The sequence below is a fragment of the Hypanus sabinus genome, chromosome 5 (genome assembly GCF_030144855.1).
Source record: "Hypanus sabinus isolate sHypSab1 chromosome 5, sHypSab1.hap1, whole genome shotgun sequence".
NCBI lineage: Eukaryota > Metazoa > Chordata > Chondrichthyes > Myliobatiformes > Dasyatidae > Hypanus > Hypanus sabinus.
In genome coordinates this window covers 149,802,658-149,874,746 of record NC_082710.1, presented here as the reverse complement: position 1 = coordinate 149,874,746, position 72,089 = coordinate 149,802,658, and the positions used below count along the sequence as shown (strand labels likewise).

The 72,089-nt window shown below is 43.0% G+C and overlaps 1 protein-coding gene across 1 annotated transcript; it reads right to left on the bottom strand.

Moving 5' to 3' along the window:
- Positions 1–34,259: 34,259 nt before the first annotated feature.
- On the bottom strand, positions 34,260–69,952 carry LOC132394450 (H-2 class II histocompatibility antigen, E-S beta chain-like). Its single transcript, XM_059970622.1, has 6 exons — positions 69,801–69,952; positions 53,011–53,277; positions 48,544–48,828; positions 41,693–41,809; positions 35,311–35,340; positions 34,260–34,674 (listed from the first exon to the last, which is right to left on the bottom strand). Exons 1-6 carry the CDS (start codon positions 69,898–69,900, stop codon positions 34,658–34,660), a joined length of 816 nt encoding a protein of 271 aa, XP_059826605.1. The 5' UTR covers positions 69,901–69,952; the 3' UTR covers positions 34,260–34,657.
- Positions 69,953–72,089: the final 2,137 nt, after the last annotated feature.

The window sequence follows — 72,089 nt, the reverse complement described above, 5'->3', positions numbered from 1 at the left end:
TTTTTGTAGGCTTTTCTGTTTTCAGTCACTGGTGTTTGCTTACCAGGCCATAATGCAACCAGTCAGGATACATTCCACTGTGCATCTATTGTAATTTGTGGAAGTTTTAAATAGCATACAGAATCTGTGCAAACTCAAAGTCAGTTGCACCTTGTAACAGAATGTCATAACACCAAAACCCAATGCCCTTTTCTTGCTAATCTAAACACCTCCCAACCTTTCCCTTTCATTCCCTGAAACACTCTATAGCACAGCCTCCTATTTCTTTCCCCCGGTCTCTCCACCTGGATATCTACTGTTGTTTCTGCTCTTGCCTACCCCTACTCCAATTCCTCACAGTTGAATCCAGTATCCAGTAAATTTAGGACTATTGATGTATGTAGAGATTTTCACATGTAAATCTGTAGATGCATGCAAGAGCTGGATGGTGCAGTAAAAATGGCAGACGGCATACTTGCCTTCATCAGTCTGGGCACTGAATATAACAGCTAACAAGGCATTTTGTAGCTGTATAAAACTTTGTTTAGGTCACACACATTATGAGTAATGTGTGCAGTTCCAGTCACCCCATTACAGGGAAGACGTGGAGGTTTCAGAGAGGGTGCAGAAAATGCTCACCTGGATGCTGGCTGGATTAGATAATATTAGCTCCATGGAGAGATCAGACAAACTCTGGAGCATCGGGGGCTGAGCGCTGATCTGATAGAAGTATTTAAGTTTATGAGAGACATAACTAGAGTAGATAAAAGTCTCTTTCCCAGCATGGAAGTGTTAAATACTAGAAAGCACAGGCTTAAGGTGCGAGGGGAGGATGTTTAAACAAGACTGTAGTGCAAGGGTTTTACACAGACAGTGGTTAGTGCCCTGAATATCGGTAGATATTTTTCCGGCAAGATGGCAGTGCGACTAGTCACAGCAGCTTTTATGGAGCCAACCAAAGGCGTTACTGTTCTACCTACACATACGACTACTGACTGCAGGATCCTGCTGTACGTTAAGAACACAAAGTACTGCAAATCTACACCATCAGCGAGTTGCTTGCTGGCAGAGAGAATGAAATAGCTTTACAATGTGCTGCTACCTGATTCGATGGCAACTTACAGTCAAATAGTGAGTGGCTGTCATGGTCGCTTTTCTTGTGAGTGCATTAACAATTAACTCTCCTCTCCTCAACTGATCAACATGTCATCTCCAGATGATATCAGATGCAATTTCCAAAGTATACTAGAGAGGTCCAGTTCTGTCTTTAATCTTTCAAAGTACCCAATTTTGATCACCTCTGTAGTCCCTCACCAGGACTGCTTGACCAGGAGTGAAACATTGAACCCCCTTGTTAGAGGAACCATCAATTTTCCCAGATGTTTCAGTCCAAGATGTCTCTGCAGATCCGAATTCAGTGTAAAACATCTCAGATCTCACTGGAGCTTCAAAACCAAAACCTACCCAGCAACAGGTTACAAACTGTAGCATTGACATTTCATTGGCTTATTTATGAACTTGTGGTTAGAGTGGCTGCGGTCTATTTCTCTGCTGCTTGTAGTTGGGGATTTTCCAGCCAACCCATCCCCCAGTGTCCCATTTGAACTGAACTCCATCTGGTTCCCATTTCCATCAGGTTTGACAACCTGAAGGTGCTGGGGATCTGATTCGGAGGGATTGAGGCATGTAACAAGTTTTTCTGGAGCAGATGGGAAAGGTCAAACAAATAGTTAATCAATGGAATTGGAATCCACTGCCCTTAACTTGGAAGAACTTGTTTATCAGTCATGATGTGCTCTCAGGGTTGCTATACTTGGTGCTGATATGGACTATTCCCCACTGCTCTCCCTTGGTAATCAGTAGAACCATCTTTTGCTTCAATATGAAATGTGTCCAATGGGTCATGTATACTTGTAACTCCAAAACATAAAACTAATAGAAAACACTGTTGCAAGGACATGGCGGTGGAACGAACCCAAGTGCTGAACACGGGCGCGGAGGCTGCGTAGGGAGACGCTGCCGTTGTAGCAAGCTTAAGAAGGATTCCAAGGGGGGTTTTAATCGGAGTCTTGATCTTGGTAGATAATTCAGGAACAAGGCGAGACTTAGAACTGGATGTCCTAAACACCATGGAGTGAGGTTACTCATACACAAGTCAACCAACAAACTGGCACCTTCTAGTAGTGGTCATAGGACTCTTATACTACTCTGGTTGATGGAATGCAGGTGTTGGTAATTATGGGAACCTGGGAATAGATTGGGAACTAAACGATGTTTAGTTCCAATTCCTGGGTAAGACAGCCAGGTGCCAGAAGGGACCATGACAAACACAGGGTGGGGGATAATATGTGTACGTTCATGTTTACTTTTAGAGAGGTGCGCACATATGACATAGTGGCACAATAACACATGCCATTCATCTACTACATACAGTATAACCTGTAATAAATTATTTCAACAAACAAAGATGTTAACTGTGGAGGATTTCTTACCCTTGTGGTATAACATCTTTGGCATGAGAGACTTCTGGCTGTGAAACAATCTCATGTTCTCATACATTCTCCATGGTGGTTGTAAGATTTGTCTCTGGGACTGTAGGAATGGTTCTCCCACGCTGGTTACCTTTCTTCTCTTACAATTAACTCTGCTCTCCTCAACTGATCAATGTGTCCTTCCAGATGATGTCAGATGCAATCTCCATAGTATACAAGAGAGGTCCAGTTCTGACTTTAATCTTTCCTAGTACTCAATTTTAATCACCACTATAGTCTCACACCAGGACTGTTTTACCAGTAGTGAAACATTGAACCTCCTTGTTTGAGGAGTCCTCAATTTGCCTCAACTGTTTGTCCTGTATAATCCTTCTGAGATTGGGTTTGAGGAGATCCAAGCTGGTGAGTTGTTTGTTGTGGAGTATGCTACTGTGTGATGTGAAAGGAAGAAATTGGCAAGCTTCTGGTTCAGAGTTAGTGTAGTGCCTTCAGCTAACATTCTTTGGACTCTGGACAAACCACTCTGCAAAGCGATTTGCGGCTAGGTCCAGATGTAATATGTCTTACTACATCCATTTTCAGGAATGACTGAAACTGTTCTGTAACAAACTGTGGTCTTTTTTCACTAAGTACTCTGGAACAGCAGTCACAGAGAAGAAGCTTCTCAACACATCAACAGTGTACAAGAGTTTATGGAGGCTATTGTGAACAATTCTGGCAACTTTGTAACTGCATTCACTACTACCAAGACACTTGAGCCCATGAATTGTCTGGCAAAATCCACATGGATCCTCTGCTAGGGCAATGCAGGCCATTCCCAAGGATGGAAAGGAGCTTTTCTTGGGCAGCTTTTGGACACGTTGGCATCCCAAACAGTGAATAACAAACTGCTCAATCTGATGACCCCAGACCTCCAGACAAAGCTTTGAACCTGGGGATGGGATCCAAGGTTAAACACAAAATTCATTTACATTGTGTTTACAGCTTATACATATACACTGAAGGTAGCTTTATATAATATTTTTAATAATTTTGTACATGAAACAATAATGTATACAGTACATGAAACAATAATGTATACATTCAACCATGTAAGCTGCCACTACCTTGGCTACTCAGGTGGACAGTCAGTTGTTGCTTAGCATTGCCACCATTCCTGACTCTGAATTTATGTGCTACTGGTTAGCAGTCTTTGTCTTACACTTGTTCATCACACACATAACCTAATGCAGCCAATCACATGTCAGATTTTCATCACCAACAACCTGAGCAATCCTATCAATGAATTTCTCTGCTCTTCATGATCAGCAGATACTTTATCACTTGAAATCTTTAAAAAAAAATAATGTTGTGCTTTTTCTTAAATTCTGCAACCAGACTGCTGGACATTCACAATTACTTTCAATTTTCAACTCATTGTAATCAACATGCTCTTTGCTTGCTTCATGATCAGCATACTATTAAGCTGCATATGTTCACTCCAACGCTGATAATTCCATACTTTCAATAGACCATCGAGGTCATCATTTTTCACTATGGAGTGTTATTCTATTTTTCACTAACTTTTGCTCATTACATATGTGAGGTCACTTCACAGCACTGTCTGTGGTGCATGTCACCTGAGAACCTTCCCAGAGCCTTGTGGAATTTTCCATTTCTTTTATCATGTCAGCATTGAAAAAAATTTAAGATTTCAGAGGTTTTCAGATTTTGGAATTTCAGAAACAATTGCTTAACCTGTTACATTTCTTTTCTTCCTTTTCTTTTCCCTAATGACAGCCTCGATATCTCTTATCAGTCAGGGTCCCCTGAACTTAGTATGCCTACCCCTTACCCTGTGTATCTGAGTGCAGTGGTTATGTTCGAGTGTGTGAGTACATGCATGTGTGTGTGTGTTTGCATCAGAGTGGGACACAGAGAGATGACAGTAACCAGCCCCCTCCCCATCTCCAGGTTGTTGTTCCCAGTCTCACAGTCCAGGCTAGCTCCGCACTGCAGGGGGCGGGGCCACTGCCTTCCTGTAGCTCTGGGACTGTGTGTCCCACAGCTACGGGACATCCCATGGTCATTGTTGGGGAGAGCAGGACAGTCCCACCGGTTCTTGGACCAGTGGCTGCCTCATTCAATGTCACTGAAGCAGGTCCTCTGGTGATGTTCCTGGAATCTTGCTCTGTGCAGAACTGCTCCACTTCAGAATTCTGTCATCAGCTCTCCCACCCCCTGGGGTGTACAGGCAGGATGGGTGTGTGTATGTGATGGGGGTGTAGTAAGCACCTTGATTGTTGAACTATGGCTCAATGGTGGTGGAGCAATGGGTCAGGTATATCTCCAACTTTACCTTCCTACACCCCAGTAACCCATCACCCCGGTAACCTGACACTTTGGTGAGAGAAGAGTTAAACTTATGTTTAAACTCATGTCCTTTAGTTTTTTTTGCTTTCTTTCCCTTACCATGGATAAAACTGTGTGCATTCACCCCATCTATCCGAGCAGCTTCAAGTTCCTGCTTGTCAATATGTCAGAAGGTCTGTCTGGGCCCAGTACATTGAACCAATCATGAAGAAGGCATGCCAGCTCTAGTTCATTAGGAATTTGAGGAGATTTAGTGTATTAGCAAATTTCTGCAGATGTACAGTGGAGAGCATTGTGTCTGGCTGCATCAGACCCTGACATGGAGGAGCCTTTGCAAAAAGTCATAGACTCAGTTAATTCCATCATGGGCAGAACCCACCCCACCACTGAGGACACCTTCAAGAAGCACTGCTTCAAGATGGCACCATCCATCACTATGGACACTTATCATCCAGAACTTACCGTCTTCTCATTGCTACCATCAGGGAAGGTAGTTCTGTATCTTGAGACCCACATACATCAATTCAAAAATAGCATCTTTCCCTCTGTGATTAGATTTCTGAACACATGAAAGTTACACCTACTCCTTTATAGCACTATTTATTTATTTTGTAATTTATAGCAATGCTATGTGCTTGTACTGTAACTCCTGCTACAAAACAACAATTTTCACCTCAAAAGACAGTATTACTAAACCTGATTCCTATTCTGATATGCCCCTCATGACTTTATATGCCGCTATAACATCTCCCCTCAGTCTCCTACAGTGCAAAGAATAAATTCCCAGTCTGCACAATCTCACCCTGTAACCCAGGCACTCAAATTCCAACAATATTTTCATAAACCTTCTTTGTACTTTTTCCTCTAATAAGGTTGCCAAACCTGTACAAGTATTCCAGCTGCAACCTCACCTGTACTTTTCAAAGTTCAAAGTTCAAAGTAAATTTATTATCAAGAATATATCTATGTCACCAAATACCACCCTGAGATTCATTTTCTTTCAGACATTCACAAAGAACAAAGCATCAATGAAAACCTACACACAAAGACTGACAAGCAATCATTGTGTAAAAGAAGACAAACTATGCAAATACAGAAAAGACATATAATAATAAATGAACAGATAAATAAGTAATAGGAAGAAACATTCCAAATGTTAAAAGGCCTGAACAGATTGGAAATGGCAAAGTTATTTCCCATGGTAGGGGAGTCTAGGAGAAGAGGGCACAACTTCAGGATTGAAGGACGTCCTTTTAGAACTGAGATGTGGAGAAATTCCTTTAGTCAGAGGGTAGTAAATCTGTGGAATTTGTTGCCATGAGTGGCTGTGGATTGGGTGTATTTAAGGAAGAGATAGATAGGTTCTTGATTAGCCAGGGCATCAAAGGGTATGGGGTGAAGGCAGGGGAGTGGGGATGACTGAAAGAATTGGATCAGGCCATGATTGAATGGCAGAGCAGACTCGATGGGCTGAATGGCCTACTTCTGCTCCTGTATCTTATGGTCTTATGGTCTAATATGAGTTGTAGAATCCTTGAAAGTGAGTCCATAGTTTGTGTTCAATGATCAGCTAGGTGTTGTGCTGAGTGAAGATGTCCACGCTGGGCCAGCAGCCTGATGCCTGAAGGATAACTTTTCCTGAACAGGTGGTATGGGACTTGAGGCTCCTGTACCTCCTTCCTGAACATTGCAGTGAGAAGAGAGCACGTCCTGATGCTGGGAGTTCTTGATGATGGGTGCTGGCTTCTTGTGACAATGTTCTTTGTAAATGTGCTCAGTGGTGGGGAGGACATTTCCTGTGATGGACTGCACTTGGCCAACAATTTTTATACACTTTTCTGTTCTTGGCCACTGGTGTTTGCTTACCAGGCCATGAAGCAACCAGTCAGGATACTTTCCACTGTGCATTTATAGTAATTTGTCAAAGTTTTAGATAGCATTCCCTATACTCCGTAATCTAAACACCTCCCAAACTTTCCCTTTCATTCCCTGAAACCCTCTATAGCACAGCCTCCTCTTTCGTTTCCCCAGGTCTCCCCACCTGGATATCCCCTGTTGTTTCTGCTCTTGCCTATCACTACCCCAATTCCTCACAGTTGAATCCAGTATCCAGTAAATTTAGGACTATTGATGTATGTAGAGATTTTCACATGTAAATCTGTAGATGCATGCAAGAGCTGGATGGTGCAGTAAAAATGGCAGACGGCATACTTGCCTTCATCAGTCTGGGCACTGAATATAACAGCTAACAAGGCATTTTGTAGCTGTATAAAACTTTGTTTAGGTCACACACATTATGAGTAATGTGTGCAGTTCCAGTCACCCCATTACAGGGAAGACGTGGAGGTTTCAGAGAGGGTGCAGAAAATGTTCACCTGGATGCTGGCTGGATTAGAGAATATTAGCTCCATGGAGAGATCAGACAAACTCTGGAGCATCGGGGGCTGAGCGCTGATCTGATGGAAGTACTTAAGGTTACGAGAGACATAACTAGAGCAGATTAAAGTCTCTTTCCCAGCATGGAAGTGTTAAATACTAGAAAGTGCAGGCTTAAGGTGTGAGGTGAGGATGTTTCAGCAAGACTGCTGTGCAAGGTTTTCACATAGATAGTGGTTAGTGGCCTGAACATTGGTAGATATTTTTCCAGCAAGATGGCAGCGCGACTTCTGTGGGGCCTACAAAAAGTGCTACCGTTCTACCTACACAATCATCTAATGATCGCAGGATCCTGCTTTACGTTAAGAACATGAAGTACTGCAGGTCTGCACCATCAGCAAGTTGTTCATTGGCAGAGATAATGAAAGAACTGCACAACGTTCTGCTGCCTGATTCGATGGCGGCTTACAGTCACATAGCGAGTGGGTGTCATGGTCGCTGTGAGTGTAAGACCCTTCTGAACATTGTTAATCTGGTATGCTACAAGTTCGATCCGCTGATTTACTGGATGTGAGCAGGGGCAGATGGAGTGGGCCTAATTCTAAGTTATAGCACAGACTAGCTCTGAAGCCACAGCGTCTCCTGTTTACGTCCACTTGGCTTGAGGGGATGAAGCTGTTGTGCTTCACTGGGGGCATGTGGTGCGGTGTCCAGAATGGAGTGGGAACTGCCCTCCCAGAGATTCGGTCCACAGAAGACAAGCTCTGTTGAGGATGACTGCAGATTTTTTAGTGGCTGTCAATGGACTCAGGCCTCGAGTTGCGGGGTTATTTGCTTTTCTGCCACCAAAGGTGAGGTGCCCGAACCTTCAAGCTCTACTGGGGGCAGCGTAGTGCAGTTGTGCAACTGAAGTTTTAAAATGGACTGGTTGTCTGGACTATATAACTATATATTTGTCTGGTTGTGTTTTTACAAAACTTTATGTGCTTGTATATGCGAGGACTGGGCCTCAAAGCCACGGATTCACCGAGCGGGAGTCAAGAATCAGAATGAGACTGGGCCTCAAAGCCACGGTGTCACCTAGCGGACATAGTGACGCTGTCTCGTTTGGCTGTATTCATGAGTATTCATGTATGGTTAAATGACAATTAAACTTGGATTGGATTGAGTGAAGTGGTTAAGTTGTACGTGCTTCCAGCGATGGTGGTGGAGGCAGATGGGATAGCAACGTAAAAGAGTCAGACACATGAACAAGGAGGGGATGTAGGGACTCTGAAAATGTACAGATAGATGGAATTAGTTGGATTAACGTCATGGTCAGCACAGACATGGTGGCCGAAGGGTCTGTTCCTGGGCTGTGTGACACTATGACAATGACTGTTTGTCAACATGGTGCCAGTGAACATTGTGACCAACGGTGATGTCCTGCTGACACTTCATGAAACCTCTTCATTTACATCTTCTTCTTTCAGATATGATTCTATTTGCGTGCGATTGGAACCTGTGATTTACATTTTGATGGTATGTTTTGGAGCCGATTGAATGGTCTGGCACGTTGCTGTCTTTGATGGAGTTTGATGAGGCTTGGAGCAGAATATTCAGCCTGGAGGCCGTGTAGCCTGCAGACAGGGTACGAGGCCATGATCAACTGCATTGCTTCTCTCCGATTGAGGCATCAACGACATTACCCATGATCGATTCCATTGCTTCTCTCTGGCTGAGACGTCGAGCAAGGCTAATAAGGACAGGAGCAGAGAATGGGCAGTTGTTCAGCATGATTTGCCTGCATTTGACCAATTTTCCTCTCCCTCTCCCTAGATGCAGTCAGAGGAAAGTGCAGGAGTCCTGGGATCTATATTGTCAGGATCAGTCGGCGAGGCTCTGGACTTGTTTTGGGGGACTTTGATGTTCATGTTGCATGTGTTTTCTGATATTTGCTGTCTGAATGGTTTGATCTGGGTGATCGATGCAGCCTGGGGTGGTTGGTGAAGAAAGGCCCTGCGGCCTGCATTGACTGGCAGCATCTGGCACAGAACTGAACTAAACTGAGTACTATTAGTCTGATGCTTAATGGTCTACATGATGTTTGCTCACTTTTTTCCGATGTGCAATTTGTTTTTTTTTCACGCGTTGGGTGTTTGATATTTTCTTGAACGGGTTCCATGATGCTTCTATGTTTCATGGCTGCCTGCAGGAGGACAAATCTCAGAGTTGTATTCTGTGTGCATACTCTGAAAATAAATTTCTTTTTAATCTTTGATATTTGCTTGTGCTGGGACTGGCCAGTGGTGCTTTAGGATCACATGCTTCTAATATGAGTTCAGGTCTACTCCCCACAGCCACTGCCTGACCGGATGGGTATTTCCAGCTTTCTCCTTTATTTCAGACATCCAGCATCTGCAGGTTGCCCCTCTCACAGCTCTGGCATGGATATTTACCATTCTCTGCCTTCCTTCAACTCGTCTACTTATCCCTGTCACAGGCACACCAGCTGCATCAACAACTGAGAGAGTGGGGCCGGGTCTCTACAGATCCGAGCAACACACACAAAATGCTGGAGGAGCTCAGCAGGCCAGGCAGCGTCCATGGAAAGGATTATGCAGGACAATCTCAGGTTCCTGGGCATTCTCCGTGGTGGTTGTAAGAGTTGTCTCTGTGACTGCAGGAAATGATTCTCCCACTCTGATCACCTTTCTTCTCTAACAATTCTGTGCTCTTCGACTGATCAATAAGTCCTTCCAGATGATATCAGATACAATCTCCATAGTATACGAGAGTGGTTCAATTTTGTCTTTAATCTTTCCAAGTACCCAATTTTGATCACCTCTGTAGTCACTCACCAGGACTGCTTGACCAGGAGTGAAAAATTGAGCCTCCTTGGTTGAGGAGCCTTCAATTTGCCTAGATGGTTCAGTCCAAGATGTCTCTGCAGATCCGAATTCAGTGTAAAACATCTCAGATCTCACTGGAGCTTCAAAAACAAAACTTACCCAGCAACAGGTTACAAACTGTAACATTGTCATTTCATTGGCTCATTTATGAATCTGTGGTTGGAGTGGCTGCAGTCTATTTCTCTGCTGCTTGTAGTTGGGAATTTTCCAGCCAACCCATCCCCCAGTGTCCCATTTGAACTAGACTCCCTCTGGTTCCCATTTCTATCAGATCTGATGATCTGAAGGTGTTGGGGATCTGATTCAGAAGGTTGAAGCATGTAACAAGTTTTTCTGGAGCAGACAGGAAAGGTCAAACAAATAGTTAAGTCAATGGAAATAGCATCCACTGCACTTAGCTGGGAAGAACTTAATTATGAGTCGTGATGTGCTCTCAGAGCTGCTATACTTGGTGCTGATGTGGCCTGTTCCCCACAACTCTCCCTTGGTAATCAGTAGAACCGTCTTTTGCTTGAACATGAGCTGTGTCCAATGGGTCATGTAATACTTTCTAACTCCAAAACATAAAACTAATAAGAAACATAGGGCAGGGTTTAATGTGCATGTTCATTTTTACTTTTAGAGAGGTGTGCACATATGACATAGTGGCATAATAATGTAGGCCATTCATGTACTTTTACATACAGTAAAGCCCATAATAAATTATTTCAACAGACAAAGATGTTAACTGTGGAGGTTTTCTTACTCTTGTGGGATAACATCTTTCCTGACAAGTGAGTCACTCTGCTTAGCATGACAGAATTCTAGCTGTGAAGCAATCTCAGGTTCTCAGGCATTCTCCATGGTGGTTGTAAGAGTTGTCTCTGGGACTGTAGGAATGGTTCTCGCACTCTGGTCACCTTTCCTCTTTAACAATTAACTCTGCTCTCCTCAACTTATCAATGTGTCATCTCCAGATGATATCAGATGCAATCTCCAAAGTATACAAGAGTAGTCCAGTTCTGACTTCAATCTTTCCTAGTACCCAATTTTGATCACCTCTCTCACCAGGAGTGAAACATTGAACCTCCTTGTTTGAGGAGTCCTCAATTTGCCTCAATTGTTTGTCCTGCATAATCCTTCTGAAATTAGGTTTGAGGAGATCAAACCTGGTGAGTTGTTGGTTGTGGAGTGTGCTGCTGTGTGATGTGGAAGGAAGAAATTGGCAAGTTTCTGGTTCAGTGTTAGTGTAGTGTCTTCAGCTAACATTCTTTAGACTCTGGACAAACCTCTCCACCAAGTGATTTATAGTGTGGCCCAGATGTAATATCCCTTATTGTATCCATTTTCAGGAATGACTGAAACTGATCTGTAACAAACTGTGGACTATTTTCACTAATTGCTCTGGAACAGCAGTCCCGGAGAAGAAGCTTCTCAATGCATCAACAGTGTGAAAGACTGTATGGAGGCTATTGAGAACACTTCTGGCTACTTTGTAGCTGCATTCACTACTACTAAGAAATTTGAGCCCATGAATGGTCTGGCAATATCCACATGGATGTTCTGCTAGGGTAAAAGGCCTCAGTGGTGGGGAGGACACTTCCTGTGATGGACTGCGCTGTGACCAACAAATTTTGTCGGCTTTCCTGTTTTTAGCCACTGGTGTTTGCTTACCAGGCCATGGTGCAACAGTCAGGATATTTTTCACTGTGCAGCTATTGTAGTATGTGAAAGTTTTAGATTGCATGCAAAATCTGTGCAAACTCAATGTCAGTTTGTACTTCGAATAACTGCAAAAGAATGTCATAACACCAAAACCCAATGCCCTCAATTCCCTAATCTAAACACCTCCCAACCTCTCTCTTTCATTTCCTGAAACCCTCTATAGCACAGCCTTCTCTTTCGTTCCCCCAGGTGTCCCCACCTGGATATCCCTGTTGTTTCTGCTCTTGCCTACCCCTACTCCAATTCCTCACAGTTGAATCCAGTATCCAGTAAATTTAGGACGATTGATGTACATAGAGACTTTCACATGCGGATCTGTAACTTCATGCAACAGGAGGATGGTGCAGTAAAAACAGCAGACCATATACTTGCCTTCATCACTCCCGGCACTGAATATAACAATTAACAAGGTATTTTGTAGCTGTATAAAACTTTGTTTAGGTCACACACATAATGAATAATGAATAATACCCAATTTTGATCACCTCTCTCACCAGGAGTGAAACATTGAACCTCCTTGTTTGAGGAGTCCTCAATTTGCCTCAATTGTTTGTCCTGCATAATCCTTTTGAAATTAGGTTTGAGGAGATCAAACCTGGTGAGTTGTTGGTTGTGGAGTGTGCTACTGTGTGATGTGAAAGGAAGAAATTGGCAAGTTTCTGGTTCAGTGTTAGTGTAGTGTCTTCAGCTAACATTCTTTAGACTTTGGACAAACCTCTCCATCAAGCGATTTATAGTGTGGCCCAGATGTAATATCCCTTATTGTATCCATTTTCAGGAATGACTGAAACTGTTCTGCAACAAACTGTGGACTATTTTCACTAATTGCTCTGGAACAGCAGTCCCGGAGAAGAAGCTTCTCAACACATCAACAGTGTGCACGGTTGTATTGGAGGCTATTGTGAACAATTCTGGCCACTTTGTAGCTGCATTCACTACTATCAAGAAACATGAGCCCATGAATTGTCTGGCAAAATCCACATGAATCCTCTGCTAGGGCAATGCAGGCCATTCCCAAGGATGGAAAGAAGCTGCTCTCGGGCAGCTTTTGGACACGTTGGCATCCCAAACAGTGAATGACAAACTGCTCAATTTGATGATCCCAGACCTCCAGACAAAACATTGAACCTGGGGACTGGATTCAAGTCTAAACACAAACTCCATTTACATTGCATTTACAGCTTATACATATACACTGAAGGTAGCTTTATATAATATTTTTAATAATTTTGTACATGAAACAGTAATGTATACATTGAACCATCAGAAAGGTAAGCTGTCACTACCTTGGCTACCCTGGTAGTTGTTAACGCCATCATTCCTGACTCTGAATTTATGTGCTACTGGTAAGCAGTCCTTGTCTTACCCTTGTTCATCACACTTACAGTATGGCTTAATGCAGCCAATCACATGTCAGATTTTCATCACCAACAACCTTTGCAATCCTATCAATGAATTTCTCTGCTGCTTCATGATCAACAGATACTTTATCGCTACAAATCTTTGAAAAAAATTAATGCAATCCCTTTTCTTAAATTTCTGCAATCACCCTGCTGAACATTCACAATTAGTTTCAATTTTCAATTCATTGTGATTATCATTGCTTATTGCATGATCAACAGACCATTAAGCTGCATATGTTCACTTTGACACTGACGATTCCACTCTTTCAGTACACATTTCGAGATCTTCATTTTTCACTTTATGGAGTGTTTTTCTATTTTTCATTAACTTCTGCTCATTACATCTGTGAGGTCACTTCTCAGCACAGTCTGTGGTGAACCTTCCCAGAGCCTTGTGGAATTTTCCATTTGTTATATCATGTCAGCATTCAACAAACTTTCAGATTCCTGAGATTTTTGAATTTTGGAATTCCAGACATGAGTGCTTAACTTGTTATATTTCTTTTCTTTCTTTTATTTTCCTTAATGACAACCTCAATATCTCTTATCAGTCAGGGTCCCCTGAACTTAGTATGCCTACCCCTTACCCTGTGTATCTGAGTGCAGTGGTTATGTTTGAGTGTATGAGTACATGCCTGTGTGTATGTGCTTGCGTTGGAGTGGGACACAGAGAGATGACAGTCATCAGCCCCTCCCAATCTCCCGGTTGTGATTCCCAGTCCCACAGCCCAGGCAGACTCCACACTGCCGGGATGCAGGGGTCAGAGCCACCACCTTCCTGTAGCTGTGGGACTGTGTGTCCCAATAATAAAATATCCCACGGTCAGTGTTGGAAAGAGCAGGACAGTCCCACTGGTTCCTGGAGCAGTGGCTGCCCCAATCAATGTCTCTGAAGTCAGTTCTCTGGTGATGATTACACTACTGTTCATGGGATCTTGCTGTGTACAGAATTGCTCCACTTCAGAATCCTGTCATCAGCTCTCACCCCTCTGGAGTTTGCATGAGGGGTGTGTGTGTGTGTGTAGGGTGTGTAGTAAGCAACTTGATTGTTACACTGCAGCTCAACGTTTATGAAGCAATGGGTCAGGTATATCTCTAACTTCACCTTCCTCACCCTAGTAACCTGTCACTCTGGTAATTTTTCACCCTGGTACGTATTTATCATCTTGATAAGCTTTCACCCCCTGTAAACAATCCATCCACCACTACCATAAAATTCCTAAGCCTCTGCTTCTACCATCCTATGAAGGTGTGAATTCCAGCCATTTTCAGATTGGCTGATCTTCAGATGGTGATGAAGAGACGTGCATGAGAATCTCAGAGTAGCTGACTGAGTAGTGTGACAGCAACAACCTTGTACTCAACATCAGTAAGACCAAGGAATTTATTGTGAACTTCAAAAATGGTGAGACGAGGAACACACACCAGTCCTTATCGAGGGATCTGAAATGGAAAGGGTGAACACATTCAAGTTCTTGGGTGTCAACTTCTCTGAGGATCTTTCAGAATAAGCTGCAGAAAGATTTAAACTCAGTCAACTCCATTATGAACACTAGCCTCCCCAGGATCCAGAACACCAACAAAAGGTGATGTCTCAAAAAGGCAGCTTCCATCATTAAGGAGACCCATCACCCATGACGTGCTCTCTTCTCATTGCTAACATTAAGGAGGAGTAACAGAAGCGTGAAAGCACACACTCAGCATTTCAGGAACAGCTTCTTCCCCTCCACCATCCAATTTCTGAATGGACAATGAACCTATGAACACTAACTCAATTTTTTCCCTCTATTTTGCACTATTTATTTAACATTTGTGTGTGTATGTGTTTGTGTGTATTTGTGTGTGTGTATATGCACACTTCTTATTTATTTATGTATTGCATTGTACTGTTGCCACAAAACAATTTTCATGACATATGCTGGTGATAGATTCAGATTCTGATTCTGACTACTTGTTGGAACACTCTTGGATCCATACAGCCAATGTTTTCCACAGTTTATGAATGATCCAGTGATATGGGCAGTATCATGCTGTGCACTGTAGTGCTGTGTCCAGAGCTCAGGCCACAGTCTCTGAGAGACAGTCTCTGCTGAACGGAATTGTGGATAAAACATTGACTACAACAATTTCAGACAACTAGCCATTCTAGTTTGTTCTGGGACCAGCTGGATGTGATGTAAGATCACCCACTGTAGTGCAGGTTTCTTCTCCCTGAAGCCACTGTCTGACCTGGTGCTGATTACCAGAATTCTCCTTTATTTAAGATTTCTAACATCTGCAGTGTTATCCCTCTCACAGTTCCAGCTTTGTTATTTACCCCTCTCCCCTGCCCTCCTTCACACTGAGTATTTACCCTCACTCTGACACTGAAAGGCATTCCTGTTGATTCTGGACTTGAGAAGCAAACCCTACCCAGCAACAGGTGATAAACTGTAGTTGTTCCATTTCATTGGCTTGCTTCTCCATTACGGTCCGAGGTTTAGAGACTTCAGTCAGTCTGTTTCTCTGCTGCTTGTAGTTGGGGATTTTACAACCAGCCCCTCCCCCTCAGAGTCATATAGTCATAGAGTTACACATTACAGAAACAAGACTTTGTTTCATGTCGTCAATGCTGACAAAGGTGCCCTCTAAACTAGTCTAGTTTGCTCACATTTGACCCATATCACTCTCAACATTTATTATTCATCTAGCTGTCCAAATGTATTTTAAATATTACTATTGACATTGCTTCAACCACTGCCTGTGGCACATTATTCCATATGCATTGCATTCTGTGCAAAAAAGTTGCTCTTCAGGAAAACTCTTCTCTCTTATTTTAAAGTTATATCCTCCAGTTTTTTGTTTCCTTTCCCTTACCCTGGATAAAACTGTGTGCATTCACCCTATGTATCTGAGCAGCTTCAATTTACTGTTTGTCAATATGTCAGAAGATCTGTCTGGACCCAGCACTTTGAATTATTCATTAAGAAAGCATGCAAGCTCTACATCATTAGGAATTTGAGGGAATTTGGTGTGTCAGCAAATTTCTATTGATGTACAGTGGAGAGCATTCTGACTGGTTGCATCAGAACCTGACATTGCAAAAGGTTGTCAACTCAGCCAAGTCCATCACGGACACAACCCTCCCCATCATTGAGGACATCTTCAAGAAGCAGTGCTACAAGATGGCAGCACCCATTATTATGGACCCTCATCATCCAGAACATGCCCTCTTCTCATTACCACTGTTAGACCCACATACAATGATACAAAAATAGTATCCTTCCCTCTATCAGATTTCTGAGCCCATGAATGTTACACCCTTCTCTTTATTGCACTATTTATTCTGTAATTTATAACTTTATGTCTTTGTACTGTAACTCCTGCTGCAAAACAGCACAAGGAATAAATACCCAGCCTGAACAATCTCACCCTGCAACCCAGGCCTTCAGATTTCAATCACAAACACGAGAAAACCTAAAGATGCTGGAAATCCAAGCAACACACACAAAATGCTGGAACCATCTATGGAAAAGAGTTGCTTCAAATTTCAATGGTATTTCCACTACTTAGTTCCTCTAATGAGGTTGTCAAAACTGTACAAGTACTCCAGATGGAACATCACTAGCACTTTTCAAAGTTCAAAACTCTAAGCAAATTTATTATCAAAAATACGTCTATGTCACCTGATGCTACCCTGAGATTCATTTTCTTTCAGGCTGTCACATAGAACAAAGTACAATAGAATCAATGAAAACCTACACACAAGCAAGTATTGTGTAAAACAAGACAAACTACGCAAATACAGAAAAGACAAATCATAATAATAAATGAACAAGTAACTAAGTTATAGGAAGAACATGAGTTGTAGAATCCTTGAAAGTGAGTCCATAATTTGTGTTCAATGATCAGTTCAGCGTTTTGCTGAGTGAAGATGTCCACACTGGTCCAGGAGCCTGATGGTTGAAAGATAATAACGTTTCCCGAACAGGTGGTATGGGACTTGAGGCTCCGGTACCTCCTTCCTGATCATAGCAGCAAGAAGAGAGCATATCCTGGATGCTGGGGATTCTAGATGATGATTGCAGTTTTCTTGTGGCAGTGTTCTTTGTAAATGTGCTCAGTGTTGGAGAGGACATTTCCTGTGATGGACTACACTGTGTCCAATGATTTTATAGGTGTTTCTGTTCTTGGCTACTGGTGACTGTTTGTTTAGCAGGCCATGAAACAACCAGTCAGGATTCTTTCTACTGTGCATCTATAGTAGTTTGTCAAATTTTTAGATGGAATGTCAAATCTGTGCAAACTCACAGAATGTCATTACACCTGTACTCAATGCCCTCCACTCCCTAATCTGAGCACCTCCCAACCTCTACCTTTCATTCCCTGAAGCCTTCCTAATTACCTCTTTAGCACAGGCTCCTCTTTCTTCTCCCCTGGTCCCATCACCTTGAACCCAAGGGTGACCCATATTCTTGAGGACAGGTTTGTTAGATCTCTTGGGAAGGATTTAAACTAATTTTGCAGGATGGTGAGAACCAGGGTGAAGGGACGCCAGATAGAAAAGATGTTTAAAAAAGATAGAGTGCACTTGGATTGTCAGGAAGGGCAAGCAGATGATGGGACAAAATTGCAGCCAGCAGGATATGAGTCCATGCATTCATGCTGCAGAATTAGAAAGAGTAGCAAACACAGTACTCTGAGTGTTGTATCTCAGTGCATGGAGTATAAGAAATAAGGTGGATGATCTGGTTGCACTATTACAGATTGTCAGGTATGATGTTGTGGCCATCACTGAATCATGGCTGAAGGATGGTTGTAGTTAAGAGCTGAATGTCCAAGGCTACACATTGTATCGGAGGGATAGGAAGATAGTCAGAGTGGGTGGTGTGGCTCTACTGGTAAAGAATAGCATCAAATCAGTAGAAAGGTGTGACATAGGATTGGAAGATGTTTAATCCTTATGGGTTGAGTTAAGAAATTGCAAGGGTAAACAGACTCTAATGGCAGCTATATACAGGCCTCCCAGCAATAGCTGGGATGTGGACCACAGATTACAATGGGAAATAGAAAAGATGTGTCAAAAGGGCAATGTTATGATAGTCATGGGAAATTTCAACATGCAGGTCAATTGGGAGAATCAAGTTGGGAATGGATCTCAAGAGAGTGAGTTTGTTGAATGCCTATGAAATGGCTTTTTAGAGCATTTTGTCATTGAGCCTACTAGGGGATCAGCTATACTGGATTGGGTGTTATGTAATGAACCAGAGGTGATTAGAGAGCTTGAGTTAAAATAACCCTAAGGAGGCAGTGATCACAATGTGATTGAGTTCTCCTTGAAAATTGATAAGGAGAAAGTAAAGTCTGATGTAGCAGTATTTCAGTGCAGTAAAGGAAATTACAGTGGTAGGAGAGAGAAATTGGCCAAAATAAATTGGAAGAAGATGCTGGCAGGAATGACAGCAGAGTAGCAATGGTGTGAGTTTCTGGGAAAAATGAGAAAGGTGCAGGATAGATGCATTCCAAAATCAAAGAAAAACTGAAATGGCAAAATAGTATAATAGTGACTGACAAGGGAAGTCAAAGCTAATGTAAAAGCAAGAGGGCATACAACAAATCAAAAATTAGCAGGAAGACGAAGGATTGGGATGCTTTTAAAAATCTGCAGACAGCAACAAAAAATTAGGAGGAAAAGATGAAATATGAAAGCAAGCTAACAAATAATATCAAAGTGGACAGTAAAAGCTTTTTCAAGTATGCAAAAAATAAAAGAGAGATGTGAGTGGAGATAAGACCACTAGAAAATGAGGCTGGAGAAATAATAATGGGAGACATGGAGATGGCAGATGAACTAAATGAGTACTTAGCATCAGTCTTCTCTGTGGAAGACACTAGCAGTGTGCGATATGTTAAAGAGTGTGAGCGAAGAGAAGTAAGTGCAGTTACTATTACAAGGTAGAAGGTGCTCAAAAAGCTTAAAGACCTAAGGGTACATAAGTCACCTGGCCCAGATGAACTGCATCCTAGGGTTTTGAAAGAGATAGTGGTAGAGATTGTGGAGACATTAGTAATGATCTTCCAAAAATCATTGGACTCTGGCAAGGTGCCAGAGGACTGGAAAATTGAAAATGTCACATCACTCTTTAAGAAAGGAGGAAGGCAGCAGAAAGGAAATTATAGACCAGTTAACCTGACCTCAGTGGTTGGGAATATGTTGTACTCAATTGTTAAACATGAGGTTATGGAGTATGTGGTGACACAGGACAAGATAGGACAAAGTCAACATGATTTCCTTAAAGGAAAATCTTTCCTGAAGAGCCTGTTAGAATTCTTTGAGGAGATTACAAGGAGGATAGATAAAGGTGATGTAGTGGATGTTGTATATTTAGACTTTCAGAAGGCCTTTGACAAGGTGCCACACATGAGGCTGCTTCCCAAACTAAGAACCCATGGTATTACAGGAAGATTACTGGCATAGTTAGAGCATTGGCTGATTTGGTAGGACATAGAGAGTGGGAATAAAAAGATCCTTTTCTGGTTGGCTTCCAGTGACTAGTGGTGTTCTGCAGGGGTCGGTGTTGGGACCACTTCTTTTTATGCTGTATATCAACGATTTAGATGATGGAATAGATGGCATCGTTGCCAAATTTGCAGATGATATGAAAATTGGTGGAGGGCAGGTAGTGTTAAGAAACAGGTAGGATGAGTAAGGGCTTAGACAGCAGGAGAATGGGGAAGGAAGTGGCAAATGAAATACAATGTTGGAAATTGCATAGTCATCCACTTTGGCAATAGAAATAAATGTGCAGCCTATTTTCTAAACTGGAATCTGTATAATCTGAGTTACACAGCACTCATTACATGCACATGCAGGTCAACTCTTTGAGTGATTATGCAGGAAGTTTGAAGTTAATGACTCATCTCCTTCTACCTTAGGCCATGAACTTATCAATAACCCCTGTTGTGGACACTTTCTGAAGATCCAAGATCCGTATGCTCCACGACTGCTGGACTAAGTGTGTAAATGTAGGAGTTGACTATGTTGAAAAATAAATGTGCTAGGTTTTCTAAAATTGACTCCTTCTACCTTAGGCCACAAACTTATCAGTCACCCCTTGTATCACATCTTAAATGTTAAATCAAACAGCATAGGCAACAAAAAGGCTTCACTTCCAAATGAACTCAATGCCTTCTATGCTTGCTTTGACTATCAAAACATGGAGGAACTATCAAAAACTTCCATATTCTCTGATGATCCTATGATTTCAGTCTCTGAGACAATGTATAAGCAACCCTCAGGAGGATGAACCCATGAAAGTCTTCTGACCCAGATGGGGTACCTGACCAAACACTAAAGACCTGTGCTGATCAACTGGCTGGAGTGTTCACTGAGATCCTTAACCTCTCACTTCAGCAATGTATGGTATGCACACGCTTCAAGCAGGCTCCAATTATACCAGTGCCCAAGAAGAGTGTGGTGAGCTACCTCAATGACTATCATCCAGCAGCACTTAAAATACATTCACAGTGATGAAGTGTTTTGAGAGGCTGATGATGAAACATATCAGCTCCTGCCTGAGAAGAGATCTAGATCTGCACTAATTTGCCTACTGGAGCCACGGGTCAACAGCAGATGCCATGTTATAGACTCTTCACTCAACCCTGAATCATCTGTTCAACAAAGATAAATACATCAGAAAGCTCTTTATCGATTACAGCAATTCCATCATCCCCTCAAACCTAATCAATATTCTCCATGATCTTGGCCTCACCTTAACGCTTCCCTGTGCAATTTGTTCCTGGATTTCCTCTCTTGCAGCCCCAGTCAGTTTGGATTGACAACAATATTTCCTCCATAATCTCCACCAGCACAGATGCACCACAGGGGTGGGTGCTTATTCTCCTGTTCTACTCGCGTTACACATATGACTGTGTGGTTAAGCACAATTCCAATGCCATATTCAACTTAAAACAAATCAAAGGTGGTGATGAATCAGCATATTGGAGGAAGATTGAAAATCTGGCTGAGTAGTGCCATATCAACAACCTCTTTCTCAATGTCAGCAAGGCCAAGGATTCAGGAGAAGGAAAGCAGAGTCCCTGAGCCAGTCCTCATCAGAGGATCAGAGGTAGAGAGGGTTTGCAACTTTAAATTTCTCAGTGTTATTATTTCGGAGGCCCAGCATGTAGGAGCAATTACAAAGAAAGACCAGCAGCATCTCTACTTCCTTAGGAGTTTGCAAAGATTTGGCAAGACCCTCAAACTATGACTAACTTCTGCAGATGTGTAGTGGAGAGTATATTGCCTGGCTGAATCACAGCCTGCTATGGAAGCACCAATCCCCTTGAATGGAAAATCCTAAAAAAGTAGTGGATATGTCCCAGTCAATCATGGATAAAGCTCTCTGAACCATTGAGCAATGAAACAGGAAAGAAGCATTCATCATCAGGGACCCCCCACCACCCACCCCATGCAGTTTTCTCACTGTTGCCATCAGGTAGAAGGTACATGAACCTCAGGACTCACACCACCAGGTTCAGGAACCGGTACTGCCCCTCAACCATCAGGCTCTTGAACCAAAGGGGATAACTTCTCTCAACCTCACTTGCCCTATCATTGAAATGTTCCCACAACTAATGGACTCACTTCCAAGGATTCTGAATCTCAGGCTTTTGATATTTTTGCTTATTTATTATTATTATTATTTATTCTTTTTGTATTTGCACAGTTTATTGACTTCTGCGCTCTAGTTGAAAGATCCAATCAGGCAGTCTTTCATTGATTCGGTTATGGTTATTATTTTATAGATTTAGTGAGCATGCCCATAAGAAAATGAATCTCAGGGTTGTATATGGTGACATATTTTTACTCCGATAATAAAATTTACTTTGAACTTTGAACATTCCAGCCATTTTGAGTTGCCGTGTGGACCTGAGACAGTATGGAGTCTTTTCTGGTATCCCTTTGTATCATCTCTGAGGTAATTGGGAGATTTGTGTTGGGGAGAATACGTCAAGAGAAGTGTCCTCTTTTATAAATTTTTCAGGTATTTCCTCTTCCAATCTATAAGCATTTTCATGATTAGTTATCCTCTTAAATTTGATCTTGTAATTGTGTCCTCCAAGAAGCAGGGCCCATCCTTGCATTCATGCTGCTGTTCTTAATGAAACACCTACCCTTCTGTGGATTGATGATCAGTAATGAGGGTAGACTACCTCCCATATGTTTCCCACCTTAAACCAGACTCAAGACCTCTCTGTCAATATGTGTGAAACTTTTCTCTACAGCAGTAAGGGTACATGATGCAAAGGCTATGGGGCGTTCACTTCTATCTACTCATAACATGTGACATGACTGAACGTATTGAACCTATACCATAAGGCAAGACATCACAGGAAATCTTTACTGGACAATGTGGATCATAATGTCTGAGTACAGTGTCTGACATCACCATTTCCTTTACCTTTTTGAAAGCAACCTCACATTGCTTTGTCCATTGCCATTTCTTCCCAATCTGTAGTATTGAGTTCAAGAGGTGGAGCATTGTAATCAGGTTTGGCAGGAACCTATTATAGTAATTGACAAATCCTAAAAAGGTCCGCATCTGAAACATATTCTTTGGCTTGGAGCATCCACACATGCTCGAAATTTTCTCAGCACATTTGAGTAATCCTTGTGCACCAATAGAGTGACCACATTAAGTGAATTTAAAGAATTTAAACATGTGTTTCATTGTGCTCTGAGCCCATAGTGTTCTAACCTTTTTAATATTGTCTTGAGATTTTCGAGATGTTCTTTGTCATCCTTGCCAATAACAATAATGTCTTCCAGGTAACACTGTGCAGCCTTTCCAGTATATGACAGGTTGTGATGCTCAGAAAGGCAGCATCCATTATTAAGGATCCCCATCACCCAGGACATGCCCTCTTCTCACTGTTACCATTGGGAAGGAGGTACAGAAATGTGAAGGCACACACTCAGTGATTTAGGAACAACTTCTTTCCCTCTGCCATCCGATTCCTAAATGGACATTGAACACATGAACACTACCTCACTACCTTTATATTTCTATTTTAGACTACTTAATTAACTATTATGTATATATATATATATATATATATATATATATATATATATATATATATATACTGCCGCTGAAAAGTTAACAGATTTCACAAAATATGCCGGTGATTTTAAACCTGAGCCTGATTCTGAGCGTATTAAATTGATGGATTGATGGAGGACTAACTATGAGGACATCAGACAGGATCTAGAGGGAGTTAACTGGAAAGAGAAGATGCACATCTGACCTATGGAGGTCTGTTAAAGACCAGGACAGTACAATGTTCAGGACTAGCTTCTCCTAGTCAGAAGGAAGGACAAAGATGACGAGGTGCAAGTACCTTGTCAAGAAGAAGGAAGAAATATTTCATATGTAAGGCTTGGGAAGCTGGAATCGAACAGGGTGCTTGAAATGTACTTGGAGGTGGGATTTGTGAGTGAGTACATTGTACCAAGAAGCAGTATGTAAAGGATAGCGAGATTAGAGCATTTTGAAATTAGGAAAGAGGTAGTATGAGGTCTCTTGAAAAATAATAGGGTAGATATGACCCCAAGGCCTGATGGGATATACCACAGGATATTCAGTGTAAGTAAGTCGAGAGCTCCTCAACAGTGGGAACACAAGGAAAAAGGAGGGTAAAGAAAATGAATGGTCAGGGCATTAAGTGTAAAAGTTGGCAATTCAATTTCTAGCTAAAAAACACTTTGGTTAGATCACATTTGGAATATTGAGTGTTAATCGCTCACTGCATACCTGGAAGGATGTGGAGGTTTTAGAGAGGGTACAGTAGAAGCTCAGCAGAATGCTGCCTCGATTAGATGGCATGCACTATAAGGAGAGGCTCATAACTGCATTGGAGGTTGAGATTGTCCTGATAAAAGTTTATAAAATCATGAGAGGCATAAATAAGGTAGATAATTGCTTTTGCATAATGTCAAATCAAATACTAGAAGATATAGTTTTAAGGTGGGGAAGGGGGAAGGAGGTTTGTGTATCAAGTGCAAAGTCAAAGTAAAGTTTACTATCAAAGCATGATCATGACTGGCCATACATTTGCTTATAGGGATTTACAGCAAGATAACGAAATACAACACAAGAAACTATACTTGTTGCTTCTTTTCAGACAGTGGTGATTCCTAGAATGTGTTGCCAGGGTAGGCAGTGGAAGCAGATAGGACAGGAACAGTTAAAATGCATTTAGTTAGACATATGAACAAGCTGGGAAGGTGGGATATGTATCATGTGCAGGCAGATAAGTTCAGTTGTGTTGATATCATGTTCTGCATAGGTATGTTGTACTATGTGCTGTGTTAATCCCTAATACACCCACTTCAGTTCTGTGTCCTCACCAAGGCAGAGAAGCCTAGAGACCAGAGTCTGAGAGTATAGGAATAGTGTGGATGGTACATGATGGGCAGCAGAGACATGATGGACTGAAGGGCCTGCTTCAGTGATGTGTGAAACAATGAATCTTTGACTGTGACTAATTTCAGATAACCAGGCATTCCAGTTGAGCTGACTCTGGCAGTTTGTGTTGCAAAATCACCTACTGTAACATGAGTTTGGGTTTACTCTCCCCACAGCCGCTGCCTGACCTGCTGGGTATTTCCAATATTTTCCTTTAGTTCAGATTTCTAACATCTGCAGTGTTGTCCCTCTCACAGTTCTAGTGTTCTTATTTATCTCCCTCTTCGGCCCTCCTTCATCTCCTCTATTTACCTCTCCTCCAAACACACCAGCTGCATCATCAATTTCGGGAGTGAGGTGAGGTGGAGGTGAGACAGTCTCTGCACACCCAGGGCTAGGTGGGGGGGAAGCATTCCAGATCACGATGAAACACAAAATGCTGGTGGAACACGGCAGGCCAGGCAGCATCTATAGGAAGAAGTACAGTCAACGATTCGGGCCGAGACCCTTCGTCAGGACTAAATGAAAGAAGAGATAGCAAGCAATTTGAAAGCGGGAGGGGGAGAGGGAGATCCAAAATGATAGGAGAAGACAGGAGAGGGAGGGATGAAGCTAAGAGCTGGAAAGGTGATTGGCAAAAGGGATACACAGCTGGAGAAGGGAAAGGATCATGGGACGGAAGTCCAGGGAGAAAGAAAGGTTGGGGGGGGGGGGGAGATGGAGAACAGGCAAAGAGTTATTGTGAGAGGGACAGATAGAGAAAAAAAGAGAGCAAGAGAAAAGGAAAAAATCATAAACAAACAAATAAATAAATGAATAGGGGATGGGGTAAGAAGGGGAGGAGTGGCATTAACGGAAGTTAGAGAAATCAATGTTCATGCCATCAGGTTGGAGGCTACCCAAGCGGAATATATGGACTCTCACAGCTACCTGGACTATTCCTCTTCCCACCATGTCTCTTGCAAAAATGCTATTCCCTTCTCACAATTCCTCCATCTCCGCCGCATCTGCTCTCAGGATGAGGCTTTTCATTCCAGGACAAAGGAGATGTCTTCCTTTTTTAAAGAAAGGGGCTTCCCTTCTTCCACCATCAATTCTGCTCTCAAATGCATCTTTTCCATTTCATGCACATCTGCCCTCACCCCATCCACCCACCATCCCACTAGGGATATGGTTCCTCTTGTCCTCACCTACCACCCCATCAGCCTCCGGGCTCAACATATAATTCTCCATAACATCTCCAACAGGATCCCACCACCAAGCACATCTTTCCCTCCCCATCTTTCTGCTTTCCACAGGGATCACTCCCTACGCGACTCCCTTGTCCGTTCTTCCCCCCCCCCATCCCTTCCCACCGATCTCCCTCCTGACACTTATCCTTGTAAACAGAACAAATGCTACACCTGCCCTTACACTTCCTCCCTCACCACCATTCAGGACCCAGACAGTCCTTCCAAGTGAGGCGACACTTCACCTGTGAGTCGGCTGGTGTGGTATACTGCGTCCGGTGCTCCTGGTGTGGCCTTTTATATATTGGTGAGACCCAACGCAGACTGGGAGACCGTTTCGCTGAACACCTACACTCTGTCCGCCAGAGAAAGCAGGATCTTTCAGTGGCCACACATTTTAATTCCACGTCCCATTCCCATTCTGATGTGTCAATCCAAGGCCCCCTCCACTGTCAAGGTGAAGCCACACTCAGGTTGGAGGAACAACATCTTATATTCCGTCTCGGTAGCCTCCAACCTGATGGCATGAACATTGATTTCTCTAACTTCTGTTCCCTTCAATGAACATTGATTTCTCTAACTTCTGTTCCCTTCAATGAACATTGATTTCTCTAACTTCTGTTCCCTTCAATGAACATTGATTTCTCTAACTTCTGTTCCCTTCAATGAACATTGATTTCTCTAACTTCCTTCCCTTCTTACCCCATTTCCTTATTTATTTGTCCATCTATCTATTTATTTATTTCCCTTTTTCTCTCTCTCTCTCTCTCTCTCTGTCCCTCTCACGATAACTTCTTGCCTACTCTCCATCTTACTCTGGTGCCACTGTCTTTCTCCCCAGCTCTCCCATCCCATGATCATTTCCCTTCTCCAGCTCTGTATCCCTTTTGCCAATCAACTTCCCAGCTCTTAGCTTCATCCCTCCTCATCCTGTCTTCTCCTATCAGTTCAGATTTCCCCCTACCCCTCCTACTTTCAAATCTCTTACTATCTCTTCTTTCAGTTAGTCCTGACGGAGGGTCTCAGCCCGAAACTTAGACTGTACTTCTCCCTATAGATGCTGCCTGCCCTGCCGTGTTCCACCAGCATTTTGTGTGTGTTGTTTGAATTTCCAGCATCTGCAGATTTCCTCGTGTTCACGATGAAGTACTTAGTTACATCGCAGCCATTTATGGCAGTTCATTTGCACAGGAACACAAGAGTCTGCGGAGAACTGGTGGATACAGGATACAGCCCAATCCATCATGGGTAAATACTCCCCACCACTGTGAGTATCAATATGAGCTGCTGCCTCAAGATGATGCCTTCTGTCATCAAGGATTCTCATCACCCAGGACATTTCCTGTTCTCACTGCTAATGTCAGGCAGGAATTACAGAAACACAAAAATACAACTGCAGGTGCTGTGGATCAAAGAATACATACACAACGCTGAAAGAACTCAGCAGGTCAGGCAGCATCCGTTAGAAAAGAGTAGCCAACGTTTCGGGCCGAGACCCTTCATCAGGAATTATAGAAAGCTGAAGTCTCACACCGCCAGGTTCAGGAACACTTACCTTCCTACAATCATCAAGTTGTTGAACGAAAGTCAGCATGGTTTCCTTAAGAGAAAATCTTGTCTGACAAACCTGTTGGAATTATTGGAAGAAATAACAAGCATTTTATACAAAGGAAGGGGTTGGATATTTTCAGAAGACCTTTGACAAAGTCCCACACATGAGGCTGCTTAACAAGTTAAGAGCCCATGGTATTACAGGAAAGATACTAGCATGGACAAAGCATTGGCTGATTGGCAGGAGGCAGAAAGTGGGAATAAAGGGAGCCTTTTCTGGTGACTAGTGATGTTCCACATGGGGTCTGTGTTGGGACCAATTCTTTTTACATCATGCATCATTGATTTAGATGAAGGTATTGATGGGTTTGTGGCCAAGTTTGCAGACAATACAAAGATAGATGGAGGGACAGGTCATGTTAAGGAAGCAGAGAGACTATATAGATTAGGAGAATGGGCAAAAATGGGGCAGATCGAATAGAGTTTCAGGAAGTGAATGGTCATGCTCTTTTGTAGAAGAAATAAAAATGTAGACTATTTTCTAAATGGTGAGAGAATTCAAAAATCTGGAGTGCATCAGGACTTGAGAGACTTCATGCAAGATTCCCTAATAGTTAATTTGCAGGTTGCATCCCTAACAGTGTTGCTGAGCAGAGAGAGCTTTGGGTCCATGAAAGTGGCTACATAGGTCGATAGGTTGGTTAAGAAGGCTTATGGAATGCTTGCTCTTATTAGTTGGGATATCGATTTCAAAAGTCAAGAGGTTATGCTGCAACTTCATACAACTCTTGTCAGGCCACATCTGGAGTACTGCACACAGTTCTGATTGCCCCACTATAGGAAGGATGTTGAAGCTTTGGAGAGCCTGCCTGGTTTAGAGGGCATGTGCTATCATGAGAGGCTGGAAAAAACTTCGATTGTTTTCTCTGGAGCAGGGGAGGTTGAGGGGAAATCTGACAGAGGTTTATAAGATTATGAGATAGAGTAGACAGGGAGCATCTTTTTCTCAGGGTGTAAGTATCTAATACCAGAGAGCATGCATTGAAAGTGAGAGGGGGTAGGTTCAAGGGGAACATGAGGGTTAAGTTTTACTTTCAGAGAGTGATGGATGTCTGGAATGTGCTGCCTGGTATGGTGGTACAGGCAAATACATTAGAGGCTTTTAATAGACATTCAGATAGGCACATCAATGTGAGGAAGATGGAGGGATATAGACATTGTGTAGATAGGAGGGATTCGTTTTTTGAGGTGGGGGGATGATTTATTTTTAGCTGCTTCAGCTTAGTGTTGTGGATGGAAGGGCCTGTATCTGTGCTGTACTGTTCTATGTTGAGTCAGTGGAGAGGAAGGCAAATGCAATGTTAACATTCATTTCCAGAGGATCAGGATATAAAATCACGGATGTAATGTTAAGGCTTTTTAAGGAACTGATGAGGCCTCTCTTGGAGTACTATGAGCAGTTTTGGTCTGATTAACTGAAATTGGGGACTGTTCAAAGGAGGTTCATGAAAATGATTCCACAATTTTGGAGCAGTTGATAGGTCTGGGCCTGTACTCACTGGAAGCTTGAAGAATGAGAGGGGATCTCATTGAAACCTATTGATGTTGAAAGGCCTCAACAGAGAGATGCGGCAAGGGTCTTTCCTATGGTGGGGGAGTCTAAGACCAGAGGACACTGCCTCAGAATAGAGCTTTTAGAACATCCTTTTAGAACAGAGATGAGAATGAATTTCTTTAGCCAGAGTGTGGTGTATCTGTGGAATTCATTGCCTCAAGTGGCTGTGGAGACCAACACATGGGATATATTGGATACAGGGTGAAGGCAGGAGATTAGGGCTGAGAGGAAAATGGAATAGCCATGATGAAATAGTAAAGTAGGTTTGATGGGCCAAATGGCCTAGATCTACTCCTGTATGTTATGATCAAACTGCATAATCCAAACCCCACTTTAACAACAGAACATTATTGATCACCTCATGCACTATCAAGAAGTTAGCTCTGTAATTTTGCAGAGTTAATTTTCACTGACTAGTATAATTTATGCTCTGGATGTTGTCTAAGTCCACATGCCTGTGATGTTGCTGCAACTGTTTCAATGTACCTGTACCTCATGTATTTGTGTATATGACAATAAACTTGATAGAAAGCCTCAGAAACAAACCCTACCCAACAACAGGTGACAACTTGTACCTATACTACTAATTGGCTCATTTATCCCACGTTAATCCTGCAGTTTGAAAGGCTGCAATCTGTTTCTCTGCTGCTTGTAGTTGAGGATTTTACAGCCAACCCCTCCTGGTCCCACATCTGCTTCCCAATCTGAAAAACATTCTAGTATCTCTGGAACAAAGTCCCATCCACTCCTCTCCCACCCTTCGGTTTCCTGAGACATCCCTAACCCTAGGACAATCATTTACCCCTCTTTTCCTTCTCCCTCTCACTAGTATTCCCTTTCTCCTTCCTTCCCCCATCAGTTCAATCCTACAACCCCACACTCTGCCCTTTCCTCACAATTTAATGCAGTTGCATATTTTACAGTTAAAGATATTTAGACAGGCACAGAGAGAGAGAATGGAGCGATATGGATCATGAGCAGGTGGATGGGGCTATTAGAATTGAAATCATGGTCAGAATTGCCAGGCTTGCCTAATGCCCTGATTTTGTGGTGTACTGTTTTCAACCGCACCCACTCCTGTCTTTTCCTCATTGTTCAACTCCACACCAAGCCAACCATACCCTCCCCTCCATCACCCCCAAGGCAAAAAGGTTCTGGATTGAGTGGCAGCAATTGGGATTAGTATAAACAGTTCCTGGATATTTGGCATGAATATGATGGGCCTATTTCTAGTATGACACTAAGACTCTGACTGTGAATTTTTTCAAATAACCAGCCTTTTCAGTAGATGACCAGTTGTGATGCAAGATCAGCCACTGTAACGAGTTCGGGTTTCCTCTTCCCACAGTCGCTGCCTGATATGCCGGATATTACCAGCATTCGCAGTTAATTCCTTTCCAACATCCTGCATTGTTGGCCCTCTCATAGTCCCAAGGTTGTTATTTACCCCTCTCCCTATCCCCTCACCTTGTTACCCCGCCTCCAAAAACACCCACTGCATCTACAGCTGAGGGTGGGGGAAGAGATGGTGATTTTGCAGACCAGAGTCTGGGAGGAAAACCTCACAGATCCCAACAAGAAAACTTGTTGCATCACAGACTGATGGGGCAATTGCAACACACCTGAATGGAAGAGGTTACAGTGAGTAGAGGACACAGACCTCCCACCACTCACAGCATCTATAGGAGGCATTGCCTCAAGAATGCAGCATGTCATCACAGCTCCCTACTATTTAGCCTGTGCCCTCTTGCCACAGCTACCTTCAGATAGGACGACACGAGCCTGAGGTTTCACACCACTGAGTTAGGAACATCATCTTCCCTTCAACCATCAGGTTCTTGAACCTACTGCACAACCCCATTGTCACCTCAGCAATGGAATTCTATGGCCCACCTCTTGCACTATCAGGAAACTATCTCTGGTATTTTTTCCCCCACTAATGTCTTGCTTTGTACAAACTTTATTCTTCACTGCCTGGTACAACTTATATATAATTTATGTTCTGCATGCTATCTGTATCTTCATGGCTGTGATGCTTCTGCAATTCTTCTGTTAGACTCGTACTTCACTGCACTTAACAATAAACTTCATCAAATGCTTCAGAAAGAAACCCTACCCAGCAACAGGTGACAAAATAAGCCACATCACACCATTAGCTTGTTATTGCATATTAATAACTCTGGTTTAAGAGACTGCAAGCTATTCTCTATTGCTTGCAATGGAGATTTCCAGCCACACCCTTCTCCACTGTTCCACAAATAAACACATTTTTTCCAATCCCATCCTCCCATTCCCTGAAATAACCTGCTTCCTTGTTCTCCCCTATCCAACCTCTGGTTCACCCTCACAGTTCATTCCCCTCACCCTCTATATTCACAATTTAATTGAGTATAGTAAACTGCAGAACCCTTAAGAACCTTGTGTGGGCCACCCCAAAACCCCAGTGCACATCAAGTGGATAGTAGTAAAGAAGGGTACAGTATACTTGCCTTCATTGGTCAGGTCAAGGATGTAGTTCAGGCAATATTTGGAGCATTGTATAAAATTCTAGTCAGTGCATCACAGGAGCAATTACTATTGGAACTGATTTATTATTGTTGCAGTTTGCTGAGGTGTAATGAATAGCTTGTCTTGAATACAGTTCATAGATGAATCCTTTGCATGGTGCATTGAGATAGTACAAAATAAAACAATAACAGAATGCAAGACAAAGTGTAACAGCTGCAGAGAAAATAATACAGGTAAACAATAAAGTCATTACAAGTTATTTGCAAGATCTGAGTATTTTATCATTCCAGGGAACCACTCAATAGTCTCATGGCAGCAGGTGTATTCAGGCTTTTATATCTCCTGCAATATGTTGGGGAGGGGGAGGAGAGGAGAGAATGTTTCAAAGTACATTTATTATTGAAGTATGCATGCAGTACACAACTGAGTTTCATCTTTCCACAGGGTCGGCCTCCAGTTCCAGTCCTGATGAAGGATCTCAGCACAAAACATCAACTGTACTCTTTTCCATAGATGTTGCTTGGCCTTCAGAGTTCCTTCAGCACTGTTGCTTCATCTTTCCACAGACAGCCACGATACAATCCATTCAAGAAAACATCAAACACCCCAAAGAAAACAAATCATACAAACCACAGAAAACAAGCAAAAAAGATTTATAATATTGATTGAAACAGTCTAGGGACATTAGTTTTATTTCAGTTCAATTTAGTGATGAGTCATTCATTGACTGCAGAACCCATCCACCCCAATCAATCACACAAAAGCAATAAGTAAAGGAGTAACCAGAAATCAATCATATAATGAACTATAGAGGCCAATCCACAAACCATGTTGATTAAACTTCGCTCAAAACCCTGCACTCTGGGAGCATCAAGCAAGATCAGTCAAACACAAGTCCCTTCCTCCAGAAGCAGTGAGCGAGTCCAATCACATGCAGGCACCTTCCTTGAGCAGTGGGTAAGAGACTGGTCAAATGCAGGCAGATGGTACCGAATACCATCTCACTTTCTGCTCTTATCCTCGTTGATTTCAATCGTACTGATGCTTTGTCTGATCGGCAAGAAATGGAGTTGATCATGGGCTCACACCCCATCTCCAGGTTTCATGACCTTCATGCCACACACTCCATTTGAAACCTCACTAAACTCCCTCAGCGAAAGCAAAGCACCAGATCACTCAATTGGCCAAAAAAAAGTCACAAAATTCCCAAAAGGTGCGGAAGAGGTTGAGTAGGATGTTACTGTTTGGAGATTTACTGAGGAGGTTGAACAAACCTGGTATGGTTCCTCATGTGTGAAGCTGAGGATAGACCTGACATATATTACAACAGGTGAAGATTGTGTAGATGGTCAGTTTCCCCCAAGATGGAACTGATAAATGGTATAGGGCTCTCAGGGGTCACTTGAAGCTACAAGAATGGAACTTGGTCTGCCATTGTAGCCCATCCACTTTGAAGTTCAATGTGTTGTGCATTCATTGATGCTCTTCTGCACACCTCTTGTTATGAGTGGTTGAGTTACTGGCATTTTCCCCACCAGCTTGAACCAGTCTGGCCATTCTCCTAACACAGGATTTTTTTTTTTTTTGCACTATTCTCCATAAACTTGAGTTTTGCATGAAAATCCCAGAAGATGAGTAGCTTCCGAAATATTCAAGCTACCCTGTCCAGCACCAACAATCACTCCATGGTCAAAAATCATTTAGATCACATTTCTTCCCCATGCTGAAGTTTGGTCTCCTGACCATGCCTACATCATTACCACAAGTTACTGCCACATCACTGGATGATTAGATATTTGTATTAACAAGTGGCTGCACAGGTTTACCCAATAAAGTGCTCACCAAATAGAATGAGATACAATCCCACATTTACAGCTGCATTTAAAATATACAATCCTCATTTTTCCCCAGAGTGTTCACCAGCTCCTGTGCCTACTGCTGGCATTGGAAGGTATTCAGAGTGGCAGTGGACAATGTGTGCTCCCTCTCCAGGACACTCAAGCAGGGATGTACATCTTATTGAATTCTTCCCAGACTATTCCTGTGGAGCAAAGGGCTTTCTCCTACTGCTGATGAAGACCCAAACACCCCTCCCCACCCCACTCCACCCCCAATTGGGATGTTCCATTCTAGTCACCCTTCACAGTTGAAGGCATTTTTCCCTTCTGTACTCATTCAGCCAGATTGTTAAAGCTCCCCCATCACTAATCAGCCACAAACCACAATGAGTTCCCAATGCTAATTTTATTTTAAATTTCCAGCATCTGCCTTGATTTTCAACAATGATTTGCCTCTGCCCTGGAGGGTGGCTCAGCCAGAGAAAAGGACAGTGGAGAAAGGAATCAATTGGACTTAGACAACCCACATCCAGTTTCCACAGTGACTTCTCCCCCAGTCTCTCCAACCCCAGGACTAGAGTCATTTGGTGCCATCAGGATGAACATTGAAGTCTGAGTCAATGTTTGTCCCTCAACTGAGGGAGATTGAGGGCCCATCCCTTCTACTTAAGGATGAGGGTTTAACCACTCTACCCCAGGCAGGGAAGAATTTGCAGAATGAGACATATCAATCTTAACACTGGACCAAATACTTGGAGGGTTGTAGATGGCAGACCCATTGTCCAGTGAGGAATTAAGCTGCCACATGGGTGAGAGCAGCTGAGAAAACCAGAGTGACAAATACTGGAGAAGAGTGACAGCAAGCAATGAGTAGGCGTCACAAAGTGTTTAATCAAAACCATGCCATCAATATAAAGATCAATGTTTGCAATAAAATCATTTACAAACTGTAGAGAATAGTAATATTTAAGATGCCGATTTACAGTTAGAGATTGGGGTGTTGTTATAGCATTCAGGAAGGATTATTACAGGACATTTGGGAATGATCCCCGAACGCGTCAGAAATAGATCGACTCCAGTTTACAAGCTACAGTCACACTGTGTTCAGCAGGGTTGAGCTTACAGTGAACCTTTACACTGCTTCTTAGAGGGAACTGCTTCCAAAGCCCATAGAGCAGCTTCCTACCCACTGGTCAGAGTCCTGGGGCAGCCAGCAGGTTTGAACCATCATTGAGGGTAGAAACTGCACTTGGGGCTGGGTTAACTGATTTATGGGCTCATCAGACCTGAAACAGAGGATGGAGAGATATCAGTGTCCAGACAAGAGCATGAGGACTGCTCCACCTTTACAAACCCCTCCTAATGGTATATTGACCTCTGTACTACACACAGGGTCCCTAGTGACAGTTCCACCTTTATACTCCCTCCCCCCACCCCCATTGGTTACATGACATGTCCACTGTGTACAGGGAGCTCCACAGGCAGCATTTAGTGTTGCTGCCTCAACTCCAGTGACAGGTTCAATCCTGACCTCCAGCACTCTGGAGTCTACATTCTCCCTGTGACCATATAGGTTACCATCCATCCCCCTCCCCACCACCCCTAGTGTTCTGCTTCCCTCCCAAATCCCAACATTGTGCAGGTCAGTGTGGGTTAACTGGCTGCTGTAGCCTAGAGAATTTTGGGGAAGAGGGGAAGGTGATGGACATGGGAGAGAGTGCATTAGTGAAATAAGTGAGGTCATGGAATTGCCATGGGCTGGCGGTAGATCAATGGACTGAAAGACCCCAGTGCTGTAAATGTGACAAACGAGATGCTTCACTTGATCTTGGCACTTGCTTCAAACAAGCTTATTCACCAATAACTACCATATTCCTTCCCAAACCACTGGGGTGACTACAACCTTCCCTTGGGATACTCACGTGGGCCGTGACTGCTGGAATCCAGAATAGCTGAAAAAGAAAGTCGATGCGGTTAGTAGGTCAGTGACAGAGTCAAACCAAGTGCAGCATTGGTCTGGTAGGGAGTGTGCTCCTCATTTGCTCACTAATAGTTAAAGTTCAGTGCCTGTTGATCCAACTTCAGTAACCCTGATGCATCACACTAATACCCAGGGAACTCCCAGTCACTCTCAAGATAAACCAAGTTCAGAAACTTAATTTTACACCAACTCCCAACTACTGCAGAGATGCTGATGGAATGGATTTAGACCCACTCCAATATCAACCTGGCCAATACAGTCTTGTCATGAGTCATTTCATCTCCTATTGACCTTTGGCTTCTCATAACTTAACCTCCTGGCAATCACCACTTGAATATTTGTCAGTTACTCCATCTCCAGTCCTGGCATAAAGAATTCCCAGCATAACCATTCTGAAATTGTACTGGTTGGCCCAAGACCACAAGATATAGGAGCAGAATTAGGTAATCTGGCCCATTGAATCTGCCAACATTTCATCATGGCTGATCTAATTTTACTAAGCCCCCAGTCTCCTGCCTTCTCCCCATATCCTTTCATGCCCTGACCAATCAAGAATCTGTCAAGCTCTGCCTTAAAGACTTGGCCTCCAGTTGCCCCAGCAACAAATTCCACAGATTCACCACTCTGGCTAAAGTTCATCTGTTCTAGAAAGACACCCCTCTATTCCGAGACTGACCTCTGGTCTTGTACTCACACAGAGGAAACACCTGCATATCCACTCTCAAGGCCTTTCACTGTTCCATAGATTTCAATGTCACCCTCTCATTCTTCTTGGTAAAGACATGGCCTCACCAGTGCTTTATAAAGTCTCAACATTACACCCTTGCATTTATATTTTAGTCCTTTTGAAATGAATGCCAACATTGTATTTGCCTTCCTCACCAGACTCAACCTGCAAATTAACCTATAGGAGACCCTGTACAAGGACTCAAGTCCCTTTGCACCTCAAGTTTTTTTGTATCCTCTCCATTTAGAAAATAGTTAACCCTTTCATTTCTTCAACCAAAGTGCATGACCACACTTTCCGACACTATCCCACCTGCCATTTCTTTGTCCATTCTCCTAACCTGTCCAAGTCCTTTCAGTAATTCTTTCAATCCCACTGCCTCCTGCCAATCAGCCACTGCTTTATCCATGCCAGAATCTTTCCTGTAATACCATGGCCTTGTAGTTTGTTAAGCAGCCTCATGTATGGCACTTTGTCAAAGGCCTTAAGAAAATCAACATCAACCAATTCTCCTTTGTCTATCCTGCTTGTTATTTCTTCAAAAGAATTTCAGAACTCATCCTTAAAAATCAACTCCAACATCTTCTCAACCATCGAGGTCAGACTAGTTTCCTTTCTCTTGCCTCTTTCCCTTCTTGGAGGAAAGTGACATTTGCAATTTTCTAGTCCCCTGAACCACTCTAGAATCCAATGATTCTTCAAAGATTACTAATGCCCCCACAATCTTTTCAGCCACCTTTCAGAATCTGAGATGCATACCATCTGGTCCAGGTGACTTACTCACCTGCAGACCTTAGTTTCCCCAAGAACCTGCTTTCTACTTACGCTAACTTCACATACTTCAATAACCTCGACACCTGGAATGTCCACCATACTGCTAGTGTCTTCCATACTTATTCAGTTGGCCATTATTTTGTTGTCCCATTACTACCTCAAGCATCATTTTCTAGCAGTCCAATATCCAACCTCACCTTTTATACTATGTAAATGAAGAAACGTTGTATCCTCCATTATTAACTCTTACTTTTATTTCCTGTCTTCGCCTTCTTAATGACTTAAGTTGCCTTCTGTTGGTTTTTAAAAACTTCCCAATCCTGACTTTCCACTAAGTTTTGCCCTGTTATATGCCCTCTGGCTTTTATGCTGACTTGAGTATATCAAGTGTTAGCAACTTCTCTTGCTAACAGTTGTGACAACTTTGTTTTATTTCTGTCATATTTTAAGTAATTGGATTCAATTATTATACCCTTTATTTGTTATTAAGCCATTAGAATTACTGAAACACTTGTCAAAGCCCAAGGAAGCAGGAGGTTTTGCCCTACAGGATATTAAAGTGTATTACTGGGCTGCCCACCTATCCATTCTTGCATGGTGGAAAAGAAGCCCCACCCTCTAACTCAGGCTCATGCCCAGCATGGTTACTCAGAGCGACTGCTTTGTAAGAAGACTTCCTTACCAGCTCTCCTTAATAGCCCCACTGCAGTTAATAAGTCATATTTTAGTTACAGCTATATGGTTGGCAACACTAAGAATTTGGAAGCAGAATCAACTACACATTAAGACCCCAAAAACTTGTATTGGCACTCCAATTTGTGACAATCATTCATTTTTGCCTGGCCTAAATGATACTGTTTTTTTGTCCTGGAAACAGTGGCATCTGTAATGTAGGTGACCTATATATTAATGGAAACTTTGCCTCATTCGTGCAGTTACAAGCAGTTTACAATATCCCTGCATCTAGTTGTGTTTTTTGATTTTTTTTAATATAAAAGATTTACAGATTTGAGATTATGTTAGGAAATATATACCCAATTTAAGTTTTAGACAAAAACGAGTTCCTGGAGGCAATAAATGAATTTGATCTGGTTACTCATAGTGCCATATCCTATTTATTTATTTAAATTCAGATCCTACATAATGGAGCTTGGGTGAACACTGCAGGTCTTAAACAGACATGGGTGGATGAATTGGGTATAGAACTGACAGGAGGTCTGGGATGAGTGTTTAAAGAGTATACACGATTGTTCAGTCAACGTCAGACAGACTTATACAGTTTAAAACATTATACGGACTCCATTATTCCAAAGTTGCACAGCTTCTACCCTGATGTTTCACCAGTTTGTAATGGATGTAAATCTGAGAACAGTAACTTGTCACATTCATTCTGGTCATGTTGTAAGCTTTAGGCATACTGGAAAAGTATTTTTCACTGTTTCTGAGGCTAATGGGAAGTGGTGGGAACCAGACCTGCTCAGCCATCCTTGGAGCAATGAGTCAATAAGTATGAAAAATGGCTGTATTGTTTGGAATGGTGATGCTAAGAAGTTAATCCTGTAAATGTGGAAAATTAACTCTGTGCCTACATATGATCTGTGGCTGAGAGAACTGGCAAATACTTTACATTTGGAGAGACTGAGACTATGTAATGAGGACAGAGGGGACATCTTTGAAAGGATATGGGACCCTGTATTGGACTTTCTTACGGGGTGAGGACTGAGGTTTTTGGTGCGGTGCACCTCTGCTGTGTCAGTTTACTTTTGCCTTTATATTATTCTCCCTTTTGCTGCTCAATATTTAATTTTATTTTGTTATGGTCGTGGTTTTTGGGGACGTGCTGTAATTTTTTGTTGTTTGTAGAAGAGAATAAAAAATATTGATAAAACAACTTTCCTTTAGAATATTTCTCTTTGGGAAGTACATCCTGTGCTTTCTGAATTGCTTCCAGAAATTCCAGTCATTACTACGCTACCATCATCTCTGTCAGTGTTCCTTACCAATCAATTCTGGTCAACTCCTCATGCATCTGCATTTCCCTTCACTCTAATACTGATGCATCTGACTAACCTCAAATTTCAGGGTAAATTTAATATTATGAACACTTGACCAAGGTTTTTTACCTCAAGCTCTAATCAATTTTGGTTCATTGCACAATATCCAATAGCTGATGCTCCAGTGGGCTCAACCACCAGCTGCTTTAAAAAGTCATCTTGCAGGCACTCTAGAAATTCCTCCACTGTAATCCAGCACCAACCCGATTTTTGCAATCTACCTGCATACTGAAGCCTTGCCCATTACTATTGTAACATTGCCCTTTTGACATGCATTTTTCATTTCCCATTATTTGTAGGCCACATCCTTAATGCTGTTTTGGGTCTGTGTATAACTCCATGTCTTTTCACCCTTACAGTTCTTTAGTTCTATCCACAATGATTCAACACCTTCCAACTGCACATCACCCCTTTCTAATGATTTGATTTCATTTTTCAACCAGAGCAACACCCCTCTACCTTCCTGCCTATCCTTTTGATACAATGTGCATCCTAGGACATTGAATCATGGATAAAAGATTATAGTTGGGAGCTCAGTGATGCCTACATCATACCTGCCATTTGAAACTGTGCTGCAAATTCATCTACCTATACCATATACTGCATGCATTCAGATACACCTAGTCTTTTATTTACCCTTTGGTTTTGCCTGTCTTTTACATTGCAACTCATGCTGTTGGCTGCAACTTTGCCCTAACAGCCTCTCTTCACTACACATTGCCCATTTGTAAACCAGCTACCTCATCTTCAGCACTGTTATCTGTCTTTCCTACAATCCTTCTTGCATTGAAATACAGGCAGCTCAGGACACTAGTTGCACCATGCTCAACCTTTTGATTCCCGACTTTGAGGAATTATCAAGATCCACCTTCACAGTTTCTCCACCAACTGTTCTGGCACTGCTCCCCACCTCCTGCAAACCCCAACATGCAGCATTAACAAACCCTCTGGCTAGGATTTGCCCCAGCCAGTTCAAGTGCAAGCCCCCTCTTCTGTATAGGTCCCACCTTCCACCTAATGATCCAAAAATCAAATCTCCTCTCTCCTATACCAACTCCTTACCATGTATTAAACTGTAATCTTCCTAGTTCTGGCCTCACTAGCAGGTGGCACAGGTAGCAATCCTGAGATCGCAACCCCAGAGGTCCTGCCCTTTAACTTTGCACTCAACTCCCTGTGCAAAACCTCACTCATCCTTCCCATGTCATTGGTACCTACATGACCATGACTTCACTTAATGCTGAGGACTCAATCCAAGGTGTCCCAGACCCCAGTGCCCAGGAGGCAACATACCATCCAGGAATCTCATTCTCACCCACAGAACCTCCTGTCTGATATCCTTTAGCCTTCTGAATAATCAAGTTCATCCAGTTCCAGGTCCAACTCCTTAATGTTGTTTGCTAGAAGCCGAGCTGGATGCACTTCTTGCAGTTGCAGTCGTCAGAGACACTGGAGGTCTGTGACTTCCCACATCCTGGAAGAGGAGCATTTCACTATCCTGCTTGTCATCCTTACTGACCTAGCTGAGCAGTTATGAAGAGAAGTGGAAAAAACTTGAGCTTTTCTTTCCTTTTTGACTGAAGCCCTGAAGAGCTGAAGCCTTAAGATCACCACTCAGACAGCAGCCGCTGTGCTTGACCCACCTTCATTTAATTTGCTCTTACTAATCAATCCCAAATGCCAGTTGGTTGCTAGTCACAGCTCTGTTGTGCTGCTGAGACCTGCTGCTGCCTCTTGCCCTCTCCAAACTTCTAATGTCTGGATAGACCACTGGTCAATGGACCTACGTCCATGTAGTATTGCCCAGAAAGAAATTCCTCTCCTGAATGGCAACTCCTATTCATAAACCGTGCATTCCCTCAATTTTGTCCCAATATCGCTTGATTGTAAATGATTCAGCTCTTCCTTTTCACACTTAACCTATTCATTCCAGGAAAGAACAGAACATTCCCCATTTACTCCAATGCCAGCACATCCTGTCCAGTGCTCCTCTTTCATACTGCTCAACTCTTGCAATAGGCTACTGCATGAGATTTGAGACATTAACACTCAGCTGAGAAAATTCAAGCAGGAAAAGCCACTGCACCTTTGGCATTCAAAAATGCATGTTAAATAGAGTCACTCAAACACTCACTTATCTCTGGTCTATTTCTCAGTTTAGTGTTCCTAAAGCATTAATCATGCAACTGGAAATATTTGACCAGAAATTCTAGCTGAGAATGGAATTTCTACTCTTTCTGGCCCATTAGAAGCACAATATAGAGAATCTCAGCATCTGCTGACCCATGGCTGAACTCTGCCTCACTACTGGAGTGAAGACCAGTTATACTCACAGGGGATGGAACACTCAGTGCTTAGCCAAGAGGTAACTGAATGACTGCTAATTTAGGAAAAAGTCCTAACCCATCCTGGACTTGCACCAGTCAGCAATGGAAATAGGAAGCTGGAGCCAATATCCAGATATTGATGGAGCAGAGGGGGAGGGTCCAGATTCACAACCTCCCACTCCAAGCTTCACCCTGTCCCAGAAGATTGGGGATTGGGTGGGGGGGAAGAAGGAGGAAGAAAAATCATTCAGGGACAGACCCTTCAAGCCTATCACATCCATGCTGATCCTGGGAAAAAGCAAATAATTCACTGAAATAGTCAAAATATAATAGAACAATTTATGACTTTGGATCCTAAGTAGAGTAGATGCATGAAAGGAATGCATGTTAGCTGGACCCCAGAGCAGAAGGTGCAGTTGCCCACTTAAGACAGAAGCTTACCTTTTGCATTCTTCAGCTTCATTATAACCGCTGCCAGCAGGATGAGCAGCCCAATCACAAACCCCAAAGCTCCCACGATGATCTTTGTTCTCTCCGATTCTGGCGTAGTCTGCACTTCTGTCCAAGGGAAACGATTTGTTAGAGCAGGTTGGGGAGATGTCTGGGACCAAGACACTGCAACCAGCAAGGTTTGACACTGGAATAATCTCCATCTGTATCAGGGGAATTATCTCCAGCTGTAGAACAGTGTTGTAAGTTTTAAAATCAGAAATTAAGTGGAGAAATTAACTCCCCACACCTTTTCTGGGGCCATCAGAAGTGCAATGCAGAAACCCTGTGGGATGCAGGAATTTGTGGTAACGAGCTAGTTCAGGGCAAACATTTGGTAGCCCCCAGGGTTTCAGTAACATTTACACAACTTTCTGCACATTGAACATTGTACTTGATTTAACTGTGCAGCACATTAATCAGCATCTGACAATAATGAAAAGTCAGCAACTTATTTCCCAGTGCTCATGTATGACCCCAAATTCATTCATAGCTTTTCACACCAGACAGTCAGCCATTCTAGTCTATTGTGTAATGTCAGGATTGGTCTCTTTTCGGATTAACCAGGTCACAGTATGAATGTTCCTGACTAGACAGTTTTTAAAAAAAAAGCCGAGTGGTTAGCTCGACACTCAACCCGGCACCGATGGAAAGCGCGCCCTGGGGGCGACTGCATTCGAACTCGGGAGCCTTTGTTCCAAAGTCCAGCGCTGATGCCATTGCGCCACCAGCCATCCCACATGGCCCCAAATGAGAAATATTGGCTACTTGTCCATTGATACCACTTCTGAATGTTTCCAACATTTAAATATGAAAGTGTCAGAGCAATATAACACAGATAAAGGCCCTCCAGCCCAGCATCCATGCCAACCATTGTGTACCAATTTCTTGCATTCAGCCCATATCCCTCCAAGAACTGCTCTTGTGGGCTTCTCAAGTTATACTATTCTACCTGCCTCAGCCATTTCCTCTGGCAGCTTGTTACATATATTCACCACCCACTGCCCCATGAAAAGCTGTACCTTTAAGCATTGCCCTCACCCCAAGTCTATACCCCCTAGTTTCAGACCAACTTGGGGTAAAGATCGTTACCATCCACATTACCTGTGCTCCAGTTTATAAACTTCAAGATTGTTCTCCTATACTCAAAAGGCTTTCGCCATCACTCAGGCAATCCAGCCCTGGCAATACTCACTTTTCTGCACCCTTGCTATTTAACCAAGGCTCGTTAACAGGGTGTGATGAAAACCACAGTACTCCAGGTGCAGCCGCACAAATAACAAACAATAGCAATGTAACAGCCCAACTCTTACTTAATACCCTGACTATTGAAGGCCAGTGTGTTAAAGCTTCATCATCTAGTCTCTCTGTGATACAGCATACAATGAAATGTATTTGAATAGAGGGATCTTGGCCTACAATTATCCTCTAGTGCCCTACCATTCATCGAAACCGTACACTGGCTTGATTTTCCCCAAATGCAAAGATTAGGTTTGTCACATGTATATCAAAACACACAGCAAGAAGTCATGTCAACTCAAATCAGTGATCGTGCTAGGGCAGCTGCAAGTATCACCACATTGATGCCAACATAGCAAGGCTACAACTCCATCACAAACATACATTTTTTGAATGTGGGAGGAAACCAGAGCACCTAGAAGAAATCCATGTAGTCATGGGGAGTGTATAAACACCTTACAGATAGAATTGAATCCTGTCTTACAGCTGGCACTAATAGCTTTACTCGAACCATTCCGCTGCCCTCATTTGTATTAAATCTGTCACTCTTCAGCAGACTTCCCCAACTGATAAGAATCTTCTGGTAATCTTATGATAACGTTCACCATCAACATCACCATCAACGTCCAATTTCATACCATCCACAAAGTTACTACACAAACCTTGCTGATTTGGATGAAATGCACAAGCTTCCAGAATCAGTTGATGTTGCTCGCTTGGATTTTCAGGACGCCTTTGACGGGTGCCACACATGATACTGCTAAACAGGGTGATGCTGGCATGGATGGAGGGTTGGCTGGCTGGTGGGGGGGCAGGGGATGGGAATGAGTGGGGCCGTTTGTGGCTGCTGCAGGTTGGTAGTGTTCCCCTGGGGTTGGTTTTGGTTCTGCTGCTTTTCACATTGTGTGCTAGTGATCTGGAATACAGAGTTGATGGCTTTGTGACCAAAATTGCAGATTTCCCCTCCAAGGATAGGTTGAGGGACAGGTGATGCTGAGGAGGTGAGAGTACTGCAGATAGATATGGATGAATTGGGAGGGTGGGGGAGGAAGTGGAATACAGTGTATGGAGGTGTATGGTCATTTGCTTTGGTGGAAGGAATAGGGGTGTTTTCTAGGCGGAGAGTGAATCTGGAAATCAGAGGTTCTAGGACTCCAGAGGCTTAATGCTGGATTCCTAGGGTTGACTCACAGGTTAAGTTGGAGGTAAGGACGACAGATGCAATGATGGCATTCGTTTCGGTAGGATTAGGATATAGAGGCAAGGAGGTGATGCTGTAGCTTTGTGGAGCATTGATCAGACGGCAGTTGGATATTGTGAGCAGTTTTGACTTACGTGTCTATGGAGGGATCTGCTGGCTTTGGGGGGAGTTCGGGGAATGTCTGGGTTGATGCGTGGGGAGTGTTTGATGGCTCTGGGCTTGTGCTCACTTCAGAAGGATGAGGGCAAATCATTGAAACACTGAATACTAAGAGGCTTAGGCAGAGTGGCTGTGGAGGGGGTGTTTCCAAAAGTGGGTGGGTCTGGGACCGGTGGGGGCACTGCCTCAGAGTACAGGAGTGTCCCTTTGGAACAGGACTAGAGAAATTTCTTTAGTCAGAGGGTGGTGGAATTCATTGTCATTTAAACCCAATGAATCAACCTCCACAGCATTATTTGGGGCAGAGATTGGTGGGTTCTTGTTTGGTGGGGACATCAGGGGCTATGGGGCAAGGCTGAAGAATGAGATTGAGGGGGAAATTAACCAGCTCTAATTGAATGTTGGAGCAACTTGATGGGATGAATGGCATAATATTGAGAGGTCTTGCAGTTTAAATGCCCTTTGCTCAGCTACATTGCAGTTTGGCACGTTTGCATGTTGGTTGCTTGTCCAGCCAGTTGAGTGTGGTCTTCATTGATTCTATTAAGCTTTTTGGATTTAATGAGCATGCCCGCAAAAAAACAAATCTCAGGGTTGTTTATGGAGATATGTATGCAGTTTGATAATAAATTTACTTTGAACACCAATCTTTATCAAAGGAAACTCATACCAAATGTTAAAATGCCTCATTGCATGCACACATACTTATCACAGCTATGTTACATGCCAGGGTCACACATTTTACACACCGTCAGCTCTTCCAACAATACTCCAAAATCATCCAAACCAGATTGCCCAAATAACTCTCCTTACACTGGCAGGTGGAACACAACCCAAGGAAAGAGCAAATTGTAAAGGCTGGAGGTACATTTGCATGACCAGATCTCAAAGGAGATAGTAATGACCAATTATTGGGAGAGCCATTGATGAGGCTGTGGCCAACAGCAGAGATAGACTCACTGAAAATGAAGGTATCCTCGAACCTAACTTATGTTTTTCCTGATACTAAATCTCACAACTTGTAAGTTCACAGCTATTGCTGATGACCTATTATAATGTAGTTAAGCAATTTGACTTTGATGTTAGGTCAGCCACTATATAATCATTTGTATATTTCATTTAGTAGTTAGAAGCACTTGTTGGAAGTCAAGAGTTTCAAACAATATTTGAATCTGCCTTTTGTTAGAATGGTGAGAATTACTGTCTTTTTTACATTGGCTCTTTGCATACTGTAACATGTTGGTGATTAATAAAACCGCCTTCAACTACAACTAAACAAAGAAATGCACAAGCTTCCAACACCCACATCATGACCACTAATCTGTCTCAATTCCAGAAAATTTACAACCACCATCTTTCCAACTCCAAGCAAATTTTGAACCTACGTAATTAGCTCTTGATTTTATGAGACCAAACCTTCCAGAACAGTCTGCATGCAGAACCTTGAAGTTCTTAAAGACCAAATGGGCAAATCCATGATACTACCTTTAATTTGTTTATCTCTTCAAAAACAAATTTATCAACCATGACTTTCCATAAAAAAGCTATGCATACTCCTAATCAGACTATCTATTCAAATACTGGTAAGTCCTGTCACTCAATTCCCTCCAGCAACTTCCTCACCGAGGTCAGAGTGACTGGGCTGAGTTCCTTGTTCCTAGCTTGTTCCTGCCACCTTTCTTGAAAACCTAAGTCACCTTCTAGCATTCAGGAACTTGTGGCTAAAAGTCAAGGGCTTCTACAATCTAATCTCCATCTTCTCAAAGTCCAAAGATAGACTTCAGTTGCTAGGAATTATTCACCATAATGCACTGCAAGGCTTTAAATACCTCCTGCCAATGTGAATGTTGTCCAAAGCAGCTCCACTTCTCATTACCTCTGGAGTGGCTCTTCAGTAATTTATTAAAAATCATTTTCTGTAGTTCAGGACATATGCTGGCTGGCTGATCTCTAAAGGGACTTACTCCCTAGCCACCCTTAAAATTACCAAGGAACCCTTTTTCTTCATCTCACCTGCCAGATCAATGTCACAACTACCAGATTTCCCTCGAGTATCCTGATTCAAAGGATACTCACCTCTTACCTCCCAAATCCAACATACAATTTCAATTTCTTGACCACAGCCTCAATCTCAGCTAGGGTTCCCCTTCACCCAAACAGATGGTGCACCTGTACACTTGATATATTGCTCTTAAGTCTCCCATTCACCATTCATTCCTTTCCCTTCAAACAGGCTCTCCTAATTGTCCTCTAGATTAGGTAATTCCCCCACAATTAGCCATGCTTCAGTTTAGGGCCCCAATCTGTGAATTTATCCCATCTTTGCCCATCACTGACAGAATTAGTATCACTAGAGCCAAGGTGCTCCCTGACTGCCACTTCACTACTATATCCAAGGTTGAGTATTGCATCTTCCTGAATATGGCCCTCTGTATTGTCTGAAAGTTTCCTGGATACATTTTAAATAATCCATTCTGTCCAGGCCATTAATACCAATTTGTTTAGTCAGTACTTATGTTAAGTTTTCCTAATACAACTTCAGTTTTCTTAAAGGTTTTATATTTCTGGGATCTGCAATATTTTTTTATTTGCAATTTAAAGCTCCCTCTTCACTTTGAAGATGTAAACCTCTTGCTCAGTTAGGACCAAATCATTGACATGGCACAGAAAGCAAGGGACAATACTGACAATGAATCCCTACTGGTAAACACTTGACAGACACCATTATCACTCACTTCCTGTCACAATCTCAATCCAATTTACCTCTTCCTGTATCCCAGGGGCATTCAATTGGACCATTCTACATGACACTTGTCAAAATCTGTGCAGGTGAAGGCACTGATGTCCCTCTTGCTGTTATCACAAATGGGCATCACCTTAAATTTTAAATTTACAGTACCTGTTCAGTTATCCAGCCTTTTCAAAGCCTACCTTAGTATTTTACAACATTTTGCAAGCACGCTTAACTATTTGTTTCAACTGTTCTTTCCTTTAGCTATGACAGCTCTAGTGCTTCAGAACCACTGACTAGGAGTGACTGATGACACTTGTGTCAGTGGGAGCATTCATACCACAGCTCTGTAGGACAGCTTTGTTGTATGGGTTTGCTGCTTCCATCTATGGGTGATGCTGCAAAGACCAGTTCTCCAAATACAATAACCAGGTTCACAATTGGTTAAATAACCATTGTGTAATAAAAGTCCATTGTGTCCAGAATAGGAATACAGATAAGCTAAAGTAAAATCAAAGTACATTGATGTCATATTAACAAAATTTTTTGCAGGCATTCACAGTAAATACAAAGATACAGCAGAATCAATGAAACATTGCTCAAAGACAAAAAGACCAATTTACAAAAAACAAATCATGCGAACAAAAAGAAAATATATGCAATAAATAAGAACATGAGATGAAGAATTCATAGGTTGTGGGAACAGTTCAGTGATTGGGCCAGAGAAATTATCCTCTCTGGTTCAGGAGCCTGATGGTTGAGGGGAAAATAATGTTCCTGAACCTGGTGGTGTGAGTCCAGAGGATCCTACACTTATTGATCACTTTTGATCCAAGATCAAAACTGCTTTTAAAATGGTATTAGAAAGATTGGAACAAAATTAACTTTCTTATCCTGCATTAATCTGTAATAGTGTAGCATTCTAGAGTTCAGTGTTCAATTTCAGTGCCATCTGCAAGAAGTCTGTACACCCTCTGCTTGGAATAGGTGGGTTATCACCAAGTTTTCCAGCTTTCTACCACAGCCCAAAAAAGATGTACCAGGTAGTCAACTGGTCATTATAAATTGAGCCATAGTTAGGTTAGGGTTAATCAGGTTTGTTAGGGGTTGCTAGAGCAGTGTGGCTTGAAGAGGCTACTCTGCCATAAAAATATTTTTTTTTACATTTGTTGATAGAGTGCAAAGTCTGACAGAACTATTGGAAAAGATGAGGGGAGACAAGCTGGAATAAATCAGCACAAGAGAAAGTAAATATTCTGTTTCCATGGTTGCAGCCTTATCTCTATAATGGGCAAAGAGGTGGTTGAATTCATAGCAGGCCTAGTGAATGACATTGTCCAAAAAGATTTGGAAAGTTCCTCTGGAAAAGCTGTACTTTGTCTTTGTGCCTTATCTATTTAGAAAAGTGTAGAAACTAGTAGACAAGCAAAGACAAAGGCTGCAGAGCACTGGCTCCAGCTATTCTGCACTTACCCCAGTCCATGGTCATGGGCTCCGTCAGGCTGCTGTGCTCCACGTGACAGGTGTATTTATCCCCAGACACTGGGTCATACTGCAGGAGTTCCTCCACCTGGTATGTCCAATCACCATCTGACAACAGGACCGTATTGATGGCTCCATTGGGAACTGGAGCTCCATTCTTCATCCACGTGACTTTAATCTTTGGAGGGTAAAACCCAGTGACATGACATGTGAGCAGGGCCAACTGCCCTGAGTGGGAGGGTGAGACTTTAGGTCGGATGGTGATCTCTGGTTGAACTAGAGGAGAAAGAGTTAAACATGTAGAACAGGGCAACCTCAGACCACCTGATTGGCCTCCATTTACCAAAAACTTTCACTGCAGTGACCCAGCTGCTGAATACTGATTTAAAAAAAACTGATATTCTAGTGAAGATTAATCCAGACAAGGTGGAGATCCCAAATGACTAACGATTTTAGGGACAGCACATTCTGTCTCAGTCTTTGCCACAACTGCAGTATTTATCCACTGTCAGAAGCAGCAAACAACCCAATGTTTTCCTGATTTACAAGACTCCTGCACCAAGCCCATGAACCCCCACTGTTCCTAAAAATTGTCCAACAGTAGCCCAATGTTGTGGCAGTCACAGTGGCAAAAACCGACTGTCAAGAAGTCCAGCATCAACTGCTACTGAAGGTTCAGAGGATTCCCCATCCATTCTTCAGTGAGGTGGAAAGTTTTAGAATGGGGATACTGGCAGCAATTCCTAAAGGCAATTTTCTTTTATGAAATAGCAAATTCCTAAATTCTACGAACAGGTGAAATTTAATCCCAACATATACAAGAATCAAAGGGTAGGACATTAACTAGAAGATTACATATGATCAGTCCCTGCAAAACAGTCCTACAACCAAATATTAATAACTAATAAAATGTTAATGGTGGGTTAGTGAGTTTGCAGATGATCCAATGTTTAGTGGAGTTAGAGACAGTGCAAGGTCTATGAAAGGATACAGAGCAGTTACAGATATGGACAGAAATAGCAGAGGAGTTTAACCTGAGCAGGTGAGAACCTGTACTTTGGGATGCTTAAGGGGAAGCATACTGTAAATGGTAGGTCCCTTAATAGCATTGACTGAGGGATGTTGAGGCTCAAGTCCATTGCTTCCTGAAAGTAGATAGTAAATAATGCATGTGGATGCTTTGATTGAATGGTGCACTGGGTAACATAGTAAGAAAGTCATGGCGCAGCTGTATAAAATTTGAGTTAGACTGCAATTGGGAGTACTGACACCCCATTACAGGAAAATTGTGGGGGCATTGGAGAGGGTGAAGACACCCAATAGGATGCCACTTAGATTAGTGAGGGCAAGGAGATACACAAACTGATTTCTTCCCCTCTCATCCACCCAGAGAAATCAAGGGGAGGTCTAAAAGAAGATCACAAAACTGAGAGAATAAGATGTACAGGGCAGTTTCTAGAATTATAAACAGAGGGGACAGTTGCCTGGAAATTACTATCAGGGAATGTTAGAAGCGGATGCAGCTGTTAGCTCAATGTGAATATACAAGGAATGAAAGATAGTACCGTAGATTCCGGACTACAGAGCGCACCTGATTAAAAGCCGCACGCTCTAATTTTAGAAAGAAAATCAATTTTGTACTTGTACAAGCCGCACCGGATTTTAAGCCGCAGGAGTCCCACGTTGTAATATGAGATATTTACACAGAAAGATATTACACGTGAGGATTTTTTAACTTTTAATTAAATCCGTATGGTAACATAAACAAATACATATTGCAAATGCTTTTTTCCCCCGAACAGTGCATGTAACACAGCTACTTTTAAATATACCTACGTATCGGTAACACACAAATTACGTTGGTATACTTTACTGAACAGTGCACGAACAACATTCCAATATCTCCTAACGACTGGTAAAAAAATATATATACTGCAGCCTACCAGGAAAAGTTATTGATTGCCTTTAACTTAAAAGCTGCACCATATGCTTTTCTTCGAGTGTTTTCCATGTTGATGAGGATGAGTACAAATGACTAATTTACAATAATTTAATTGTGAAAGTGCGCTTGATTTATGGTACAATTTCATTGGAGCTCTGAACTACTCATCAATTTTATTGGTCTTGCTATGATCCCAGCCCCCTTGAGAGGGGGAGAGGGGGAGAGGGGGAGAGGGGGAGAGGGGGACAGGGGGAGAGGGGGACAGGGGGAGAGGGGGACAGGGGGAGAGGGGGACAGGGGGAGAGGGGGACAGGGGGACAGGGGGACAGGGGGACAGGGGGACAGGGGGACAGGGGGACAGGGGGACAGGGGGACAGGGGGACAGGGGGACAGGGGGACAGGGGGACAGGGGGACAGGGGGACAGGGGGACAGGGGGACAGGGGGACAGGGGGACAGGGGGACAGGGGGACAGGGGGACAGGGGGACAGGGGGACAGGGGGACAGGGGGACAGGGGGACAGGACTATTTTCAAACGTATTTATTGATAAAGGGACACAAAAGTAGGGTTAATACAAACATTCAGAGACAATAGTCGCTGTTATTCTGTATCCCTGGTGGGACCTGCAATTTGACACGTTTCTCTCTCTCTCTGACTGGGTCTACTGACCCCCCCCCCCCCCACCTTTCGACGGGTGCTCTTGCCATTCTCACAAAGGAGGGGGCTGGGATCATAATACAAATTGCACGTCCCACCAGGGATACAGAATAAGATGCCAGCAGCTATTGTCTCATGGAGACCACGGGAAAAGCCCTCGGGCAAGGTGGGCTGGTTGAGAGAGAGATTGCATCATCCCAACCTGATTGACACCTGCGACCCCGTGAGGAAGTATAAAGGAGGGTCTCAGGGGGACAGCCCCTCGGACGCAGCAAGAAGACACGAGAGTGTCCCTCAGCAGCGGGAAGCCATTCTGAAGGAAGCCACATGCGTTAGATTCCGGGATTGGAATCTGTGGCTGGAATCACAGGAAACCGCTTTTAACTAACATCGGGGAGAGGAAACCAACGCTCCCCCGATTTCACGGAAGATTCATCAAGACTCGGCAAGTTCTTCCTCTTCTCCCCCAATCTCTCTCTCTCGGTCGCCCCACGTGAAACCCAACGATTTCCAACAGGCTAAGGCCGGCAGACTTTCTGAGTGACTTTTATATTTCCAACGGACAATCCATTAACCCCTAGACAACAGCAGAGCTCATTTAATGATGAGTATTACTATACCCGCGCTTTAGATTGAGTGTTGATGAAGTGCACTATCTGAATGTCTGTATTAACCCTACTTTTGTGTCCCTTTATAAATAAAACGTTTGAAAATGGTGACATCAGACTTCAACGGACCTCTATCTTTGCTGGTAAGTTCTCCAGTTACGGGATTCATAACAGTCTACTGTTGCGAGGCAAAATGTTTTTGGCGGCATGAAAAAAAACATGCATTAGCCGCACCGTAGTATAGGACGCAGTGTTGCTGCAGTGTTCAAAGCGTGGGAAAAAAGTAGCGGCTTATAGTCCGGAATTTACGGTACGTGTGCAGCCAGAAGAGATTTAGTTTAACTTGGCATTTGGTTTGCTACAGTTATTGGAGGTCAAAAGGTCTGTTCCATGTTTTAACTGAAAAGGAAACAATGCATTTTTATCTCACTCGATTGTAAAGAAAGGCAGCTGTTACCACTATATCATGAATAAAGGAATGAATTGGGAAGCTGCCAACCAGTTGACTTCACAGGCAAGAAATGGCCATGTGGTGGGGGGTGGGGAGAACAAAGACAAGGACAATACATTTGTGCAGGTACAAAGCAAGAATGAAACAGAAGACTTTTCAGCCCCTGTGCCAACTATCATTCAATTAGACAATGGCTTATTTTCTACTTCTGCACCAACTTCATACTCCTTGCCTTTTAAATTTACATAGCAATACATTCAAGGAATACAGAACAACTAGCAGCCCTTCTGGGCTGAGAATGCCACCATTCCTGGAAATAACCCAGTGAATACCTGTTGCACTACCCCTGTTACAGGTATATCCTGCCTTCCAAGTTTGCCATGTCAGTTTATCAGGCATCTCAGTTGGTGTTACTAGAAATGTGGACTTGGTCAGCATGGAAACTGGGCCAAAGGCTTGTTTGTGCTCTGGAACTGACCCTCGGGGCCCCGTCTCTGCAGTTAGTTCATGATTCAAGCCTCAAAATCTGGAATGCCAAGCCACCCACTTTTTTTTATTAAAGTGGGGTTAGATCCCTGAGCCTGGTAGACAAATCCTGGGGGGGGGGGGGGGGGGGGGGGGGGGAGGGGAGTGGTGCAGGGCTGAAGAGATGAGGGATCATAGTTTAGTGTTAATAGCTGCTATTGGGGCTGCAGTGTATGCATCTCCCACCCAGGATGACCTAGATACTTGGGACCTCCCCAGTATTGGGACAACTTCAGGGAGCCAACAATTCCTTCCTCGCATCACAATTCCACTTACCACGCCGGGGCAGCACCCATTTTTCATCGATGGGGATGTTTTGCTTACACACACGGATCCCGTCCTCATACGTTGCTTCCGCAATCTCTTTGTTCCACCTGTTTACATTTCCCTGCATCCACGTCTTTACTGCCACAAACTTCTTCAGGTCAAAGTCATAGTAGTCAATCAGCTCCTTGTTGTAGTAATCCTGGTAGATGTAGATCCATTCTCCAGTGGCGCTGCTGTTAAACCGACAACCGCCCACGAAGTAACCAGAGTTGGCCCCTGGAAGAAAGACAGTTATTCCCACACCAAACACCACTGCTCTGGTTCAGAGGAGCCACTCCCCTGAGGGATGGCAGGTCATCTCTTCCCCCCCCACACTGGACTGTGCAACCTGCACCTCACGAGTGGTCCCATCCCACAACCCGAGGGCCTAAGCCCATTGGGGGCAGGAGGGGCAACTGTTGCCATAAATATTAAATCTACCCCAGTCCACTGGTGGGCATGTCCACTGTTCCTGCTGTTCCCACAGTGGTGACAAGGGTAGTGGTAACTAGTTAAGGGAGTGCCTGTCAAGACGCTGGGCTCTTTTTGCAGTTCAGTTGGTCTTTTTCACATTGGTTGTTCGCCCATCTTGTTGTGTTTTTCAATTGATTCTATTGTTTCATTGCTTACTTTAAATGCGCACAAGTGAATGAATCTCATAGTACATGTAATTTAATAATAAAGTTACTTGAACGTCTGAGGGGTACTGAACTGTATTAGTATGCAAGGTGAGGGAGTTTGATGGCAGTTGTGATGTGCAGTGAAGCTGGGCCCAGATTTAATTATGGAGGAAATGCAAAACAAGATAAGCAGAGGAAGTGACCAGGTAAGAGGATTATGGAATGCTCAGGGACAACAATGAGCATAGGACAGAGAAAAACACTCTTCCAGACCATCATTTGCTAACAGGGAACTTTGCTCAGTTTGGTATGATGGGATTTTATTTATTAAGTAGGTTGAGATCTGTATGTGGGATTGTTGTATTAAATACCATTGACTTTGAGAGCTAGGGGAGATGCTACTCACAATCAAGTTCTGGCAGGTACATCAGATCTGTGCTGGAATCTACAAGGATCACTGGTTGAATCTTCTACAGCCATTAAACTGGACTTGCACTCTGCTGGGTGCCTGTAGTTCAATGAAGCTTGTTTTACAGAGCCATGGTCATTTGTGTGGAAATAAATCATTACTCAAATGTTGGCTTTTACCTCAGTAGTGGATTGAGGCAGACTGGGCCCCTGGTTTAAACAGCAGGGCTCAATAAAAGGCATGTCCCTTACAGGGCAAATAGGAACTGTCAGCATTGGTTAAACCCTGTAATATTCACAGCTGAGGTGAAGAATTTTGAACATATTGGTCAATTAACATCTCATTATCAGAGACACAGTAGGAAAACAACTATCTACATTTGAGGTTTCCTTTCATGTATACATGTCAGTTATGTAAACCATTAAATCCAAAATCAGTTAATACCATATCTAGCTCAGGATGGCCGTGTCTGTGCAAAGTAGTCCAACAGCAAGGAGGAAATGGGGTACAACAGGATACATACTCCACTGGGGCAGGAGGATTTGGTTCAGGTAAACTGGAAATAGGTTGGCAATCTAAACTACTGAAGCTATTCTTCAGAAGGGAGATTGTTCAGTCCAGGTACATTCCCACTGGGGATGGTAGAGCAACCAATGCAAAAATTATAAATGCTGAAGCCCACAGGTTAGATAGTATCTATGGTGATAAACTATTTCAAGGCATCACAATGTCCCTTGCCAGCCCTGATCAAAAGTCATCACCATAAAATGCAACCAAATTGTGGTTGACAGGTCAGTCACCTTAGTACCAAGACATCCTGCAGGACAGGGCCCTGGGACCAGCCAGCTACAACTGCTTCATCAGTGACCTTCCTTCCATGGCAAGGTCAGGAAAATAGGGGAAGTTCAATGATAATGTCATAAGGTTTAATTCTGAATACAATTCCTCACCAAATGAAGCAGGGCTCACCTATAAGGCAGGAAAACCTAGACCATATTCAGTTGACTGATGAAGCAGCTAACGTTATTGGCACAACTGTCAGGTATGGTCTCCAATGCACATTTAACCTCCCCTTGACATCTAGTGATATTACCAGCACTACCAGCCCCTGCCCCCCCACCATTAACATTCTGGGAAACAGCAATCACCACCAGTGCACTCAAATACTATGGCTACACCAACAGCTCTGAGACTGGGTATTTAGTGGTGAGTGCCTTCTCCTGATGCCCCAACAGGGACAAACCCAGGGATTCCCATCTTCACAGCTCTACCCCCCTCACCAGCTCAAGGCACTGACTCATCACCATACCCAAGGCAATTAGGGATGCACGTTGTTCATGTCAGCCACTTCCAGATACCAAATAACATCTTGCCAAGTACATTTATGCAATACTTGGCATCCCCAAAAACGATGAATTAGAAACAATGATTATCAGGTTGATTATACAAGTTTGGACATAGGTGAAAGAAACAAGGATGGTAGCTTGCCTCCCAGGTGCCAGGGTTCATGATGTTTCAGAGTGCAACCACAATATCCTGAAATAGGAGGGCCAGAGGTCATTGCACATATTGGTACCAACGACATGGGAAGAAAAAGGGTGGAGGCTCTGAAAGCAGAATACAGGGAGTTCCTGAAGGACAGGGAAATGGGGCAAACAGCCAAGATCAAGTACAAAGTGATCCATTCCAGATTCACCGAGGAAGGCAGAAGGTGGAGCAGGAAATTGCAAAGACACCTGCCAGCCTTTCTATAAGAAACAGTGTCAAGCACTGGAGAAAAGCAAATAATGTAATCTTCTGGGAAAAGGATACAGGGACAAATCCAGCAGTCAATTAAATCTCAAGCAGCACTTCAAGATCAAACCAGACTAGGCTGATCAATACTTTAAGCCAGCAAGATCATGACTGACCAAATATTATCCTTCATGAATAACAGATTGCCTGTACTTAATATTTTTATCAGGTTGTAATTTCCCTTCACTAGCTGTGCTTTTGAACCAACTGTACAACCTGGTGCTTATGCTGCATCCTGGGGCATTTGGTGAGCCAAAGTCCTGGGAAATGGTCACAGTGGCCATTGCTGGAGCAGATTTGGGGTTTGATTGAGGCAGCAGGGCCCAGGCCCAGCCCAAGATGGAGGATTGAGCTGAAGTTTGGCCAATTTAAAGGCCAATTTATACTTGTGCGTCACATCTACGCCATAGGTGTCGCGTACCCTGCACAGTAGGGGTGACCTGCACCTCTCCAGAAAAGTTACGTATTGTGGTGACGCAGACTGCAACAACTGTGATGGTCCGCTTGGTAGCATTGCATTTCTCTTGTCTATAGGCATATACTGTGTGTACACTGATGCAAAATAAACAGTTGGAGACGATGAACCAAATCTTTAAATCTACCTGCCGACATCCGAAAATATTTGAAATGCATTTCCTCATTCATGTCTCTCAGTGGCCGGACAAGCACAGAAAATTCATCCTCCTCCTGCCTCAATCCATTCAATGGTCTTGCATACCATCTCCTCTGACGTCTTCTCTTTTCTGCGTTGCAGTAATTTCAATAAAAGTAACCCTTGTTCAACATTTGTTAGCTCCAACATGTGCTCAGTCGCCATTAGAAACCTCAGTGCCAACTAGCATTTTGGCAGTGAATTGCAGAGTGACGCAGACACATCAACACAGGTATAAATGCTCACAACAGCACAAGCAACTTACGAAGGCTACTTTGCATTAGAATAAATCAGAGTGCCTGTCCAGATCGAAAAGATCAGGGTATTAGATCCAGGGACGAGGGATGGGCCAGTATTCAGCTTGCTGCTCCATGTGATTTACTTGCTTCTGTAGCTGTGGCCTACAGCCATTAGATTTGCAACAGTGAACTGGCTTCATGGCTTTAGACTCACTTTCAGGAGCTAGGAGGTTCATGCTCTGAGTATAACTTATTTACTTTAATTATTTGCTGATTTTTCCTGCACATTGGGTCTTTGACAGTCTTTGTACTGGCTTTTTTTTTCCAAAAAAAGTTCTATTGGTTCTATTGCTCGTTTTGTGGTTGCCTACATGACGACAAATCTCAAGGTTGTTTACAGTAGAGTATACATGCAATAATAAAAGTACTTTGAACATCTGTTATGTCTACCCACTGCCTCCAATAATAGAGAAAACAATCCAAATTTGCTTCTTTATAGCCAATACTTTAATCCAGGCAACATCCAGTTGTACCTTTTGCTCAGCTTTTCCAAGGCCTCCACACCCTTACAATGTGTGACCAGAGCTGCCCACCATACTCCAAATGTGGCTCAAGTAAACCAATTCAACACCAATGGACAAAGCCAAACATGCCATACACCTCTTTACCACCCTGGACAAACCATTTTCTCATTACCACTACCAGGAAAGTGGTACCACAAGACTGGAGCAGAATTAGGCCATTCAGCCCATCAAGTCCAGTACACTATTTCATCATGGCAGATACCACTCAACCCCATACACCCGCCTTCTCACCACATCCTCTGATGCCCTAACCTATCAGAAAACTATCAATTTCCACCTTAAATATATACATGGACTTTACCTCCACCACAATCTGTGGCAGAGCATTCCACAGATTTACTACTCTGGCTAAAAAAAATCCTCCATACCCCTGTTTTAAAGGGTTGCCCCTCAATTTTGAGGCAGTGCCCTCTAGTTCTGGACACCCTACCATAGGAAACACCCTCTCCACATCCACACTATCCTTTCAAAATTTGGTAGGTTTCAATGAGATCCACACATTCCAAATTCCAGTGTGTACAGGCCCAAAGCTGCCAAATGCTCCTCTGATATTAACCCCTTCATTTCCAGAATCATCCTAGCCAACCTATGATGTGCTGGCCATTATAGAGACTTCAATGGCTCGGACGGGAATGGTTACTTCAAGTGCCGGTTTTAGATTTTTCAGAAAGGACAGGGAGGGAGGCAAAAGAGGTGGGGGCATGGCACTGTTGATCAGAGATTGTGTCAAGGCTGCAGAAAATGGGGACGCCATGGAGGGGTTGTCTATAGAGTCTCTGTGGGTGGAGGTTAGGAACAGGAAGGGGTCAATACCTCTACTGGGTGTTAATAGGTTGTTCAGTAGTAACAGGGATATCGAGGAGAAGATAGGAAAACAGATCCTGGAAAGGTGTAACAATAAGAGTTGAGATGGGAGATTTTAATTTCCCAAATATTGATTGGCATCTCCCCTAGTGCAAGGGGTGTAGATGGGGTAGAATTTGTTGGGTGTGTTCAGGAAGGTTTCTTGAAAATTTGTAGATAAGCCTACAAGAGGGGAGGCTGTACTTGATTTGGTATTGGGAAATTAACCTGGTCTGGTGTCAGATCTCTCAGTGGGAGAGCATTTTGGAGATAGTGATCATAATTCTATCTCCTTTACAATAGTGTTGGAGAGATATAGGAACAGACAAGTTTGAAAAGCATTTAATTGGAGAAAGGGGAATTATGAATTGGAAACAGGTGTTCTCAGAAAAGTACAGAAGAAATGTGGCAAGAGTTCAGGGGATATTTGTGTGGAGTTCTGCTTAGGTACGTTCCAATTAGACAGGGAAGTTATGGCAGTGTACAAAGGCTGTAATAAATCTAGTCAAGAGAAAAGCTTACAAAAGGTTTAGAGAGCTAGGTAATGTTAGAGATCTAGAAGGCTAACAGGGAGGAGCTTAAAAAGGAAATTAGGAGAGCCACAAGGGGCCATGAGAAAGTCTTGACAGGCATGATTAAGGAAAACCCCCAAGGCATTCTACAAGTATGTGAAGAGCAAGAGGATAAGACTTGGAAGAATAGGACCTATCAAGTGTGACAGTGGGAAATTGTATGGAAACAGAGGAAATAGCAGAGGTACTTAATGAATACTTTACTTCAGTATTCACTATGGAAAAGTATCTTGGTGATTGTAGCGATGACTTGCAGCAGACAGTAAAGCTTTAGCATGTAGATATGGAGGATGCACTGGAGCTTTTGGAAAGCATTAAGTTGGATAAGTCATCGGGACTGAATGAGATGTACCCCAGGCTACTGTGAGAGGTGAGGGTGGAGATTGCTGAGCCTCTGGCGATGATCATTGAATCATCAATGGGAACTGGAAAGGTTCTGGAGGATTGCGGATGTTGTTCCTTTATTCAAGAAAGGGAGTAGAGATAGCCCAGGAAATTATAGACCAGTGAGTTTTACCTCAGTTGGAGAAGATCCTGAGAGGCAGGACTTATGAACATTTGGAGAGGCATAATGTGATTAGGAATAGTCGGCATGGCTCTGTGAAAAGCAGGTCGTGCCTTACGAGCCTGATTGAATTTTTGAGGATGTGACTAAACACATTGTTGATGGTAGAGCAGTAGATTTCATGTATATCGATTTCAGCAAGGCATTTGACAAAGTACCCCATGCAAGGCTTATTGAGAAAGTAAGGAAGCTTGGGATGCAAGGGGAAATTGCTTTGTGGATCCAGAACTGGCTTGCCCACAGAAAGCAAAGAGTGGTTACAGTCAGGTCATGGAGGTCAGTCAGCAGTGGAGTGTCTCAGTGATCTGTTCTGGGACCCTTGCTCATTGTGATTTTTTATAAATGACCTGGATGAAGGAGGGATGGGTTGTTAAGTTTACTGACAAAGGTTGGAGGTGTTGTGGATAGTATGGAGGGCTGTCAGAGGTTACAGCAGGATGTCAATAGGGTGCAAAACTGGGCTGAGAAGTGGCAGCTGGAGTTTAACCCAGATAAATGTGAAGTTGTCCATTTTGATAGGTCAAATATAATAGCAGAATATAGTACTAATGGTAAGAATATTGGCAGTGTGGAGGATCAGAGGGATCTTGGGGTCCGAGTCCATAGGATGCTCAAAGCGGCTGCGCAGGTTGACTCTGTGGTTAAAGTGGTGTATGGTGTATTGAATTTCATCAATCGTGGAATTGAATTTAGGAGCAGAGAGATAATGTTGCAGCTATATAACCATATAACAATTACAGCATGGAAACAAGCCATCTCGGCCCTTCTATTCTGTGCCAAATGCTTACTCTCACCTAGTCCCACCTATATGCACTCAGCCCATAACTCTCCATTCCTTTCCTGTCCATATACTTATCCAATTTATTTTTTTTTATATAAATGACAAAAAATACCTGCCTTTACCACTTCTACTGGAAGCTCGTTCCACACAGCTACCACTGAGTAAAGATCCCCCTCATGTTACCCCTAAACTTCTGCCCCCTAACTCTCAACCCATGTCCTCTTGTTTGAATCTCCCCTATTCAATGGAAAAAGCCTATCCACATCAACTCTATCTATCCCCCTCATAATTTTAAATACTTCTATCACATCCCCCCTCAACCTCCTACGCGTGAAAGAATAAAGACCTAACTTGTTCAACCTTTGCCTGTAACTTAGGTGCTGAAACCCAGGTAACGTTCTACTAAGTGGATTGGGGAGCATGCCTTATGAGAATAGGTTGAGTGAACTCGGCCTTTTCTCCTTGGAGAGGAGGAGGATGAGGGCTGACCTGATAGAAGTGTACAAGATGAGAGGCATTGATTATGTGATTATATTGATTATTGATTGTAGTCAGAGGCTTTTTCCCCAGGGCTGAAATAGTTGCCACAGGAGGACACAGGTTTAAGGTGCTTAGGAGTAGGTACAGTGGAGATGTCAGGGGTAAGTTTTTTTTTTAAAAACTCAGTGGTGAGTGCGTGGAATGGGCTGCGAACAACTGTGGTGGAAGCGGAAACAATAGGGTCTTTTAAGAGACTTTTGGATAGGTACATGGAGCTTAGAAATAGAGGGCTATAAGTAAGCCTAGTAATTTCTAAGGCAGGCACATGTTCGGCACAACTTTTGGGCCAAGGGGTCTGTATTATGCTGTAGGTTTTCTATGTAACCTCCTCTGGACTCTCTCCAATGACAGCACATCGTTTGAGAAATAGTATTGTCAAAAGTTTTGGGCCCCAAGTGCAGCCTGACTAGTTTCTTATAAAGGCTCAGCATCATTTCCTTGTTTTTATACTCAATTCCCCTTGAAATAAATGCCAACATTGCATTTGCCTTCTTTACCACAAACTCAATCTGTGAATTAACCTTCTGGGAGACTTTCACAAGGACTCCCAAGTTCCTCAGCACCTCTGACATTTGAGCCTTCTCCCTATTCACAAAGTAGATAAAGAACTGCAGTGCTGACTATTTCACCAAAATGCATCATCATACATTTCCCCAAACTATTCCATCTGACACTGTTTGCCCATTCTTCCAATTTGTCCAAGTCCTGTTACAATTACATTGCTTCTTCAGCACTATCTATTCCTCCACCTATCTTTGCATTATCCACAAACTTTGCCACAAGGTCATCAATTCCATTATCTGAAACATTGACAAACAATGTTAAAAGTAGCAGTCCCAATACTGACCCCAGAGAAACACCACTAGTCACTGGCAGCCAACCAGAAAAGGCCCTCTGTATTCCCACTCACTGGCTCTTGCCTGACAGCCATTCCACTGTCCATGCCAGTATTTTTGTTGTAATGTCATAAGATTTTAACTTAAGCAGCCTCAAGTGTCACCTTATCAAATACCATCTGAAAGCCTAAGTAAATGACATCCACTGCCTCTCCTTTGTCCACCCTGCTTGTTACTTCCTTGAACTCTATAACAGATTTGTCAGGCAATATTTCATTTCACAGAAACCATGCTGACCGTCTTATTTTATCATTAGTCTCCAAGTACCTCAAAACCTCATCCTCAGACTCCCAATACTTTTCCAAACACTGAGTTTAAGCTAACTGACTTTTAATTTCCTTTCTTATGCCTTCCTCCCATCTTAAAGAGAGGAATGATATTTGCAATCTTCCAGTCCTCCAGGGCCATGCCAGAATCAAGTGATTATTGAAAGATCATGACCATTTTATCTGTTATCTCTTCAGCAACCACTCAGGACTCTGGGATGTAGTCCTTCTGGTCCCAGCTGACTTATCCAACTTAAGAGCTTTGCAGTTACCTAGCACTTTTTGCCCTTTGAAATAGCAAAGACACTCATGAACCTTTGACACACTGCAAGTGTCTTCCAGTGCAGTCAGATGCAAAGTACCCATTATGCTCATCTGCCACTTCTTTGAACCCTTTGACTACATCACCAGCATCATTTTTCCAGTGGTCCAATATCAATTCTCACCTCCTTTTTACTCAAAACTGAAAAAACTTTTGGTATCCTGGTTTATATTGGCTAGTCTGCCCTCATTTCGTATTTTCCCTTAGCTTTTATCAGTTGCCTTTTGTTGGATTTTAAAAGCTTCTAATCATCCAACTTCCCAATCAATTTTGCTACTTTAAATGCCCTTTCCTTGGCTTTTATGCAGTCCTTAACTTGCATTGTCAGCCAGTTAGCTAGCCCTGCCATTTGAGAACTTCTGTGGAAGATGTCTATCCAGTGCTCTGTGAGCCATTCTGAGAAACTTCAGCCATTTCTGCTTGGCCATCATCCTTGCCAGCATTCTCCTCCAATCTACTTGGGCAAGCTCCTCTTGTATGCCTCTAATTCCCTTTACTCCATTGTGTTACAGATGCATGCAAGTCATGCTTCTCCCTCTCAAGTTTTTGTACTAATTCAATCATCATGATCACTGCCTCCTAAGGGTTCCTTTACACCAAGCTCCCTAATAAGATCTGATTTATTACACCTAATCTAAGATAGCCTTTCCCCAAGTAGGCTCAAGCACAAGGTGCTCTAAAAAGCCATCTTGTAGGCATTCAATTTCCCTCTTGCCATCCAACGCCAACCTGATTTTCCTAATCCCCTTATAATTGTGCCATTACCCTTATTACATACCTTTTCCAGCTCCCTTTGCAATCTCAACCCCACATCATGGCTACTATTTGGAAGCAATACAAGAATTTAAAACCCATAATATTTTTAGGAGCAATTTCTATATTCTGCCTTGAAATTCAACCTCCCAAAGTGCATCTCTTCACATTTCTCCAAGTTGAACTCCATCTGCCACAGCAGCCCAGCTCTGCACCCCTTCAATGTCCTGTTCTAATTTACAAACCTCTACTGTCCACAACTCCAACCTTGATGTCATCTTCAAATCTATTAATCCACCCTTCCTCTTCATCATCCAATTCATTTATACACATTTAAAAAACCAAAGCAGGGTTCCTGCATAACACCATGGTCACCTACCTCTAGGCAGAATATGCTCCTTCCTTTGCCTTTTATGGGCAAGCCAATTCTGTATTGACACAGCCAAGTTTCCCTGGATCCCATACACCTGGGTTTCTGAATTAGGAACAGTAACAGCTTGCTAAAAGCCATCAAGCCACATTCACTGTTCCACCTTCAACAATCTGCTTTGTCACATCCTCCAAGAATTCAATTAGGCTCCTGAGGTTTGTCCTACCACTCAAAGCCATTGTGACTGTCCCTAATCAGATTATGCTTCTCCAAGTGCCCACAAATCATGTCTAAGAATCTTAGACATGGTTTACAAGTACTTAGAGGTGCTCTTGTCCAAGAATCTTAGACAGGAGCACTTACAGAATTGCTTTGAGTCCGTGGACTATAGACAAGGATTTATCTTAGGGTCTGAATGAATATGCTATAATTGTCACCAACTTCCTTAAAACCTGTGTGGATAAGCACATGCCTAAGAGAACATGGTGTACATTACTGAATCATACACTGGATGAACCAGGAGATTCAGTCTGCTGAAGGCTAGATCTGTGGCATTCGTGTCTGGTGACCCAGGACTATACAATACAGGTACGACTTAGAAGAGGGCCATCTCAACAGCAAAGGAACAATTCCAAATGAGGTTGGAGTCAGAATTGGAAGCACATCAACTCTAGTAGGGTTTGCAGGCTATTACATCATATAAAGCAAAAACTAATATGAATGGCAGTGATGCTTCACTCCCAGAAGAGCTCAAAGCCTTATGCAAGGGAGAATGAAACTATAGCTAAAAATCTCTACAGCATGTCTTGAGGACGATGTCAGAATGTCTTTCAAGAAGGCGAACCCTTGCAAGGCCACAGGCCTTGGTGTACCTGTTAGGGCTCTGAAACTTCGTGTCAACTATCTGACAGGTATGTTCAAAGACATTTTCAACCTCTCATTCCCATCCACTTTAAATGGGCAACCATCATACTAGTGCCCAAGAGTAGGGCGAGTTGCTGTAATGACTACCATCCAGTAGCACTTACATCACAGTGATGAAGTGCTTTGAGGGGTTGTTTTTAGCTAGAATCAACTCCTGCCCACTTGTGCCCACTGCAACTTGCATACTGCATAATAGGTCTACAGTGGCTCTTCACACAACCTTGGATCACCTGGACAATACAAATGTTTGTTAAGCTACTGTTATTGACTAGCTCAGTGAATAACCATCATTCCTACAGATCTGATCAAAAAGCTCTAAAACCTGGGTCTCTGTACCTCCTCCTGCAGCTGGATCCTTGATTTCCTCATCAGAAGAGGACAGTCTATGCAGATCAAAAATAACATGTCCACCTCATTGATGACCAACCCTGGCTAATGAGGATGTGCTCTTAACCCACTGCTCTTCTCTCTAACCCATGACTGTGTGGCTAGGCACAGATAAAATACCATCTACAAATTTGCTGATGGCTATTGGCAGAATTTCAGATTGTGATAAGGCAGCATACAGGAGACAGATAGCTAGTTGAGTGATGTTGCAGCAACAACCTTGCACTCGACAATATCAAGAAAAAAAATTGAGTGCAGACTTCAGAAAGGGCAAGACAAGAGAACAGAAGTGAAAGGAGTGAGCAATTTCAAATTCTTGGGTATCAACATCTGAAGATCTAGCCTGGGCCCAACATATTGATATTGATGTAGTTACTGTGGTGAACTACATATACCTGTCTGGACACCCCCCCCCCCCCACCCCCCCCCGCTGACTGCTCCTGTAGCTCCTCCCACTGACCGTGGCTCCTCCCTGGTATAAAGGCGATTGGAGACACCGCCCTGGCCTCAATCCCCAGGATGTAGTATGGTGGTTAATTGCTGCTTGTTCTTTCTTCCAGCCAATAAAAGCCTATATGTCACCTCACATCTCCAAAATTTATTGATGGTGCATCAGTTACAAAGTAGGCACAACAACAACAGTTTCATTAGGAATTGAGAATTGGCATGTAACAAGAAACACTCAAATTTCTACAGATGTACTGTGGAAAGCATTCTAACTGGTTGCATTACCGTCAGATTCAGGAGTGGGCAGGGGAAGAAAGACTGCACATGATCAAAATAAGAAATGCAGAAAGTTAGAAACTCAGTCAGCTCCATCAGGACACAAACCTCCCCAGCAACCAGGACATGGAGGAATGCCTCAAAAAGGCACCATCATTAAGGACCCCCATCAACAAGAACATGCCCTGTTTTCATTACTACCACTAGGGTGGTGCTACAGGAGCCTAAAGGCGCACACTCAACCATTCAGGAATAGCTTCTTCACTGCCAGACTTCTGAATGGACATTGAACCCATGAACACAACCCCACTATTTTTTCCTCTACACTACTTAATAAAAACACTAAATCACAGTAAGTGTATATATTGAAGTGAAATTATGTATTGCAATGTACTGCTACTGCATAACAAATTCATGACATACACCAATGATATTGAACCTGATTTTGATCCAATAATTTGCCCACCAATGAAGACTCACTGGTCTAATTCCCAGGGTTATACTTACAACCATTAGAATCAGAGTCAAAAACAGCACAGAAGTAGGCCTTTCAGCCCAAGCAGTCTATGCCATTTAAGCTGCCTACTCCCATCAAGCTGCACCAGGACCATAGCCCTCCATACCCCTACCATCTATGTAGGTATCCAAACTCCCCTTAAACATTGAAATAGAGCTCACACGGACTTCATGTGCTGGCAGTTCATTTGACATTCTCCAAACCTTCATGTTCCCTTCAAACCTCTCACCCATAAGCCATGACTTCTGGTTGTAGTACCACCCAACATCAGTGGAAAAGTCTGCTTGCATTTACCCTATCTATACCCCTTTCAAATCTCCTCAAGACTTCTAGCTCTTAAAAAAGTCTAAACTATTCAATCTTTGCTAATGACTCAGGTCCTCCAGTCCCAGTAACATCCTTGTATGTTTTCTCTGCACTCTTTCAAACTTATTTACATTTTTCCTCTAGGTAGGTGACCAAAACTGTACAGAATATTCAAAATTAGGCCTCACCAACATCTTGTACAATTTCAACCTAACATCTCATCTCCTGTACTCAAAACTCATTTTTGAAGGCCAATCTGTCAAAAGCATTCTTTGCAACCCTATGTGCATGTGACACCACCTTCAATGAATTATGGATCTGCATTCCTTTGTTCTACAATTCATTGCAATCTGTTGTGGTTGGTCCTACTGAAGTGCAAGACCTTACACTCAACCACATTAAATTTTATGTGCTATTTTTCAGTCCATTTGCCAATCTGGGCCACATCCTATTGAAAGCCAAGATAGTCTTCCTCCTTGTTCACTGCGCTCCCAACCCAGTTAAGCACACTGTCATTCAGATCGGTGATATTGATGACAAATAATAACAGACCCACCACCAATCCCTACGACATGCTTCCAATCAAAAAGGCAACCATTTCCTACCACTCTGGCTTCTCCCACCTTACCAAATCAAATTTAATACCTCATCTTAAATCTTAAAAAGATTTTTCTTGAAGAACCTCCCATGCAGGACTTTGTCAAGTGCCTTGCTCATGCCTGTGTAGACAAAACCTATTGCCTTACCAATAACTTTCAATAAAGCCATACCTACTTTCCTTAATGTCTATCCAAATACTTGTATTTCCTGTCCCTCAGAATGCCTTCCAATAGGTTTCCCACTACTGACATCAGGATCTCCAGTCTATAATTTCCAGGTGTATTTTTTTTTTTAAAAAGCCTTTCTTGAGCAGCAGAACTCTAGCTATCCTCCAATCCATCAGTACCTCAGCTGTAACCAAGGATGATTTAAGTATCTCAACTAAGCCTCAGCAATTTCTTGCCTTCCCCAGGGTCCAAGGGAATACCTTGTCAGACCTTGGGGGAGTTTGTCCACCCCGATTTGCCTCAGGACAGCAAACACCTTCTCTAATCTGTATCGGGACCACAAAGTTGATGCTGCTTTACCTCACTTCTATAGACTGCATCTATCTCCTGAGTAAATACAGACGTAAAAAAAATTAAAGTCATTTTAGCTCCACACATGGATCATCATTCTGAACTTCAAAGACTAATTTTGCCCCTTTGCTCTTAACACATCTGTAGAATCTCTCAAGATTCTCCTCTACCTTGTCCGCTAGGACAACCTCGTCTTTCAGCCTTCCTGATTTTTGTCTTAAGTTTTTTCTGGCTTGAACAGAATAAAATTTGTCACCATCCAATCATCTGATGCCATACCCCTGGCAAATAATTGCCATGTAATCGCTACCCTTAGTAAGAAGGGGTATATCTTGTCCAGGCCCAGACACTTAACTATCCTAATGTTTTTCAAAAGTTCCAGCACATCCTCCTCCAAGCATATCAGCCTGCTTTTCACTGTCCTTAAACATCAAGGTACCTCTCACTGGTCAAGATTGAAACGAAATCAGTCATTTTCTATGACCAATCCAATTTTGAATCTAATATACCAATCATGATCAAACATGATGAAATCTGCAGGTGCTGGAAATTCAGACAACACACAAAATGCTGGTGGAACACAGCAGGCCAGGCAGCATCTATAGGGAGAAGCTCTGTCGACGTTTTGGGCCATGACCCTTCATCAGGATTAACCGAAAGGAAAGATAGTAAGAGATTTGAAAGTAGTGGGGGGGGGGGGGGGAGGGGGAAATGCAAAATGATAGCAGAAGACCAGAGGGGGTGGGGTGAAGCTAAAAGCTGATTGGCGAAAGTGATACAGAGCTGGAGAAAGGAAAGGATCATGGGACAGGAGGCTTCGGGAGAAAGAAAGGAGGGGGAAGCACCAACGGGAGATGGAGAACAGGCAGGGTGATGGGCGGAGAGAGAAAACAAACAACTAAATGTCAGGAATGGGGTAAGAAGGGAAGGAGGGGCATTAACAGAAGTCAGAGAAGTCAATGTTCATGCCATCAGGTTGGAGGCTACCCAGCCAGTATACAAGGTGTTGTTCCTCCAACCTGAATTTGGATTCATTTTGACAATAGAAGAGGCCATGAATAGACATATCAGAATGGGAATGGGACGTGGAATTAAAATGTGTGGCCACTGGGAGATCCTGCTTTCTCTGGCAGACCAAGCATAGGTGTTCAGAAAAACGGTCTCCCAGTTTGTGTTGGGTCTCACCAATATATAAAAGGCCACACCGGGAGCAATGGACGCAGTATACCACACCAACACCAATATATATCATCCCACCCCCTTCGGTCTTCTATCATTTCACATTTCCCCCTCCCCCCCACTACTTTCAACTCTCTTACTACCTTTCCTTTCAGTTAGTCCTGATGAAGGGTCTCGGCCCAAAATATCGACAGTGCTTCTCCTTATAGATGTTGCCTGGCCTGCTGTGCTCCACCAGCATTTTGTGTGTGTTGTACCAATCATGATGGATGTTTTGTGCCTTAACCTTTTCAATCAGCCTACAAGTTGTCTCATAAAATCTTTACTGTAGACACACTACAATCATCTCCACTTTCACAAAAGTGAAAGTCTGCAAGACATGCCCCTATATTCTACAAGTTTGTGTATTGTGATCACAAGACCACATGTACAAGGTAACAAACCACCTGCCTCATCTATGATCACCATCTGGGTGGGAGTCACCTTATTTCCCCAAGGACACCACAAATTAGGTCATCCCTAGGTTTATTTTCAATTATGCACGATAAATAACATGGTTATTTTTTTACTGATTACCATAACCACACAGTAACATGCACTCAAGGCACCCAGATACCCATGCATTTTCTTTTTGAAATGTATATTTCAGATAATCTAAGAATGTAAGATTGAACACAACAAATCTCAAGAACCAGTAGTCTACGTTAAACTTTAAAAAAAAATGACCGTACACTGGACTCTCTAGCTTCCCCTTTTGGAAATGGTCCCTGGATTAGAACAACAAATAGAATCCCTCTCATGACAGAAAATAGAGAGGTACTGACCTATTACTTTAAAAATTTGCAAAATTTGTAAGAATGAGAAGTGGCGTTATTTACAATATTCTCCCAAGGGATTGCAAGCTAAGGAGTCTAAAAGCAGGAGAGCAGCTTTAATCTAACGCTATTCTAGTCTAATAAACTAGAGCGCGGGTGAGCCATTAGCATTCTCTTTAGAGGTCCGTAGGCTCAGTCATAACAGGAATATATTTTATAAATAGAGCCAAATGTCGTACTCCGTGCATTATTTGCCGTCTTTCCTCATACAGCGCAGATACATATTGCCCGATTTCTCGGTGGAAGAACGAAGACTATTGGAGAACCCCGAGACCTGGCGGGACATGATAAACAGGGCGTCGAGACAGGAACGCTCACAGGGAGACTAAAGAAACTAGATTTTAGAACAAAAAGCACCGAGGGATTGTCAACGCGCATCGCTGCAGCCCGAAATGTCGACAATTCTTTGCTTCTACGCTTATTACGGGAACCATTCAGTACCTCGACGATATTTGTATGCTACAGAGGCGACAGGCATCCCTGAGTAAGAACAATTCCAGAGCGACGATAAGCTCCAGTACTTACCAACCCCGACATTTCGCTGGCTGAGGAAGAATGCAATGCAGAGGAGACCGGTGCCCTTGAGCCCAGGGACACGCAGCCCAACAGATCCGTCCTTCATCATCAGAAGCTCTGAAACTACGGAAGTACATCGGCACCCACGGTTTAAATATAGAACCGGTAGAACAAACCAATCATAACTGGGCGCAGCGGAGCCAATCACAGCCAAGGTAAGAGAAACCAATCACAGTCAGGGAGAGGAAAACCAATCACCCTCTGGTTGGCAGAGTAGTGACAACTACAATGAGGTAAAACTCACCAGACACAAGTTATTAATTATATCTGTGGCCAAATGTATTAGGCAAATAACAACACATCAGGTGCTGGAGGAACATGGCAGGTCAGGAAATATCTGCTGAGAGAAAACAGTAAATCTTTCGGGCAGTGACCCTTCATCAAGGAAGTAGGAAATGGGCCAGTATAAACAGGTGGGACAAGAGCTAGCAGATGATAGGTGGATTCGGGTGAGTGGGGATTGATAGACAGATGGGAGAGTGGGAGTAATGACAAGCTGGGAGCTGAAAGGTGGAGGAGACACAAGAGTTAAAATGATGGAATCTGATAGCAAAGGAAGTGGTGGAAGGAACTGGTGGTAGGAGTATGTTGATGATAGGGAGAAGGAGGGGGAAAGGGAAAGAGGGTGTGATGCACCATCAATAACTCTCTGAGATGAGAGGCGAGATATCGGCTTTTATTGACTGGAAGAAAGAACAAGCAGCAATTGACCACCATGCTACATCCTGGAGACTGAGGGCAGGGCTCAGGCCCCAATCGCCTTTATACCGGGGTCCGTGGGAGGAGCCACAGGAGCAGTCAGCTGTGGGGGGGGGGGGGGGTTGTGTCCAGACAGGTATATGTAGTTCACCACAGGGTGATAGGGGTAGATGGATCTGGACAAAAGAGAAAAAGGCCGGTGGGGGGGGGGGGGGGGGGGATAGTTACCAGAAATTGGAAAGTTCCTTGTTCATACTGCTGTGTTGTAGAATGCCTAGGTGGAACACAAAGTGCAGCAAAGTATGATCCCATCACCAACCATAGTTTTCTCTCCCCATTTCACTTTCCATAAGGTGTCATTCTCTAGTCCATTTGGCTCTCCCCATCCATCCCCTTCCTCCCTCCTGCCCATGCACTGTCCTCTGTGCCAACAAGAAATGTTACACCTGTCTCCACACCTCTTACCTCATTACTATACAGAACCATAAACAGACTTTGCAGGTGAGGCAGATGTTCGCTTACAAATCCTCTTGCCTTGTTTATTACAAATGACCCTTCGGTTCAGCTTCCTTTACATTGGTAACTGGATGCTGACTGGGTAATTGCTTCATGAACCAGGTTGCAATCCATCTGGCATAGGCATCTGGGTTTCCCAGCTCCCAAACACTTTAATTCCCGTTTCCACACCTGTCTCTCTTTAGCATACTCCAACTCCTTCCAAGTTGATGGTAAATGAAAATTAGAGGAACAGCATCATATTCGACCTGGACAGTCTCCAACCCGATTTCATGAATGTGGAAATCTCAGGCTTCTGGTAGCTCCTCCTCTCTGTCTTTTTTTAATCTCCTCGTAATTCATATAGCCCCCATCACTCTAAATCTGCTCCCTATTCCACCAGCTCACACTCCTCCCTTTGGTTTCACCCCCTACCTCCCTCCGTGTATTTCAGCTCCCCCTTTTCTCCTATCAGATTCCTTTATCTTCATCACTTTGTCATTTCCACCTATCATCCCTCAGGTTCTGACAACGTTCTCACTCCCTCCTCTATCTATCTGTACCTTCGTCATCTGGAGCAATCTCTTTCTGTAAGGTCTGGATTCAACCCTCTCTTCACTTTCTATACCACTCTTTCTTTCAGTCCAGATGAAGGATCTTGACTAGAAATATTTTCCATCCATTTCCCTCCACAGATGCTGCCTGACCAGCTGAGATCCTCCAGAATTTTGTGTGTTGTTAGGTCCCACACTACCAGGTCAGGAACAATTGTTACCCTACAGACATTAGGCTCCTGAACAGACATGGGTAATTTCATTCACCACTACTCTAACCAATTCTACAACATACAGACTCACCTTCAGACTCTTTATAACTGATGTCATCAGTATTATGTTTATTTCCACAGTTTGTCTTATTTTGCATATTTGTTAGTTGATAGTCTTTGTTTATGTATAGTTTTTCATAAAATTCTATTTATTTCTTTTTTTTGTTGTAAAAGTCCCCAAGAAAAATGAATCTCAAGGTAGCATATGGTAATATATT

Coding starts and splice junctions, on each gene's coding strand:
- LOC132394450 (XM_059970622.1), bottom strand. CDS start 69,900: ATGATGAAGGACGGATCTGTTGGGCTGCGTGTCCCTGGGCTCAAGGGC. Junction 48,829..53,010: donor ATGGGTGCTGCCCCGGCGTG/GTAAGTGGAATT, acceptor TTTCTCCTCTAG/TTCAACCAGAGATCACCATC. Junction 35,341..41,692: donor GAAGCTGAAGAATGCAAAAG/GTAAGCTTCTGT, acceptor TTTCTTTTTCAG/CTATTCTGGATTCCAGCAGT.